Source organism: Zootoca vivipara, chromosome 7, assembly GCF_965207765.1.
Source record: "Zootoca vivipara chromosome 7, rZooViv2.hap1.1, whole genome shotgun sequence".
Lineage (NCBI taxonomy): Eukaryota > Metazoa > Chordata > Lepidosauria > Squamata > Lacertidae > Zootoca > Zootoca vivipara.
This window is the reverse complement of record NC_142590.1, coordinates 94,295,063-94,364,157: the sequence shown is the minus strand read 5'-3', so window position 1 is coordinate 94,364,157 and position 69,095 is coordinate 94,295,063. Positions and strand designations below refer to the sequence as shown.

Genomic DNA, 69,095 nt, shown 5'->3' with positions numbered 1-69,095 from the left:
CCCCCCTGGGTCTGCATGCCTGTGTGACCTACATACTTCAGGTTCTTTCCTGCTTGCACTCACAAGAGGGGGGAATTTGCTATGACTGCACAAGGAAGGGAAATATCAGATATGCTTGTCCAGGTCATCAGATCACTGCAAGCCCTGCTGGATCCCAAGGCCTTGTTTTTGGAGCAGATCCCAGCAGAAACCCCCTCCAAGGCTGCACTGGCATCTCTTTTTGCTTCCCACTGACTAGCTCCTGCTTTTCAAATCCTGAGCTGCTCTCTCTGCCCCATTCCCTTTGCCATCCATGCCCTGTGCATGTTCCTGCCCCACCCCTTTTGTGGAATCTGGACATATTATCCATAACTGTGGCTCATAGGAATAATAGAATTGAAATATACTCGGAGTCGAGAGTGAATTTCATGCTCCTTATTCAGCTTGTAGTAGCAATAGAGGAAGAAGAGAAGAACCGCTCTTTCCCCCAAAAACGTCTGCTTATATACATTATTTACATCGTGGGCCTTGCATGATTGGCTACTTCAGGGCTGCTCCTGCAAGCCAATCAGGGTGCGGATTGACTTCTGCCAGCAGCCTGATTGGCTGCTCCTCCAGGTCAATCAGGTTGCTGATTCACTTCCACCTGGAGCTGGATTGGGTGGCTCCTGCGGACCCAGGCACGGTGCTAGGGCTTTTGCGCCCTAGGCTAAATCACCTTCTGGTGCCTCCCCCCGGCACATGCGTCATGACGCCACTGCGTCCCCTCCATAGGCGGGAGGGTGCTGAGCTCTCATTTCGGCTCGTGCGCCTCCCGCCTATGGAGCCGGGGACGCTGTGAGCTCTTCAGTGGCTGCGACAGGGAGCGAGCGGCGGCATCGGCAGCAACAGCGCCCATAGCTGAAGGCTTCAGCTACGGGTGCTGCCACCGCCACTGCCACCGCTCCCTTGTTGCTCCCGGCGCTGGCAGTAGTGCGGGCGGCCGGCAGGCAAGCTCGACAGCGCCCCCTCCATTTCGGCACCCTAGGCCAAGGCCTAGCTTGCCTAAATGGAGGCGCCGGCCCTGTGCGGACCAATCAGACTGCTGCATTCTGGATCCTATTGTTCTAGGATTCAGCTCAGTACATAACAAGAATATTGAATCATAGAATTGTAGAGTTGGAAGAGACCCAGAGGATCATCTAGTCCAACCCCCTGCAATGTAGGAATCACAGCTCAAGCATCCCTGACAGATGGATTGGCCATCCAAGCTCTGCTTAAAAACCTCCAAGGAAGGAGAGGCCACCACCTCCCGAGGGAGACCGTTCCACGGTTGAACATCTCCTACTGCCAGAAAGTTCTTCCTGATGTTTAATCAGAATCTCCTTTCTTGTAACTTGAAGCCATGGGTTCAAGTCCTACTCTCCAGAGTAGGAAAAGGCCCTCCCTTTCACAGCACTGGGGAGAAAAGACTCTAGTTTCCTTCTCAATGGTGGTCGTTGGGGAGCCTGAAATGCCTCTGACTGGGGGAAATGCTGTCTCCACTTCTGGGCACTACAGGTGTTTTGTTTTGTTTTTATCCTTGAAAACCACCCGGAAGGGCAGCATGCAAATTTAATCAACAATAAAGAATCATAAAAAGAAGGATATGGGGAAGTTGGAAGGTGTGCAGAGGAGGGCGACCAAGAGGACCTTGAAACCGAGCCTTATGAGGAACAGTGGATGGAGTTGGTGTGTCTAGCCTGGAGAACAGGAGACCGAGAGGTGACATGATAGCCATCTTCAAATATCTGACGAAGCAAGCTTGTTTTCTGTGAGACAACAGAGGAGAGTCTGATTCTGAGGGTAAGAGCTGTACAGTGGTGGAATCCCTCGGAAGGCGCTGGACTCTCCTGCAGTGGAGGGTTTTCAACAGAGGTTCCAACACTCCCGGCTCCCCTTGCCTGACCACTGACCTGTGTGTCCAGGCATCCTAGCCTGGCTTACCGTAGAGGGGAAGGAAGCTGGCTTGCACTTTCTGCTCACAGCTCCTCCCTGGCTGGCACGGATGCCCTTGCGCAAGAGAAAGGGGCTGGCAGACGGTTAGACGGGGCGTCTTTTCCACCGCCCCTCCCCTGCTTGGGATGGAGACATATCCAGGATGACTTGACTCAGTTCTGGGCACTCTCACTTCACACCACGATGTTCTCAGGAGGTGGCCTCACCCTTCTTCTGGGGCTGCTGGTTCTCTCAGCTGACCTGCCACCTACCATCTCACAAGGTAAGTCCCGTGAGCTGCTGCCAGGTGGGCGGTTGGGAAGAGAGGTCCCTCTGGCCTCCCGGTCCAAGGCTGAAAGACTACCAAACCCAGCTCCCTCCCATCCCTGTTTGGCTTGCTGCCTGGCCATTCCTTGCCTTCCCAGTGGGGCATGAATTTGAAATGTTAGGCTTCTCCAGTCCCCTCCAACTAGAGCTTCACTGGCTGGTTTATTTGGCCTACCAGTTGGCTTTTTAAGTCAGACTCGCAACTCTTGCTTTCCCTCACACACACATGGAACTAATCTATCCATCCACCACTCAAAATACAGTCATTTCTTCTTTTTAATAATAATAATAATAATAATAAGGAAACATCTAACCTCTAGAAATCACTATATCATTTAAAGATTTGTCTGATTTTCAAAAAGAGAGGAAGATACATTTGAAGGCTAGTTCCTTTTCTCTCTTTTTAATTACAGGTAGGTAGCCGTGTTGGTCTGGGTCGAAGTAAAATAAAAAAATTCCTTCAGTAGCACCTTAAAGACCAACTAAGTTTTTATTTTGGTATAAGCTTTTGTGTGCATGCACACGAAAGCTTATACCAAAAAAAAACTTAGTTGGTCTTTAAGGTGCTACTGAAGGATTTTTTTTATTTCTCTTTTTAATGAAACGGTAATTTATTTGAACAGTTTGCAGAGAACACACATACATATATATCTCACACTGTCTCATCTAACTTTTTCTTGCATTGAACAAAGCAAAGCACTATGATTAAGAAAAAGCAAGTGGTTTGATTTTTTTAAAATTTAGGTCATATATGGTTTTAACAGAAATTATAATATCCGGTCAAAAACAATTCTGCTGCTATTTTATTTTATTTTTAAATGTATTTTTATTAAAGATTTCTTGGTTTACAAAAGTATGTGCAATGTCTTTTTGCAAGCGACATTTTCTACGGATCAGTTTCATTTGTTGAGACATTAGTGTTCCCTTCGGAAGGAAAGGGGGAAAGAGGTGGAGGGGGGAATGGTGGGCGGGGTGAGGTTGGGTGGCAATGTTTCTTTCACCTTTTGATGGCTAGTTTCTGTGGGGCAGGTGGCTGGCAGGGAGCATCTCCAGACTTCATGCCCTTCTTGGGAGCTTCCTGGCAGCCGATCGCCATTTGAAGCAGGAGGCTGGGCTAAGTGGACCCACCTGGATCTCATCCTGCAAGGCTGCTCTTGCCAGAACCTCTCCCATCCTTTCTTGCAGCTCCCAGCCAGACAGCCATGGATCATCAGGAAACCCCTGATGTTTTGCCAATCAAAGATAACTTATGAACCCCAGAGCAGCTGTGGCAGTGTCCCCCCCAATCCCCCAGGATCCTTTGCATCAAAGGTTCAGAGAAGGGCAACCAAAATGATGGAAGGGATGGAAGGATTCCCTTATGGGGAAAGGATCCAGCATTCAGGACTTACTAGTTTAGAGCAGGTATCCCCAAACTTTGGCCCTCCAGATGTTTTGGACTACAATTCCCATCATCCCTGACCACTGGTCCTGTTAGTTAGGGATCATGGGAGTTGTAGGCCAAAACATCTGGAGGGCTGCAGTTTGGGGGTGCCTGGTTTAGAGAAAAGGCAAAGAGGCAGCATGGTGGAAATTTACAAAATTATGCCCGGCATGGAGAATGAGGATAGAGAAAGGTTTTTCTCCCAAGAATCACAGAAGTGTAGAGTTGAAAGGGACTCCAGAAGTCATCGAGTTGAACCTCCTGCAATGCAGGAATCTCCACTAAAGCATCCGTGACAGACGGCCACCCAACCTCTGCTTAAAAACCCACGACTTGTGGACAGTTGGAAGATCCAGGACAGATAAAAGAAAGCCCTTCTTCACACAGTTAAACTATGGAACTCCCTCCCTCAGGAGGCAGGGATGGCCACTAACCGAGATGGGGCTGAGGGCTGTTTTGCTGGAACCCTGCTTGCGGGCTTCCCTTTGGGGCAGCTGGTTGGCTATGCCTTCCTTTCAATGTCTTGCTTCTCCCCCAGTGGCTCTCCTGGTCCCTACTGCACCCCACCTGTCTTTCTTTCCTTCCAGACCGACCTGGCTATTGCCAGCAACTCCCTGTTCCTGATACTGACCCCTCTGGTGGGGGTTCCTGCAAGGAGTGCAGTGCGGATGCCGGATGCCCAAAAGGCAAGAAGTGCTGTGGTTCGTCCTGCGGCAACACCTGCCAGACTCCTGAGATGAGTAAGAACGGCCTCACTTCCGGGTTCTGTGCTTCCTTCCTTTTGTGCCTGTTTCCTACGCACGTCTTTTTTCCCTTTCCCTTTTGGAAAAGCAGGGAGGGTCATTGCCATCTTGCGACCTGTCATTACGGTATCTCCTAGGAACGCTCATGTATACAGACTCCCTCCAGGCAAGACTATGGCCTGCAACTGGAAATGCCAGATTGTGTAAAGCCAAATGGTGAAAATGTCCCAGAAGACCTGCAAATGGAAGTCAAAATTGTCAGCATTTGATTAATTGCTCTTTGCAGCAGGGATGAGCTTGCATGTGTTGGTCTGCTTCGAAGCTTTGAAACACATTTTAACCTGTTTTAAATGTTCTGTTTTTAAATTGCTGTAAGCTACCTTGGGACGTGGGTGGCGCTGTGGGTTAAACCACTGAGCCTAGGGCTTGCTGATCAGAAGGTCGGCGGTTCGAATCCCCGCGACGGGGTGAGCTCCCGTTCCTCGGTCCCAGCTCCTGCCCACCTAGCAGTTCGAAAGCACGTCAAAGTGCAAGTAGATAAATAGGGACCGCTCTGGCGGGAAGGTAAACGGCGTTTCCGTGCTGCTCTGGTTCGCCATAAGCGGCTTTGTCATGCTGGCCACATGACCTGGAAGCTATACACCGGCTCCCTCGGCCAATAATGCGAGATGAGCGTGCAACCCCAGAGTCGGTCACGACTGGACCTAATGGTCAGGGGTCCCTTTACCTTTCCCTTACCCTGGGACCGTATGGGGAAGTGGCACCCCAGGCTTGTGCTGTGGGTGGGCAGCTGCCCAGAACGAAACTCTGCGGGGCAAGCGGTGTTGCTGTTTGTGTGCCACAAATATTCCCCTCCCCCAGCACTTCTCTGCCTCCTCTTCCTCTTCCTCCAGATCGCTGCAGACTTCCTCCTGTCACAGGTCCCTGCAAGGCTCTGTTTCGGAAATACTATTACAACTGGAGTAAGAAGAAGTGCGAGGAATTCATTTACGGGGGCTGCCATGGCAACCTGAACCGGTTCGACTCCCTGGAAATGTGTCTGAGGGTCTGTGGGGGTCAAGGTAAGCACGGCTCCAGTTCTGGGCTTTGCGGGGACCCTGGGGGAGAAAATCCCCTTGGGCGGGGGTTCAGTAAAGAGGCTCCGACTGGATTCCCAAGTATAAAATCCTAGAATAGTAGAGTGGGGAGGGACCCTTGAGAATCATCTGGTCCACCTGCAATGCAAGAATCACAACTGAAGCATCTTTGATAGATGGCCAACTGGGCATCCTGTTGCAGGGCAAATCAGCTGTCTCACTAGGGACTATTAACTACTCGTGAGTCGGGTTGAAGAAAGAGTCCAAAATGTATTTACTGCAGTAAATTGCTTCAGCGTGGTCACTTCCACAAAGGCTGAATGTGTGTGTGTTGCCCCCTGAACCGTTTATAGGGTTTACAGACAAAGAATTCATATAAAATCCAATCAGAGCGCTGCAGACATTTGCAGAGGGCAGCTGGCAGAACACTCACTGGATACAACTTTCTGGATGTCCAGCCTGCAACTTGACGTATGTCCAGCCCTTCTAGGGTCCCTCGTTTCTAAAGTTTTGAAGCCTACATGGATACTGGGACAAACCTACATACCAAAAAAAGGAGAATTGCAGTCTGAGATTTTGGTTCACCTAGATAGCAAGCCTACCTAAGGGGAGTTGCCCTTGGTAAGCTGGCATGGCCAAACTCCCATAATTTTACTCTTCAGAAGTCCACACCCCCAAAGCCTTACCTTTGGTATTTCCATCAACCAAGCAGAAACTGGGGTGTGTGTCTTTTATGAACAAAAGGAAACTATTATGAACCAAAGATTTCAACAGAACCCCAATATCTCATTCAGTTGGAGCTTTTTATAGGTTTCTCACTCAAAGCATGTTTGGGGGGCCCTTGCCCCCCTCCAACCTCTGCTTAAAAACTTCCAAGGGAGGAGAAGGGCGAGTCCCACCACCAAGGGGACACAGCACACATGCCCTCCGCCGTCCAGGGTTCGAACCCCCACGCAACCAGGAAGCTCCCTGGGTGGCCTGTGGGGCCAGTCACTACCTCTCAGCACAGCCTACCTTGCAAGGTTGTTGTGTGGATTAAATGAGGGGGAGAACCACATGGGCCACCTTGAGCTACTTCTAAGAAAATAATTCTGCATTGCAGGGGGGTTAGACTAGATGATCCTTGGGGTCCCTTCCAGCTCCATGATTCAATGTTTCTGTGAAATGTGATGACCAAATAACCCAACAACTAAACCTCCAGTGACCTGGAAACTGCAATTAATCCAGAATGCAGTAGCCAGACTGGTGACTGGGAGTGAAACACCAGTCCTGAAAGACCTGCATTGGCTCCCAGTACGTTTCCGAGCACAATTCAAAGTGTTGGTGCTGACCTTTGAAGCCCTAAACGGCCTTGGCCCAGTATTCCTGAAGGACCGTCTCCACCTCCATCATTCAGCCCAGACACTGAGGTCCAGCACCGAGGGCTTTCTGGCGGTTCCCTCCCTGCGAGAAGTGAGGTTACAGGGAACCAGGCAGAGGGCCTTCTCGGTGGTGGCTGCCATCAGATGTCAAGGAAATAAACAACTATCTGACTTTTAGAAGACACCTGAAGGCAGACCTGTTTGGGGAAGTTTTTATGTTTGATGTTTTATTGCTTTCTTCTTCTTCCTGCCCAGAGTGGCTTGGGAAACCCAGCCAGATGGGTGGGGCATAAATAAATTATTATTATTATTATTATTATTATTATTATTATTATTATTACCCCAAGGGATCTTGCTTCTCCATTAGTCTCCGCTTTTGATCCAGCCCAGAGCAAGCCTGTCTCTCTCCGCCTTCCTCTTCCAGCCTGCTCTTGGCTCCACTCACACACTTTACCAATCTCCTACCTACAATCCCACACCGCTAGGTGGCTTCCTACTGCAGGGAAGGTGGGCTCTGCCTAGGAGATGAAAAGAAAGATCCGTGGAAATCTCAAGGAGCTGCCTCTCCTGATCTGCTTGTCTTCCTGTTTCAGGTGCGCCCTAGAGCAATGGAGGGAGCAGGTGAGGGTCTGCCCTGTGGAGAAGAAGATGGAGCAGCACCCACAGAGCCCTCCTGCTGGGCTCCTTCCTCCCTCCTTCTTGACCCCCATTCTCCCACCCCTCTGTGGCCCCTGGGAGCCTGGGGGGGGGGCTGACAGGCTCCTGGAGCATGCTGGGTAATACAAAACAATAAATTTATTCAATTGACTGGCTGGCTCACTGTCTCCTGTGAGGGGCTCCCCCCCCATGCTATTCTGTTCTTCTCCCACACCCTGGACCCTTCTTGGCCATCAGCTGTGTGAAGAAAGGATGCGATCCCAAATACCTTTACTAGGGAGTGGCTCCCATTGTACCCAGTGGGGCTTACTTTGGAGTAAACATGCTCAGCCCTGCCTTCTTGCCTGCCTCCTATGCTGAGGGGTGTGAGCTGAGGGGCTGGTTTTGGTGCCCAGCCTGGGATAGAAAGATGGGAGGCACAGTTGGTTAGTCTGGGCGGGGGGGGGGGGGAGGAAATGCAACCCTCCCAACCTCCCCCAAATTTCTTATTATTCTGTAAAATGTATATACTGCTTGATTGTTAACAAACTTCAAAGCGGGTGTTTTTTTTGGGGGGGGGGAAGGTAACAAAAATGAGAATAAACTAAAATGAGATTAAAACTCACATTGTGTTTAAACTCACGTCAAGATTAAAACTCACATCTGGGTGGGCTGGTCTAAACAAAAATGCTTTTAGCAGGCGCTGAAAGGAAGACCTTGAATGCAGGTAGGCGCCGCCATGCTAAAAGGTATTATGTGGCAGGTGGAACTGTGCCGGTTCTGCAGATGGAAGCGATTGAGTGGGCACCTCTTGGGTACGGCAGCCTTGCAGATAAACTAGCCCCCCAGGTACCCGCTCCAGAGGCCACTCTCACTCTGCCATGGCTCCACTCCTTCCTCGAGGGCCTCCCCCTGGCTGGGGTTAGTCTGAGGATGCCCCTTGCTTGCCCAGATAGAGGCGGAGAGGGGGGGTGAACAGAGGAACCACTTTTGCGTGGCCGGAAAGCGACCCACGGTACAAAGGTGCAGTGGCTCTGCCCACCTTTGGCCACTGACCTCGCCTGGCAATGGCATGTGTCTCCAGGAATATTGCCCAAGATTGCATTGAGCGGAAATAAATTCCCTGCGGTGGGCCAAACCCAAACCCCGCAGAATCACTGTGAGCGCTCTGTGATCCCCCCAGATTCCCAGGCTGAATGGCTAAAGCACCTCCTTCCACACAGAGCCTCTTGGGAGCTGAGAGCAGCAGAGGAGGCCCTCTAGGTAGGTCCTCTGCCCTCAGAGGCTGAGGGTGGTGGCCACAGGAGAGAGGACCTTCTCAGTGGTGGCCCCTCCTTCCCCACAGAGGGGCACCTGCCTCTGCCCCTGAGGTCCCTGTCTTTGGCTGCACCGAGCCCAAAACTCACCCCTGCTAGGGTGCTCTGCCATGCACCCTGCAGCTTCTGGAAATTTCAGTGGTCATATTATCCTGCCTACACAAAGGGGGGGGGGGAGAAGCCTCTTTTGCATCAAGATGAGACGGGTAGGAGTCTGGCAGGACATTTTGCCTTCACTTCTCTCTCTCTCGACACATCCTGATCTTGTTTTGATCTTTGGATCAAAAATACATGCAGGTTTCCAGCTCTAGGCCACCCACAAGCCGAACTGCTCTTCTGAGAAAGGCTTTGACGCTGCAGGAGTTTAAGATTTCCAGCATGGCTGGGGAAAACCTCGATGTCAGCCAGGCAGCCCTTGCCTGGAGAGGAGAGCCCTGTTTCTCCAGAGCCACCTTCTGCCCTCCAGATGTGCTGGACTGCAGCTCATAAGAGGATAAGAAGAGGCTGCTGGATCAGGCCAACAGCCCGTCTAGCGCAGCATCCTGTTCTCTCGTAAAGCCCAAATTGTATCCCAGTATATACCATTTTTAACTTGGTTTCAAACTGATTAATATGAAGCCTTTTGCTTCATTTGTTTAGCCGGTTATGTTTCCTGTTAACAACACAATGAATAATCATTTCCCCATACCATTTCAAGATTTGAAAGATCATCAACGGAGGTGTAACACATACCAAATGTGGAGCATTTGAATTAAACAGATTTTATTCCCCCTGTATGCAAACTTCCCTCTGCAGGGAAGTTTGCTTGGAAGATACATTCCCTTGCACGTATGCTGATAAGAATACCATTTCACCCAGAATTCAGGACTCCTGCTAAGGAAAGTCAGGTTCCATTTATTTGGAGAGGAGACACACAAAGCGAATCCCCAGCAGGAGATGCTGCCTGGTGCAGAGTCTTGACCCTATTCTCAACTGTTTCTCAGCTGGCGCTCAGAGGAATCTTGTCTTTTCCAGCATCCTTGTTAGGCTGTGGGGAGGAGAGGAGGCAAGCGTCAGCCTCACGAGACTCATCCTGACTAAAGGCTTTACTTCTCTCAGTCAGAGTCAGGAGAGGATTGGGTGGAGGAGATCCTTGGCGATATATTTATTTATTAATTTAAATTTCATTTTTTTTAATAAAAAAAGACCCTTCAAAGCAGTTTAGGTTAGAAAGACAGGACTAAACCCTGCAGAAGTCCTGCTGGTTGGTCTTCAGCAAGACTGATAATTTTAGTCTTTACCCAGAATGGGCAACAAGCCCCACCCTCCGGCTCTCCTCCAGGAGCAGACTGCACATTCAGACCCTCCAAGTGTCCCTATTTTCCAGGGACAGTCCCAGATTTACAGAAGCCAGCCCAGTTTCTGATTTGATCCTGGAATGCCCCTCTTTTCCTTAAAGGTAAAGGGCAAAGGGACCCCTGACCATTTGGTCCAGTCGTGACCGACTCTGGGGTTGCGGCGCTCATCTCGCGTTATTGGCTGAGGGAGCCGGCGTACAGCTTCCAGGTCATGTGGCCGGCATGTGGTGAACCAGAGCAGCAAATGGAAATGTCCTTTACCTTCCCGCCAGAGTGGTACCTATTTATCTACTTGCACTTTGATGTGCTTTCGAACTGCTAGGTTGGCAGGAGCTCGGACCGAGCAATGGGAGCTCACCCCGTCACAGGGATTCGAACCGCCGACCTTCTGATCGGCAAGCCCTAGGCTCTGTGGTTTAACCCAGCGTCCTCTTTTCCTTAGGACATCCCTATTTTCTTCAGAGAAATGCTGGAGGGTAGGGAGTTATCCGACACCCCCCCCCCCAGCCAAGGAGATAAGTAACTATGCAACCTTTAGAAGACATTTGCTGGCAGCCCTGTATAGGGATTTTACATTTTTCATACCATATTGGCCTGAGTATAAGCCTCAGTGTTTCCCCCAAACTTTTCTGACCGTGAAAAGTTAAAGTGCGGCTTAAATTTGCTACCTTTCAAAAATAGGCTTTTAATATATTGCTGCTGAAACAGACCTACGGTAAAACAGAAGGGGTGTGAGTACCTGCGGAATTTTAAGGGAGCGGCTTACATTTGGGTATTCCGGTACAGCTTATATTTGGGCCAATACGGTATGTTGGAAGTGGCCCAGAGTGTCTGGGGCAACCCTGTCAGGTGGGCGGGGCCTTCTTCTGCTTTTTATGTTTGATGTTTTATTGCTTTCTTCTTCTTCTTCTTCTTCTTCTTCTTCTTCTTCTTCTTCTTCTTCTTCTTCTTCTTCTTCTTCTTCTTCTTCTTCTTCTTCAGAAAAGCCCTGGAGCATTCCCTCCAACGTCCCTCAGATGAAGACAGGGACATTTCCCACTCCCCCACCAACGGACGCTTCTCGCCCCCCCTTTTGTCCTCCCCCCCGCAGAGCATTTCCTATCAGAAGGGCGAGTCCCACCACCAAGGGGACACAGCACACATGCCCTCCGCCGTCCAGGGTTCGAACCCCCACGCAACCAGGAAGCTCCCTGGGTGGCCTGTGGGGCCAGTCGCTACCTCTCAGCATAACCTACCTTGCAGGGTTGTTGTGTGGAGAACCACATGGGCCACCTTGAGCTCCTTGGAAGAAAATAATTCTGTATTGCGGAGGGTTGGACTAGATGACCCTTGGGGGTCCCTTCCAGCTCTACGATTCTATGATTCTGTGGAATGTGATGACCAAATAACCCTCTCTGCGGGATGGGGGCTTCTCCGGGGGCTTACCATATTTGCTGCAGGCAGCTTCACATAATTTTCGACTCTCAAAGTTGTTCTCGTTCCCTTTGCATCCCCCCCAGTTGAAGGGCAGGCAATGCTTTTTTTCATAGTTGAAGTACCAGCGCTCTTGGAGGATAAAGCAGAGTCCTTCGTCCGGAGGTATGATGCAGATACCTGGTGGGGGCAGAGAGAAAACAGGAATGGGAGGGGAAGGCGGAGAAGCCTGGAAAGCCGAGAGTTCAAAGAGAGAGAGAGAGACCACCTAGGAGGTGATAAAGGCTCTGGAAAGGGCTCGATGAGTTGGATCTGCTTAGGAGACGAATCATAGAATCCTAGAGTTGGAAGAGACCACAAGGGCCATCCAGTCCAACCCCCTGCCAAGCAGGAAACACAATCAAAGCATTCTTGACATATGCCTGTCAAGCCTCTGCTTGAAGGACTCTCCCAGGAAAGATGGAGCAAGCTTGCTTTCTGCTGCTCCAGAGGAGAAGACCCAAACCACTGGGTTCAAATCCCAAGAAAAGAAATTCAGACTCAACCTTAGGAAGAACTTTCTGTTGCTGAGAACTGTTTAATAATAATAATAATAATAATAATAATAATAATAATAATAATAATAAATGGGGAGGCAGGGAATCAAAGAACAATCCCCACAGGACCCCACGCCCTGGACTCACCCAGGTCTGCAGACACCATAGGCAGCTTGACCCAGAGGGCAACGAATGTTGGAAGCAGGAAGAGGATGTCCTTGGACCTCATCATGATGCTTGGAGGAGGCTCTCAATCTCCAGGACTTCTGATCCAGACTGTGACCCGAGTTGCTTCGCAGTGGACCTTTCCCCCTTGCGTTCTGTTTGAGGGAAATCAAGCACCCACACAGCTGAAAGCATTACCTGCAAGCCACATTTTTCCCGCTGAAGATGACCCTTGGGGGTCCCTGCCAATGCCAGAAGTCTACAAGGCTTCTTCCACAACGATTCTTACCTGCAGAGACCAGGTTGGCCCAGAGAAGAATGAGGAGCTGCAGAAGGAGAAGAATGAGGAGCTCAAATCTCCTTGTGCTCTTTGGAGATAAGTTGGATGCTGCGAAGATGAGCTGGGCTGAAGTCAACCCTGTCCCCCTCTTCTCTTCCAGCTACAGCTGAAGATGCCGAGGCCAGGACTGAAGCTGGGAGGGAAGATTTGGGTGGGAGAAGAGTCATCTGATGATGAGCTTGGTTGTTTAAGGACATATAGCACCGAGGAAGCCTTCATTTGAGCTCCAGTGATCAAGGAGTCCCAGAGAGAACACCAAGTGTACCAGGACATCCCACCAAGGCAGCATTTTAATTGGAGGACAAACAGCTCCAGGGTTCGAAGCAGGTGGGAGATGAAAAGGTCCCACCTAAATAAGGAGCATGGTCCATTTATCACCAACCAACAGGTTACAAGTGTTCAACCTGACCTAAAACAAGCCTGGTGGGGTTCTTGTTATGAATTGGCTATAGAAACGGCCATCTAATAAGACGAAAGAGGACGGAAGGGGTCTAGCTAGCCATTAAAAATACAGAGGCATGAAAAGAATGAGGAAAAGAGGCTCAGGAAACAGGCAGTTAGAGGGTGGGCAGGAAACCCTTTCAAGAAATCACCAGTTAAGCAGCCTGTTCACCATGTTTGCCTGGGCTGTATGCATGCAGTAAGAAGCAAGGAAGATACAGAACTTTCATATACTGTATATAATCTGCATTTTCAAAAACAGGAACAGAGAGCTCTTCGTTTTGGAGAGAAGAGACTAGTGGGGTGCCACAGGGTTCTGTCTTGGGCCCAGTCTTATTCAACATCTTTATCAATGACTTGGATGATGGGCTTGAGGACATCCTGAGCAAGTTTGCAGACGACACCAAATTGGGAGGGGTGGCTAATACCCCAGAGGACAGGATCACACTTCAAAATGACCTTAACAGATTAGACAACTGGGCCAAAGCAAACAAGATGGATTTTAACAATGAGAAATGTAAAGTACTACACTTTGGCAAAAAAAAATATGAAAGGCACAAATACAGGATGGGAGACACCTGGCTTGAGAGCAGTACATGTGAAAAGGATCTAGGAGTCTTGCTGGACCACAAACTTGACATGAGTCAACAGTGTGATGCAGCAGCTAAAAAAGCCAGTGCAATTCTGGGCTGCATCAATAGGAGTATAGCATCTAGATCAAGGGAAGTAATAGTACCACTGTATTCTGCTCTGGCCCCTTCATGGATCAATGTCTTGTCGTGGCGAAGGGGCTTGAATAACTCAGAGAAGCTATGAGCTATGCCATGCAGGGCCACCCAAGATGGACAGGTCATAGTGGAGAGTTTTGACTAAACGTGATCCACCTGGAGAAGGAACTGGCAAGCCACTCCAGTATCCCTGCCAAGAAAACTCCATGGACAAAGACAACAGGCATATAAAAGTTATGACGCTGGAAGATGAGCCCCTCAGGTCGGAAGGCGTCCAACATGCTACTGAGGAAGAGCGGAGGACAAGTACAAGTAGATTCAGAGCTGATGAAGCGGCTGGGCCAAAGCCGAAAGGACGCTCAGTTGCGGATATGCCTGGAAGCGAAAGGAAAGTCCGATGCTGTAAAGAAAAATATTGCATAGGAACCTGGAATGTAAGAACCATGAGTGGAGGTAAGCCGGATGTGGTCAAAAATGAGATGACAAGAATAAATATCGACATCCTGTGCATCAGTGAACTAAAATGGAAGGGAATGGGCGAATTCAGTTCGGATGACTATCATATCTACTACTGTGGGCAAGAATCCTGTAGCAGAAATGGAGTGGCCCTCATAGTCAACAAAAGAGTGGCAAAAGCTGTAATGGGATGCAATCTCAAAAATGACAGAATGATCTCGATACGAATCCAAGGCAGACCTTTTAACATCACAGTAATCCAAGTTTATGCACCAACTACCGGTGCTGAAGAAAATGAAATTGACCAATTCTATGAAGACCTACAACACCTTCTAGAAATGACACCAAAGAAGGATGTTCTTCTCATTACAGGGGACTGGAATGCTAAAGTAGGGAATCAAGAGATAAAAGGAACAACTGGCAAGTTTGGCCTTGGAGTTCAAAATGAAGCAGGGCAAAGGCTAATAGAGTTCTGTCAAGAGAACAAGCTGGTCATCACAAACACTCTATTCCAACAACACAAGAGACGACTCTACACATGGATATCACCAAATGGACAGCATCGAAATCAGATTGATTATATTCTCTGCAGCCAAAGATGGAGAAGCTCTATACAGTCAGCAAAAACAAGACCTGGAGCTGACTGTAACTCAGATCATGAGCTTCTTATAGCAAAATTCCAGCTTAAACTGAAGAAAGTAGGAAAAACCACTGGGCCAGTAAGATACAATCTGAATCAAATCCCTTATGAATACACAGTGGAAGTGAGGAACAGGTTTAAGGATTTAGATTTGGTGGACAGAGTGCCTGAAGAACTATGGATGGAGGCTCGTAACATTATACAGGAGGCAGCAATGAAAACCATCCCAAGGAAAAGGAAATGCAAGAAAGCAAAATGGCTGTCCAACGAGGCCATACAAATAGCGGAGGAGAGGAGGCAAGCAAAATGCAAGGGAGATAGGGAAAGATACAGGAAACTGAATGCAGATTTCCAAAAAAACAGCAAGGAGAGACAAGAGGGTCTTCTTAAATGAGCAATGCAAAGAAATAGAGGAAAACAATAGAATGGGGAAAACCAGAGATCTGTTCAAGAAAATTGGAGATATGAAAGGAACATTTCGTACAAAGATTACCATAATCAAGGACAAAAGTGGTAAGGACCTAACAGAAGCAGAAGACATCAAGAAGAGGTGGCAAGAATACACAGAGGAATTATACCAGAAAGATATGGAGGTCTCGTACACCTCAGGTAGTGTGGTTGCTGGCCTTGAGCCAGACATCTTGGAGAGTGAAGTCAAATGGGCCTTAGAAAGCATTGCTAATAAGAAGGCCAGTGGAAGTGATGATATTCCAGCTGAACTGTTTAAAATTTTAAAAGATGATGCTGTTAAGGTGCTACACCCAATATGCCAGCAAGTTTGGAAAACTCAGCAATGGCCAGAGGATTGGAGAAGATCAGTCTACATCCCGATTCCAAAGAAGGGCAGTGCCAAAGAATGCTCCAACTACCGCACAATTGCGCTCATTTCACACGCTAGCAAGGTTATGCTTAAAATTCTACAAGGCAGGCTTAGGCAGTATGTGGACCGAGAACTCCCAGAAGTGCAAGCTGGATTTCGAAGGGGCAGAGGAACCAGAGACCAAATAGCAAACATGCGCTGGATTATGGAGAAAGCCAGAGAGTTCCAGAAAAACGTCTACTTCTGCTTCATTGACTATGCAAAAGCCTTTGACTGTGTCGACCACAGCAAACTATGGCAAGTTCTTAAAGAAATGGGAGTGCCTGATCACCTCATCTGTCTCCTGAGAAATCTCTATGTGGGACAAGAAGCTACAGTTAGAACTGGATATGGAACAACTGATTGGTTCAAAATTGGGAAAGGAGTACGACAAGGTTGTATATTGTCTCCCTGCTTATTTAACTTATATGCAGAATTCATCATGCGAAAGGCTGGACTAGATGAATCCCAAGCCGGAATTAAGATTGCTGGAAGAAATATCAACAACCTCAGATATGCAGATGACACAACCTTGATGGCAGAAAGCGAGGAGGAATTAAAGAACCTTTTAATGAGGGTGAAAGAGGAGAGCGCAAAATATGGTCTGAAGCTCAACATCAAAAAAACCAAGATCATGGCCACTGGTCCCATCACCTCCTGGCAAATAGAAGGGGAAGAAATGGAGGCAGTGAGAGATTTTACTTTCTTAGGCTCCTTGATCACTGCAGATGGTGACAGCAGTCACGAAATTAAAAGACGCCTGCTTCTTGGGAGAAAAGCAATGACAAACCTAGACAGCATCTTAAAAAGCAGAGACATCACCTTGCCGACAAAGGTCCGTATAGTTAAAGCTATGGTTTTCCCAGTAGTGATGTATGGAAGTGAGAGTTGGACCATAAAGAAGGCTGATCGCCGAAGAATTGATGCTTTTGAATTATGGTGCTGGAGGAGACTCTTGAGAGTCCCATGGACTGCAAGAAGATCAAACCTATCCATTCTTAAGGAAATCAGCCCTGAGTGCTCCCTGGAAGGACGGATCGTGAAGCTGAGGCTCCAATACTTTGGCCACCTCATGAGAAGAGAAGAATCCTTGGAAAAGACCCTGATGTTGGGAAAGATTGAGGGCACTAGGAGAAGGGGACGACAGAGGACAAGATGGTTGGACAGTGTTCTCGAAGCTACGAACATGAGTTTGACCAAACTGCGGGAGGCAGTGCGAGACAGGAGTGCCTGGCGTGCTATGGTCCATGGGGTCACGAAGAGTCGGACACGACTAAACGACTAAACAACAACATTCTGCTCTGGTCAGACCTCACCTGGAGTACTGTGTCCAGTTCTGGGCACCACAGTTCAAGAAGGATACTGACAAGCTGGAACGTGTCCAGAGGAGGGCAACCAAAATGGTCAAAGGCCTGGAAATGATGCCTTATGAGGAACGGCTTAGGGAGCTGGGTATGTTTAGCTTGGAGAAGAGAAGGTTAAGGGGTGATAAGATAGCCATGTTCAAATATATAAAAGGATGTCATATAGAGGAGGGAGAAAGGTTGTTTTCTGCTGCTCCAGAGAAGCGGACATGGAGCAATGGATTCAAACTACAAGAAAGAAGATTCCACCTAAACATTAGGAAGAACATCCTGACGGTAAGAGCTGTTCGGCAGTGGAATTTGCTACCAAGGAGTGTGAGTGTGGTGGAGTCTCCTTCTTTGGAGGTCTTTAAGCAGAGGCTTGACAGCCGTATGTCAAAAATGTTTTGATGGTGTTTCCTGCTTGGCAGGGGGTTTGACTGGATGGCCCTTGTGGCCTCTTCCAACTCTATGATTCTATGATTTAACCCCCTCCCCCCTTCCCCTACCCCACTTATAACTTCTTACCAAATACAGCAGGTTTTCATATACCACATGACTTCCCTTCCAGTCTTTTCCTGGTTCCTTTTGCTTTTCTACTACTCTGCGTAATCCACATCTTTAAAATCATCCTGTTTCTTATATCTTAAATATTCCATCTATTTCAACTCTGCTGGATTTACACAAGACCTGCTTAGCATGTATTTGTCCATACTGGTTCTTGAAATAGTCAATAAGCACTCTCCATTTCTCCTTATATGCCTTATCTTTGTTTTCTCCTCCCTGTTCCTCAGACCAGCCACTTCAGCATATCCGAACATTTTATACTGCCGCTCTTCCTGAGTGGGGACTAGACTTCTTCTCCACCTTTGTGCCAGTAAGGTTCTAATTGTGGTGCCGTGTAGTGATAAACTCTTTTGGGTTTTTTTGGGGGACCTCTGTTGTTACCATCCCCCAGAGGAAAATCTCAGGAGTTTTGGGGGAAGTTTTTTTAAAGTATCTTTTACCATTCATTCTATATAGTTTCCCAATATTCCTTAATTATTTTACAGGACCACCACATGTGGATAAAAGACCCCCCCCCCCAAATTTCATTACACTTCTAACATATACCTCTTTCTTTTTTAGACATTTTCACCAATCTGGTGGGTGTTAAATACCATCCGTGGGCCATTTCCATCGTATTTTCTTTTACTGCATAACATGCCGTAAAATTCAATCCAATATTCCATCAAGGAAATTAATCCATGACATTTCCAGATGGATTCTGATGCAAGAAGTAGAGTTTCTTTCTCCTTCATGGCAAAATATCTCAGGTCCAGGAGCCATTGCTGTTGGAGTGCTGTGAGGTGTCTAATGGCAGAAGTCTCGGGGGCCTTTCCAACCCAACAATCCTATTATTCTATGACTCGCAACCACAGAGTACCGGTATATAGATTTTGGCCATCCCTCCCATCTCCTTCCTCTTCCCACACAGCTCAACCCGAGTTTCATTGTTCAGTCCTGCCTGCAGTTTTGTCTCTGGGCAGCAGGGGGCAAGAGAAGACATAGAACCATAGAATGGTAGAGTTGGAAGGGATCCAGAGGGTCATCTAGTCCAACCCCCTGCAATGCAGGAATTTCATGTCTCCCTACAGGTGCCTTCAGTTCAATCCAGACGTCTCAGGAGGGGGGCTGTGCTGGCTCTTCTGAGTATATTTGCCTCCTCCCTTCGATTCTGTTGTTCTTGTTGTTGACATTTTCAAAGTTTAGTTTGGATAGGTATATAGCATGTGGAGCAATGACTAGTGAAACCGAGAAATAAAGCAGCACTAATTAGAAGTCCCATAACCCCTAGAGCACAGTAAAGAAAGATCACAAATGCCATGCACAAATGTCATGATTTCAGCAAGTCCCTCCAAGGGTCATAGAATAATTGTCAGAGAGGGCACGTTGCGGCTACTCTAGAGTAACGACTCTCCAAACCGTTGCCTTTTCATGCTTTTATTGTGTGCAAACTATTTACAGTGCTAGAGCTGTACAGGATGCATGTTCTCAGTCTGGGTCAGAACCCTGGAATGGGGATTCCCGCGTTTTCTTCCAACATCTGGGAATCCCAAATCTCCTCCCTCGTTTCTTTCTGCGCAATTCCGGAACCGGAGGGAAAGGTCTTCTTTCCGTGCTTTCCCTCCTCCCCTTTTCCCTCTCCCTTCCTTCCTCTCCCAAGCGGAGCAGGGGCTCTGCGACCCTGCTAGAGCCATGTCCTCTACTTCCTGCTTCCCCGCTGGACTCTTCTCCCTCTCCGCTGCAGCTGGTACTCGGGGAAGAACTGCTTCTCAGGATGGGTGGGGGCTGTCTGTAGTCCCTGTCCCTCACAATAATAGAATTGCAGAGTTGGAAGGGACCCCCAATCACAGCTGTGGTGTCCTCTCTGTGCCCGAGGGGGCTGTTTCAGCTGGACATTCCTCTTTAGATGCAGGAGGAGGGTTTGTCAGGTAACAGGTGACATATCTGCAACCTTGAGTCGCTTTTATCTGACGCTTTAGTCAGCTGTCCACACCTGACTATTTGATGGGTCAATTGACTATATTTCCATACAGAAAGTCCCAAGCTCAGAAACCTGGAGGGGTTGGGGGTTGGGGTCGCGGGTCATTTCTGCATATGTGATGGAGGAGCCCAGTTGCAGAATCAGCAGAAAGCCACAAATGGTCACAGCTTAGATTCTTTCTCAGTGAGGCTCTGATGGCAGGCTGTTCTGTAGCTCTGGGGAAACCACAGAAAACACATCTCTTCTGGTCTTTGGTGTTCCTGTTTGGGACAGTTGGAGGGCAGGCAAGAGACGTTCCTTCAGGCGTGCAAGAACCACCGTTTGTGGGCAAACCGACTGTTGAATTTTGCCCACAGGGAAGAAGCTGGAGTGCTGTTGCAATGCTGTCCTGTGACCCTGCAGGCAGAAGACCCAGGAGACATTCTGTGCTCTTAGCTGAAGCCTCCAAAGAAGTCCCAAGAGAGGAATGATAGTCCAGTTGAATAGTGGCTACCTTGGGAAGTCGCAGACTCTCCATCACTGGAGGTTTTTAAGCAGAGATTGGATGGCCATCTGTCGTGGATGTTTTAGCCGAGATTCCTGCATTGCATTCAATACTCTTCAATTCTATGATTCTATGGTAAAGGTAAAGGGGCCCCTGACCATCAGGTCCAGTCGTGTCCGACTCTGGGGTTGCGGTCCTCATCTCGCTCTATAGGCCAAGGGAGCCGGCATTTGCCCGCAGACAGCTTCCGGGTCATGTGGCCAGCATGACAAAGCTGCTTCTGGCGAACCAGAGCAGCGCACGGAAATGCCGTTTACCTTCCCGCTGGAGCAGTCCCTATTTATCTACTTGCATTTTGATGTGCTTTCGAACTGCTAGGTGGGCAGGAGCTGGGACCGAGCAATGGGAGCTCACCCCGTCGCAGGGATTCGAACCGCCGACCTTCTGATCAGCAAGCCCTAGGCTCTGTGGTTTAACCCACAGCGTGACAGTCTGTAGCACCCATTGACCTGACACACCTCCCTTGTTCCATGCCAGAGAGAGAGAGAGAGAGAGAGAGAGAGAGAGAGCACCCTTTTGGTCTGCTCCCTCCCACACTGAGCCAGAATCTACACCTGCACCTTGCAGCAATTAAGGAGACAACAATCCCATTGGAATGGGCGCCTCTCCCTCCTTGCCTACACCTCTGCTGATCCCTCTCCATCTCATTTGCCATTAAATTCCCTGCCACACCCAGCACCAGGGCAGGCATCCATGCAGCAAGAGAGGTCAGCTAGGGCACTGGGAAGAGAAACTTATCTGTGATTTCTGCATCGCAGGGGGTTGGACTAGATGATTCTATGGTTCTAACTCTGGTTCTAACCTTTTAATGAGGGTGAAAGAGGAGAGCGCAAAATATGGTCTGAAGCTCAACATCAAAAAAACCAAGATCATGGCCACTGGTCCCATCACCTCCTGGCAAATAGAAGGGGAAGAAATGGAGGCAGTGAGAGATTTCACCTTCTTGGGCTCCTTGATCACTGCAGATGGTGACAGCAGTCACAAAATTAAAAGACGCCTGCTTCTTGGGAGAAAAGCAATGACAAACCTAGACAGCATCTTAAAAAGCAGAGACATCACCTTGCCGACAAAGGTCCGTATAGTTAAAGCTATGGTTTTCCCAGTAGTGATGTATGGAAGTGAGAGCTGGACCATAAAGAAGGCTGATCGCCAAAGAATTGAGGCTTTTGAATTATGGTGCTGGAGGAGACTCTTGAGAGTCCCATGGACTGCAAGAAGATCAAACCTATCCATTCTGAAGGAAATCAGCCCTGAGTGCTCCCTGGAAGGGCAGATCCTGAAGCTGAGGCTCCAATACTTTGGCCACCTCATGAGAAGAGAAGACTCCCTGGAAAAGACCCTGATGTTGGGAAAGATGGAGGGCGCTAGGAGAAGGGGACGACAGAGGACGAGATGGTTGGACAGTGTTCTCGAAGCTACGAACATGAGTTTGACCAAGCTGCAGGAAGCAGTGGAAGACAGGAGTGCCTGGCGTGCTATGGTCCATGGCAGGGGTCAGCAAACTTTTTCAGCAGGGGGCCGTTCCACTGTCCCTCAGACCTTGTGGGGGGGCGGACTATATTTTTTTTTGGGGGGGGGAATTGAACAAATTCCTATGCCCCACAAATAACCCAGAGATGCATTTTAAATAAAAGGACACATTCTACTCATGTAAAAACATGCCGATTCCCGGACCGTCCGCGGGCCGGATTTAGAAGGTGATTGGGCCGCATCCGGCTCCTGGGCCTTAGTTTGGGAACCCCTGGTCCATGGGGTCATGAAGAGTCGGACACGACTAAACGACTAAACAACAACAACTCTGGTCACATAGAAGAACTGAAGCCCGCCCCTGAAATAAGCCAAGGAGCCAGGGAGGGAGGGTAGTTTCTCTAGCAGTGTTGGTGGGCCCAGGGGGCATGTGAGGGAGGTGAAGAAGCGCCCAGCAATCAAAGACAATGGGAGAGGTTTTACCCCAGCAATATATCTGTCAAAACTACATCTATCTATAGAAGGTTGTTCACCCTGGCTAGATTCAATGTGTTGCCATCTGCCTTATTGCAGGGCAGATATGTGGGCAAACCGCATGCGGAGCAAGTCTGCCCCTGTGGCCTGATAGAGGTGGAAACAGTCTCCCATCATGTCTTGCTTCGATGTCGTTTTTATGAGGATATTTGCTACGTCTTTATCACCCTGGGATACAGAAAATTCCATGTGGGTCTGAACCTCAATGCTTAAAATCCCTGTTAGAGGACAAGGATCCAGAGATCATGCGAAGGGTGGCCAAATTTTGCGCGGCTGCCATAAAACTCAGGGAACAAGCTGTGCAAATACAAAGACTAAGACCTCCGATGCAAACTCTAGATAATATTTTAGAGACTAAGACCTAAACCAGATTTCTATTTGCTGCTATATTCGTATTGTTTATTGTTATATTTGATTGTTAATCCAAACTTAATTGTATTGCGTTTCATGCTCGTTTAGTATGGAATGTAAAACTGGTCTGAGACCGTAATAAAATTTGTATATACTTCTCTAGCAATGAGGCACTTTGGGAACAGAGGTGGGGTGGTATCTCTCCCTTGCTCCCTCTCACAACTACAGGGTTCACTTCTCTGGCCTGGTGCAACTTTCCCCATTGCAGCATTTGGGACTCTTTAGTTTAAATAGAAAGGGAGTAAAGTTGATAGGGATGCGGGTGGCACTGTGGGTTAAAAGCACATCAAAGTGCAAGTAGATAAATAGGTACCACTCCGGCGGGAAGGTAAACGGCGTTTCCGTGCACTGCTCTGGTTCGCCAGAAGCGGCTTTGTCATGCTGGCCACATGACCTGGAAGCTGTACGCCGGCTCCCTTGGCCAATAATGTGAGATGAGTCCCTTTACCTTTACTGTACCTTAAAGTTGATAGGAGGTATGAATGGTGTTTTGTGAGCTCCCTCCCTCCCTCCCTCCCTCCCTCTCTCTCTCTCCACTAGAACACAAGAGCATCCCATGAAGCTGAGTGCTGGAAGAAAAGGAAGCCTTTCTTCACACAAGCATAAACTGTGGAACTCTCTCCCACCGGAGGCAGGTCATGGCGGCCAGCTTGGATGGCTTTAAAAGAGGATGAGACAAATGCATGGAGGACGAGTGGGCTATCGAGGGCTAAAAGTGATGATGGCTAGGCTCTGCTTCCACAGCTGGAAGCCAGATGGGTGGTGGTATAAGTAACAAAATTATTATTATTATATGCTTCTGAATTCCCGTTGCTGGAAACCACAGGAGGGGAGAGAGCTTCTGTGCTCAGATCCTGCTTGTGGGTTTTGCATTGAGGCAATGGGTTGGCCACTGTGAGAACAGGATGCTGGGTGAGATAGGCCATTGGCCTGATCCAGCAGGCTCATCTTATGCTCTTACGGTAATGCCAGTGTGACTGGCACTGATATGAATATTTAACACTTGCGTGTGGCAGGAACTGGAGCACCTCCTGGCCTCCATAAATGACTTGCTAACCCACTGATCCAGGCCAGGCCAACCTGCCTCGCTCCCAGCATCCCTGCAGGGAAGGGCGTGAAGAAAATCCCGTCTGGCGTGGGGCTCCTGCGCCTGCATGGCTGTGCACCTCCTGCCTGGCTCCAGCCTCCCACTCCAGGTGAGACATTCCTAAGTGCTCCTAAGTGGTGAGAAGATCCAGGGCTGGATTCCTTCTGGAGGAGAGGTCACTGGAGGTTGACTCATGGAATTTCCCTAATTAATATGTGATTGACGTCGGATGGACGGGTAGAATGTCAGGCAGGGGCCCAAAGAAGCACAGGAGTCAGGAAAGCTCAGAGCAGCCACCAGTGGAAAGGCCTGTCCAGGGCCCCGCTCTAGTGTTGGGCAAAATACGCACCAACCGAGTTGCAACAGCGGCAGGGTCGACGAAATAACAAAGTCGTCTTCATCATCTTTGCTTGCTTTTATTTACAATTATATACATCACACTCCTCTACTCCATTCCTCTCAATTCACAATCCATCACCACCACACCCATGAACCATTTGGGTAGCTTAAATGCAGAATTCAAAATAGCCAATGACCCAATCACATTACAGCAATCAAACTCTACCTTCAATTATTCAAATTAGCAAAAGCTCACAGGTGTGTTAACATTCAGAACAAGGTTACAAACACACATCTCTGTGTAGCACCATTGACCACATCAGTCTTAAAGGAAAAACCTAACATCTAGGGGTAGTCCGGGTGGCGCGGGGGCACCAGGGCGCTGGCCCGTTATGGGGGTGCCGCACGGCAGAGCCACGCGGAAACCATGCTACGCGCTGCGCCCGCCCACCAGCCGCGGCAAGAAACAGGGCGGGGGCGCCGGAGCGATCTCCGCCCCACGGCGCCAGGGCGCCTGACGTGCTTGAGACAGCCCTGGACCTGTCTCCTCTCCTTCTGACTTTCGTCCATGCAGAAGCTGACTGTGGGCCAGAGGGACCTTTGCTGAAGCTGCAGGGATAGTTAGGTCTCAGCTTCAGGACCAATAGGAAGATGAGAATGGATTTCCCCATAGAATCATAGAGTTGGAAGGGGTCCTGAGGGCCACCTTTTCCAGCCCCCTAAATGGAACCCCAGCCAGTAATCTGGATGCTGCATTTTGGGCCAACTTAACTTTCCGTGTCAACTTCAAGGGCTGCCCCATATACAGTGGTACCTCTACTTACGAATAACTCTACTTACGAATGTTTCTACTTACGAATGGAGCTCCGTCCGCCATCTTGGATGCGGTTTAGATTTTTTAGATAGGATTTTTTCTACTTAGGAATTTTTTCTCCCAATGCATTCCTATGGGATTCGACTTACAATTTTTTTCTACTTACAAATGTGCGTTTGGAACGCATTAAATTTGTAAGTAGAGGTACCACTGTACAGGGCGCTGCAGTAATCTAATCCGGAGCTCCAGCAAGTGCCAACCCTTCTTGATATTTCAGTGCATGCTTAAAACACACCTCTGCACTTGAGTCTTTTCTAGTGCTTAATATCAGAAATGAATTCACGGCGCCTTTGCACTGCCATCTAGATTTTGTTTACATTATTGCGATTTGACTGTTTGATGGCTTTTCCAGGAGACGGGTTGTTTGAGATGCTGTATCAACATTTTTATAAATAGAATGAATGAATGTCTGGCTGGAAAATTAGCAACATTGACTTTAACTACACACCCAGGTTGTGAACCTCACCCTTTGTGTGTACAGTATTGCATCTCTGTTCTGAACTGGCTGAGCTCTTCCTCCTTGCTTGCTTGCCAGGTGAATGACTTGCTCATCAACGCTCTGCCTTGCCAGGATCAAGCCTCTGAGTATCGGCCCCCAGGATCCGGCGCTTCCAAGCAGAGCCTGGGTGTCATCAGAGCAGAACATGAGAATGTCAGAGCAGTCAATGGCCCACCCAGTCCAGCTTCCTGTTCTCACGGTGGCCAAACTGGTGCCCATTATGGGAAACCCACAAGCAGGATCCCACCAACCTGGTTGGCTTTTAGAAAGGATTAGACAAATTCATGGAGGCAGCAATGCTTCTGAACCCCAGTTGCTGGAAACCACAGGAGGGAAGAGAACTCTTGTGCTTGGATCCTGCCTGCTGGTTTCCCATAAAAGGCAACTGTTCAGCCACTGTGAGAATAGGATGCTGGGCTAGATGGGCCATTGGCCTGATCCAGCAGGCTCCTCTTATGTGATCTGGGGGGGTCACATCAGTCCTCCTCCTGACCCAGCCATGCTCACCTGCCCTTCACCTGACATAATACAGGATGACACCACCCTCTTCAGTCGGCTGCCATAACATTGGCCTCCCGAATCCAGTCTGGTGTATTTGCTTTAGGCACAGGTTTGCCACGCCTGTCAAGCGTGTTGCTGGCTGGGGTGGCTGTTTCGCGGGCCAGACTGACAGATTTTCCACCGCTGGGGAGTCTTCAAGGAGCGAGAGATCAGCTGGCGATAACTCCTCTCCCTGCACCTTGGGTGGGGCTGTGTCTCGATCTCCTGTCTTGAGGCTCAGCTCCTGGGTGTGAGTGGGGCAGGTGACGTAGCAAGCGGCAGGAACAGGCCAAGGGAAGTCATATCTCCCCAACCTGGTCATTTCATTTTTAAAAAATTAACATTTAAATTTTTATCATGTTGACAACACATCAAATCATTGAAATAAAAATACAAAGAATACATTCCCCAAAATTCTCTCTCCCCCCCCCGACTTCCCTCAACTTCCTCTTCTGGTTTTTTACGTATTAACTTCCTCTGCTCGCTTTGTTATACTTTCATATAAGTTTCTTATATTAATTATTGTTTTCTCTTATCATTTTAACATCATCTTTATAGCTTCTGTATTTATTTTTGTTAATTGTAAGTGTTTATTTGTATATTTCTATGTACCACACATAAGAATGTTTTGCTATTAATTAAATTCAATAAAGCATTTTTTTAAAAAGTAAGTGTTTACTCAAACCCTGCTAGTGAGTCCATTTCTTTACATTGTTTCTGTAGATATAACACAAATGGTTCCCAGTCTTCTTTAAATTCTCTATTGTCTTTGTTTCTAAGTCTTTCTGTTAGCTTTGCCATTTCAGCATATTCCATCAGTTTTTGTAGCCCAACCTGGTTATTTCAGACCAGTCATTGGATACTTTGGGGTTCTTCCATCTTTTAAGAACCAACAGGTGCAGAATACAGTAAAAGCTAAAGTCAAGCTGGAACCTGGTTGGGCACTCACTGGGAGAACAATGCTGAACTAGATGGCTCCTAGCTTCATCCAACCACATGGGGCTTCTTACGTTCTACATAACGGGGTGCCCTGTCTTAGCCCGTTCAACTCGTCTGTTAGTATCTAGACCTGTGGCTCCCAAATTTGTTTGGGTCTCCTCTCCCCTGGTTCCATAAACCCAATCTTGGTGCCCCCCCTAACCTATGAAAAGCATTATTCAGAATACGTAGCAGTTTGCAAGCCCCACTGAGGAATAAAAAAAACATAAATTGCTGAGCTGGGAGGGACCTCAAGGATCGTCTCATCCAACCCCCCACAATGCAGGAATCAAATAGCACAAGTTGTCTGAATCAGATCCAGAACAGTAACAATTAACTGCACATTTATCCAAAATCCAATTAAAACAATTTAGGTTAATTAATGTGGCAAAATTGATTTACTTGATCTTGTGATGCCAGCTTTTCAAAATTTGCCACCTCCTAGTTTGTGCACTAGGCTTTTAAACGGTTTTTTTTTTTTAATGGCGGAGTGCAGTTAGAAATTCAAGTGGGTGAACAGAAGGGCTTTAAACATATCTATGGACAAAATTTAAATAGCAAACACTACCAGTGGAAATGCAAAGTACAAAGACTTCCACTAGTGTGGCAGGTCTTTCTTCCCTGCTTTGCCCCCAAAATTAACTCAGAGACTGAGAAGTGATAGGATAGGTATCTGAAGGGCTGTCCCCTGGAAGAGGGAGCCATCTTGGTTTCTGCTGCTCCCGAGGGGAAGACCTAATATAAAGGTAAAGGTAAAGGGACCCCTGACCATTAGGTCCAGTCGTGACCGACTCTGGGGTTGCGGCGCTCATCTCGCATTATTGGCCGAGGGAGCCGGCGTACAACTTCCAGGTCATGTGGCCAGCATGACAAAGCCGCTTCTGGCGAACCAGAGCAGTGCACAGAAATGCCGTTTACCTTCCTGCTGGAGCGGTCCCTATTTATCCACTTGCACTTTGACGTGCTTTCAAATTGCTAGGTTGCCAGGAGCAGGGATCGAACAACAGGAGCTCACCCCGTCACGGGGATTTGAACCGCTGACCTTCTGATCGGCAAGCCCTAGGCTCTGTGGAGATTCCTACTTAACACTAGGAAGAAAATTCTGGCAGTAGGAGCTGTTCAACAGTGGAATGGGTTGATTCCCCTCAGGAGGTTGTAGACTCTCCTTCCTTGGAGGTTTTCAAACAGAGGTTGGATGGCCACCGTCAGGGATTCTTCAGGTGTGATTCTTGTGTCACAGGGGGGTGGACTAGATGGCCCTTGGATGCTAGATAGTCCAACTCTACCATTCTAGGATTGTATCAGGCAAGGAGAAATGCTTGAGCTGGTGGGGAGATCTGTTTAGTGCTCCCCTGAATTCCTCTCCATGTATCTTCAATATGGAGATGAAAGTGCAGGCACAGGGAAATGAAAAGGAGGATTAGCAAAGAGACGGAGGAGGGATGGCCTGAGACACAAAAGCACTAAGTGGATGTTTGAGGTCAGTAGAGGTTTCACACCCCGAAATCCTAGGCAGAAGCAGCCTGCTAGGGAGCGAACATGGAGTCATGGATAGAGTCATGGCCTTGGTCTGTTTTTGAATCCCATCCTGGGCCAGTTTCTCTCTCAGTCTCACCTGCCTTGCAGGGCTGTTGTGAGGATGAAATTGAGGGACTGAACTGCCTGAATGTGGGGGGGGGGTTTGGTCGGTCCACGCAGCTTCCGAGGTGAGACAAACCTCTCCATGTGTCTTCCTGAAGTTGTGCAGCTCCGGGACGTCCATAAATCATCAGTCTTGGGACGCTCCAGGGACACATAGCAGATGCCTATGCAGTCAGAAGCGGTTAGCAGAAACAAAGTGGAGATTGGTGTGCTCATTCCAAGCTTTTATTAAGCAGTATCTCGTGTCCTCCCTAAGAGAGGGCACAGGTTGCGGTGAGACCAGGAGACTGATCTCCTGTGTTGTGGGTGGGTAAGATTGGTCAGCCACAACACCTGATTGGTAGGTCCCTCGATGTTGGGTTCAATCTGGCCAATGGGGCGCAGTCCAAACGGATCGAGGGACCTATATATACCCATGCATGTGACCCAGAGCTTCCTCTTTCGACACGTGCATTCAGAACAAGCTAACAGCATGTCCTCTGTGCAGCTGAGAAAGATCATCTTTGAAGGATCATCCTGGTGATTTCTTTCCATTATCCCTTCTTGTTCCTAAATTCCTTCCAATTGTTTTCTTCTCCCTCCTTCGTTAATTTTATTCCTTTCCCTTCCTTTCCTTTCCCTTCCCTTCCCCCTAGAGGGGCTTTCGCCCCCTGAGCGCTCCTGGTCTGCGGAGCCTGCCGCTGCCCGCTGAATTTTCCCTTTGGGCTCTCTATGCAGCGCCTTTTTTGTTCTCTGTTCCGGCTGCAGCTTCAGGGCTTTCAATTTATCGGGCGATTTGTGCGTTAAGTTGTCTGGGCTATGCTGTCCAGCCGATCGCTTTGGGCATCTTTGAGAGTTCTCTCTCTGAGCAATTAGCTAATTTTCCATTACCGTTCTGCTTGGGGGCTGGTGGGGAATTTCCTAGGGCCGGGAATACCCCCCCCCCCGTTAGCTTGATCGCCATTTTGTTCACCTTTCCGATTTGGAACCTTGGCAGCAGCTAATCCTTCAGGGAGTAGTAGCATCTGTTTCTCCTTCCACATTGAGATCTTATAAGAAGGCCTGGATGGACTTTCATAGAATCATAGAATCATAGAGTTGGAAGAGACCACAAGGGCCATCCAGTACAACCCCCTGCCAAGCAGGAAACACCATCAAAGCATTCCTGGCAGATGGCTGTCAAGCCTCTGCTTAAAGACCTCCAAAGAAGGAGACTCCACCACACTCCTTGGCAGCAAATTCCACTGTCGAACAGCTCTTACTGTCAGGAAGTTCTTCCTAATGTTTAGGTGGAATTTTCTTTCTTGTAGTTTGAATCCGTTGCTCCGTGTCCGCTTCTCTGGAGCAGCAGAAAACAACTTTTCTCCCTCCTCTATATGACATCCTTTTATATATTTGAACATGGTTATCATATCACCCCTTAACCTTCTCTTCTCCAGGCTAAACATACCCAGCTCCCTAAGCCGTTCCTCATAAGGCATCGTTTCCAGGCCTTTGACCATTTTGGTTGCCCTCTTCTGGACACGTTCCAGCTTATCGTATCCTTCTCGAACTGTGGTGCCCAGAACTGGACACAGTACTCCAGGTGACTTTTTAGTTTTCAGAGCACAGCTTTTGACTAGCGACAGTACAGAGTCTCCATCCACACATCAGGTGTTGCAGTATTTGGCTCACCTGCACTTTATGGGTGGTGCAGTGAAGTCCATACAAATTCAGTCTTCTGCCATTTCATTATTCTGTAAGTCCCTCTATTCTAGAGACCCTTGTGCAAAGTTTGTGGTGCACAAGGCTCTTGAGGGCTGGGCCAGGTTGCAGCCACCTAAGTCACCAGGTAGGAGACAGGTCACATTTGACATTTTATGCGCTGTGCGCGGCAAGCTGAGACTAGTTTGCTGGTCTATTTATGAGGCGAGACTCTTTTCGGCAGCCTTTTCAATTGCATTTTTGGGTGCACTGTGTGTGGGTGAAGTGGTGCTGGAGTCAGCAAAAGGAAGGGCCCCCAGGGGTTTGCTTTTGGAGAGCTGGTGCTCACTACAGTGGAACTTCGGTTTATGAACACCTCGGTTTATGAATTTTCGGTTTATGAACGCCGCGGACCCATCTGGAACGGATTAATTCACTTTCCATTACTTTTAATGGGAAAGTTCGCTTCAGTTTATGAACGCTTCAGTTTATGAACAGACTTCCGGAACCAATTACACCCATGTTTCAGTTTATGAACGCTTCAGTTTAAGTACTTCGCGCACCCGTCTGGAACGGATTAATCCACTTTCCATTACTTTCAATGGGAAAGTTCGCTTCAGTTTATGAACGCTTCAGTTTATGAACAGACTTCCGGAACCAATTGTGTTCATAAACCGAGGTACCACTGTATTTGAAATTCCTTAAACAGACCAGTTGGGCAGAGGTGCCTTGATGAGGCTGCCTGCCACTGGTCAGCCCGGCCCTTGTCCAGTGAAAGATGCCAAAAAATATTTCTCACTTTGCCCGCCTGGGGATGGCCCCTTCCCGGTCCACGTGGAGGCATCAGTTGCATAAGGCAACCACAGCATGTGGCCTGCTGGCCAGTGAGTTTGCACCTCATTCTTTCCGTATTGGGACAGCTACCACCGTTGCGCATTGGGGCCTGTCCATTGACAGGATTAAGGATCTGGCCCACTGGAAATATGAAGCATACAAGGGTTATGTTCGGATGTGGCGCTGAGGTGCAGTTGCTAATGTTGTTTTGTTCATTCCTAGGTCTGCCTACCCTGCACACCCGGATAGTCGGGCACAGCATTGTCCACTAGGCCAGCAGGAGGACGGCGGAGTCTGGATTCGGACGCAGGCTCGGACTCCTTGACCATGCTTACGTCTCCTGGATATCCAGATGAGGAATGCGTTGGGAGGAGCTTCTCCCGACGGTGCAGGCGAAGGTGTCTGAGGAAGGCACGCCTGCAGCGATTGTGGTGCAGCTGGGCGAGAACGATTTGCCGGAAGCTCCCGGCTTGAGCCTGTGGACCCGCATGCAGGAGGACTAGGAAGAGTTGAAGGCAGCTCTTCCTCGACTCAGAATTTTTTGGTCGCAGCTGTTGCAGCGACATGTGTGGCGTAGTAGCCGATGCCCAGCTGCCACCGAGAGGGGCAGGAGGCGCGTCCAGAGCGCAGTGGCCAAGAAGGTTCTGGCCTTGGGCGGGACAGTGATCCGTCACCCGGGCATTACCTTCTGTGGTGCATCCCTTTTACAGGCTTAATGAGGTTCACCTGCCTGTGATTGGGAATGATTTGTGGCTGAGTGATTTGTGGCTGACATGTCAACAGGGTTAAGGGATTGGTTACAGGTGTGAGTGGTTGGTGGCGAGCGCGGGTGCTCATAGAATCATAGAATTGTAGAGTTGGAAGAGACCACAAGGGCCATCCAGTCCAACCCCCTGCCAAGCAGGAAACACCATCAAAGCATTCTTGACATATGCCTGTCAAGCCTCTGCTTAAAGACCTCCAAAGAAGGAGACTCCACCACACTCCTTGGTAGCAAATTCCACTGCTGAACAGCTCTTACTGTCAGGAAGTTCTTCCTAATGTTTAGGTGGAATCTTTTTTCTTGCAGTTTGAATCCATTGCTCCGTGTCCACTTCTCTGGAGCAGCAGAAAACAACCTTTCTCCCTCCTCTATATGACATCCTTTTATATATTTGAACATGGCTATCATATCACCCTTTAACCTTCTCTTCTCCAGGCTAAACATACCCAGCTCCCTAAGCCGTTCCTCATAAGGCATCGTTTCCAGGCTTTTGACCATTTTGGTTGCTTGTGTGGCGGATCGGCACTGTTTCAGGTGATAGGGATGGGAGAACGCTCTCGCCATCCCTATGTGAAGGGTGTTCCGTTAAAGGAATCCAGGGACTCAAATGGTTTGGTCAACCCCTGTGAGGGGGTTGTGCCCGTGCCTGAGTCCAGGGGGACATCTGGGTGGCAGACAGCCTTTCGCCTATCCAGGTGTTCACCCTTGGCTGACCTATGCTGGTGCCCTGGGCCAGCGCTACCTGCAAGGGTGCAGGGAGCTAGTCGAACCAGAGCCTATGCAACCACTCACTTTCTGCAATCAATAAAGTTGTGGCCGAAACTCTGCCAAAAACCAAACTAAAATTTGAGTCAAGTGTGAATTTATTTCTGGGGGTGGGGGAGGTCTCTGGGTCTGAACATGCAAATATAGGACAAAGTGATCATGGCGTCCTCTCACTTCAGCTCCGAGAGAGAACAGAAAGTCAAAAACATAACAGAGCGGAAGAGATAAGGCTCGCTTCCGTTCTCAGGCTTCCCAAGCCTAGAAAGTAAACGCAGGCATGTGATATCACACATCAGCAATGGAGGAGTGAAATGCTACCATGAATGAGATAGAGCTATAGCCAATGTTGTCCTACTCAGAGTAGATCCATTTAAATTAATGGGTAGGGCTGGCAGGATCTGTCAACTTCAGTGCTTTTTATTTCATCAGCCCCCCCCCCCCAAAATGCATCAACATTTTTGTGTGGATTTCTCATAACAAACACATTTTTTTGTCTGGAGTTTTGACCGAAATATACACATTTTTGTAAAGCAATTTCCCTAATATAATGCATTTTTGTGAACACTGTTTGGCTGGAGCATAGCTGCCAAGTTATCCCTTATTTTAAGGGATTTTCCCTTATGCTGAATAGGCTTCCTCGCGAGAAAAGGGAAAACTTGGCAGCTATGGGCTGGAGAGCTGCATCAGGAAAACTGGATGATTTATTTTAATTATTTATTTTAATAAGATTGATGCACGTCAAGATTGTAAAGAAAACCCTCCGAGTGTAAAACGTCAAAATTATCAGTAGGAAAAAATAACAACAGTAATTTAAGAAATAAACCACAGGCTAAAAACAGATAAAAATTCCCATCAACTTTCTGAAGTAGGCTTGTTTTAGTGTGAATGATGAACGAAGGCTTCATGTTGGGTTGTCTATTGTTTTCAAAAGTGCAGATGCGATAAATTCAGCTTTAAATGTAAACAGGATTGAATTCCTTCTCCATCCCTAACTCGGAGCAGGACTTTCTCTCTGGGCAGAGAGAAAGTTTACCAAGGCAAGTGAGGAGTTTATACTGCCAGGACGTTGGCTATAATGTTCCTACAAAAATTACGCACCCAAGAAATCCCCGTCCAGCGTGGAGATTCCCGCTAACATTTCTGCTTCCCATTTCTGTGCCTCACCCTTGTCACCTCTGAATGGATTTGTGCAGGAATAGTAAAGGGTTTTTGCAACTGAAACAGAGAAGTGAGCAGTTACCGTAATTACGGGACTCCATTTCATATGGGGATGGTGCATGTAAACATTTCCTTTAGAGATGGCAAAGCCAGAAGCTTCAGGTACGAAGGAACTGGTAATTCCAGGATTGCTCTTCTGGAAGGATTTTGTCAAATGCAAATCAACCATGGGCGGCTTGAGGACTAGCAGCATGCAAAGTACCTGGCCCTTCCCTTCCGTTGATTCAAAACCACACTCCGGAAGCCTGTAAGATGCAACATTGGGCATTTGTGCCAGGAATTGCCTCCCTGTGTGAACACCTGTGTGAGTGACGCTACCTCTCTCACTTCCTCCAAGTGCCCACCTTTCCCATGATAGCCCACCCCTGCCTCTTCCTCCTTGCTGAAATGAGGCCCATCATGGCAATGTCACTCAGAGAAAGCAGGTCCCCCTCTGCCCTGTTCCTTGCCTGCCCAGGGTGCAGGTCTAACTTATCAGGAGGATGGAAGATTCCCTGCCTCCCCCTCCGTCTCTTATTTTCCCTTCTTCTCCTCTGTCGCCTCCTCCTCCTTAAGAACATCAGAACGTAAGGTGAGCCTGCTGGATCAGGAACAATAGACCATCTAGCCCAGCATCACAGTGGCCAAGCAGGTGCCTGTGGGAAACCAGGATGCAGGATCCAAGCACAAAGGCCCTCTCCCCTCCTGTGGTTTCCAGCAACTGGCATTTAAAAGCACTGCTGCTTCCAACTGTGTAGGCAGAGCAAAGCGATTGTGACTAGCATCCATCGAAAGCCCTCTCCTCTTCCAGGAATCTGTCCAATCCTCCTTTGGAGCCATCTAGGTTGGCGGCCCTCACTGCCCCCTGTGGGAGGGAGTTCCACAGTTTACCCTCCGCCTCTGGCAGAGCAGCAGGTGGCAAGAGGCACGAGAGGGAGTCGGAGGTGCCCAGTCGCTGTGCCTGGGGCTGCAGGTCTAGCTCAGGGCGTGGGTGGAGGCCTTGAACCTCGAGGTGCCTTGCCCCATTGGGTCAGGAGCCAGGAGGGTGTCTGGGGCCAGGGCTAGGTCACACGCAGGTGGTGGTGGGAGCCCAGGCCAGGTGCATTTGGGGCAGGAGGCTGGCATGATGGTGGGAGAAGTAAACAGGCAGTGCAGGTTGGAGGAGTTGGAGGAGGAGGAGGAGGAGGAGGAGGAAGCAAGCCACGGTTCATGCAGAATGCTGCAGCATGATTGCTAAGAGGAGCAAGGCCTTGTCGGCATATAACTCCCATGCCCAGAGATCTGCACTGGTTGCCTCTTTGCTGCCAGGCCAAGTTCAACAATTAGTATACAAAGCCCTTAACAACTTGGGCTCAGTTTACCTGCAAGATCACCTCACTCTAGAACTGGCCCTGTTACAGGTGCCATACAATGCCTTGTTTTTTGCATTTGCAAGAACTCAGTCTTTCTGTTGGAAGCTACCCAGAGTGGCTAGGGAAACCCAGCCAGATGGGTGGGGTATAAATAAATTATTATTATTAAATTATTATTATTATTATTATTATTATTATTATTATTATTATTATTTAGCGTGGCAGCACCTGCACTTTTGAGCCCTCTGCCTTTTGGCATCAGGCAAGAGCCATCACAATTGTATATTGTCTCCCTGCTTATTTAACTTACTGGTATATGCAGAATTCATCATGTGAAAGGCTGGGCTGGATGAATCCCAAGCCGGAATTAAGACTGCCGGAAGAAATATCAACAACCTCAGGTATGCAGATGACACAACCTTGATGGCAGAAAGTGAGGAGGAATTAAAGAACCTTTTAATGAAGGTGAAAGAGGAGAGCGCAAAATATGGTCTGAAGCTCAACATCAAAAAAACCAAGATCATGGCCACTGGTCCCATCACCTCCTGGCAAATAGAAGGAGAAGAAATGGAGGCAGTGAGAGATTTTACTTTCTTGGGCTCCTTGATCACTGCAGATGGTGACAGCAGTCACGAAATTAAAAGACGCCTGCTTCTTGGGAGAAAAGCAATGACAAACCTAGACAGCATCTTAAAAAGCAGAGACATCACCTTGCCTACAAAGGTCCGTATAGTTAAAGCTATGGTTTTCCCAGTAGTGATGTATGGAAGTGAGAGCTGGACCATAAAGAAGGCTGATCGCCGAAGAATTGATGCTTTTGAATTATGGTGCTGGAGGAGACTCTTGAGAGTCCCATGGACTGCAAGAAGATCAAACCTATCCATTCTGAAGGAAATCAGCCCTGAGTGCTCCCTGGAAGGACAGATCCTGAAGCTGAGGCTCCAATACTTTGGCCACCTCATGAGAAGAGAAGACTCCCTGGAAAAGACCCTGATGTTGGGAAAGATTCAGGGCACAAGGAGAAGGGGATGACAGAGGACGAGGTGGTTGGACAGTGTTTTCAAAGCTACGAACATGAGTTTGACCAAACTGCGGGAGGCAGTGCAAGACAGGAGTGCCTAGCGTGCTATGGTCCATGGGGTCACGAAAAGTTGGACACGAGTAAGCAACTAAACAACAAGAAGAGCCATCACTGGTGCTTCCTTTCGGTGCTTGCTAAAAACATTTCAGTTTATGCAAATCTACCCAGATGTTATTGCTATTTTAACTTTACCAAAGTCTTAAATGATTGTTGATTTTTCTCTTATCATTTTTGTAAATGGCTTTGAGGGTTGTTGTTCTTTGTTCCAGTTGCAACGCGTGCATTTCCCTTCCAATCCAGCCCTGCCTCCTGGTCTCCGCAGCTTCGATTGCCCTCTTTGGCGCAGCAATCCAGGTGTGTTCCGTTCTGCCAGTCAGGTGCCAGGGCGCTTAGCCTGGCTAATGATAAGCCATAGCTGAACAATGGCTGAGGGAGGGTGGGGTGAGGTGCACTTTCGGTGGCCACCAAAAGCTGCCCTGTCCTTCTGGCGAACTCTGCACAGTGTGGGTGGCATGAGGGGGCCAAGAGGACACGGATGAAGGTCACCCGGGTGCTACTTCTTGATTCTCCAGCCTAGCCAAACCGAAACAGAGCTCTCTGTTGAAATTCACATTTCTCTGAATTTTGCAATGCAATTCTCCACCCCCCCAAATAGGTACAAAATTGCATAGATGGTGTGTGTGTGTGTGTGTGTGTGCGCACACACACGCATGCATGCACGCACGCACGCACAGAGGTGCATGTCTCCATAAAAACTGCACATATAATGCATTATATTAATATAATGAAATGCTATTATTAGTATTAGAAATATTATTATTTAGAATTTCCTGCCCTCCACCCAAAGGTCCCAAGATGAGTCACAGCATCAAAACACAATTTTAAAACAATGATAGTTACATTGCCTTATGTCTATCATCTATCTATCTATATCTATCTATCTATCATCTATCTATCTATCTATCTATCTATCTATCTATCTATCTATCTATCTATCTATCTATCCTATCTCAAAATATGAAAGGAGTGAATACGACATCCAAAAATGCCTTTGTCAGGTGAAATTTATCCTAAAACACTAGTGAGTTTTTAGGAGGACTAAATACATATATATTGGAAACTGCTGCATGAATGTGGACAACTGAAATTAGGATTGGGGGGAAATGGGAACTCTGGAGAGTGGAGATTGACAACTCCCCGCTTCTCTCTCTCTCCCCCCCGCCCCCTCGGCCAGGCTCCAGTCTGACTGGTCTCCCTGCGGCTGGGTGTTGCAATGTGACACCTCCCCCGTGTTTTGGGAATACGCCGACCTGGGTAGGGCTGTTGCTCTGGGGCTGGATTAGAAGGGAATCCAGTGAGCCAGCTTGTGACAAGCCTTAGCCCGTCGCCCGTGAGCCGTCCCCGCCTGCCTGGCCCTTTAAAAGCCGCCGGGCTCAGCTGGCAGGGCTCAGACACGACTCTGGCAGCACCATGAAGGCAGGTGGCCTCCTCCTCCTCTTCCTCTCCGTGACCCTGCTGGCCCTGGGGGCCCATTGCATGCCCACTTTGGATGCCAAGGAAGAACAAGGTGAGTGCGCTCGGAGGGAGCCTGGGGCCTTTGAGGCTGGGCTGGGGCCACCTTGGGTGGTCACTGGAACACAGGATTGTAGAGATGGAAGGGACCCAAAGGTCCTCTAGTCCAACCCCCTGCAATGCAGGAATCGCAGCTCTAGAATCCCTGACATATGGCCACCCAACCTCCAGTGAAGGAGAGTTCGCCACCTTCCGAGGGAGACCATTCCACTGCCTAGTAGCTCTTACTGTTGGAAAGTTCTTCGCAAGGTTTGGTCGGAATCTCCTTTCTTGTAACTCGAAGCCGTTGGTTCAAGTCCTCCCTTCTGGATCAGCAGAAATCAAGCTTGCTCCATCTTCCAGGTGACAGCCCTCAGGTGGCTCTCAGGTCACCTCTCTCCACCTTCTCTTCTCCTGGCTGCTGCTGCTGCTGCTGTTCTGAAGATCCTTTTTCCGCCCCCACCCCCAAGATGCACACCTGAGTTTTTTGTGGTATGATGTCCCTTCTCTCTCCACCAGTGGTCTGGGGGTGCAGGCCAGGAAATGATGGGACTCTTCTGGCACAGTGTTTCTTTAAATGCCCCACAAGGTGGGTTGTCCAGACTGGGATGGGGCTGTTTGTTTTTAGGGGTGTGCATCAAGCAGCAGGCGATCTGAGCATTAGAATCATAGAGTTGGAAGAGACCACAAGGGCCATCCAGTCCAACCCCCTGCCAAGCAGGAAACACCATCAAAGCATTCTTGACATATGCCTGTCAAGCCTCTGCTTAAAGACCTCCAAAGAAGGAGACTCCACCACACTCCTTGGTAGCAAATTCCACTGCCGAACAGCTCTTACTGTCAGGAAGTTCTTCCTAATGTTTAGGTGGAATCTTCTTTCTTGAAGTTTTAATCCATTGCTCCGTGTCCGCTGCTCTGGAGCAGCAGAAAACAATCTTTCTCCCTCCTCCATATGACATCCTTTCATATATTTGAACATGGCTATCATATCACCCCTTAACCTTCTCTTCTCCAGGCTAAACATACCCAGCTCCCTAAGCCGTTCCTCATAAGGCATCGTTTCCAGGCCTTTGACCATTTTGGTTGCCCCTTTTCTGGACACGTTCCAGCTTATCAGTATCCTTCTTGAACTGTGGTGCCCAGAACTGGACACAGTACTCCAGGTGAGGTCTGACCAGAGCAGAATACAGTGGTACTATTACTTCCCTTGATCTAGATGCTATACTCCTATTGATGCAGCCCAGAATTGCATTGGCTTTTTGAGCTGCTGCATCACACTGCTGACTCATGTCAAGTTTGTGGTCTACCAAGACTCCTAGATCCTTTTCACCTGTACTGCTCTCAAGCCAGGTGTCTCCCATCCTGTATTTGTGCCTTTCATTTTTTTGCCCAAGTGTAGTACTTTACATTTCTCCTTGTTAAAATTCATTTTGTTTGCAAAGATGAATTTGTCTTATGTTGTTACCTCTTGCACTTCTTTGTGGGGGGTGGAGGGGTTAAGCTCTGGAGATGGGCCTATATAAGTGGCCCTTTGTGGGTCCCTTAAGAATACAAGGCCACCCTGTTGGATGAGACCAGTGACTCATCTAGCCCAGCATGCTGTTCTTACAGCGGCCAACCAGATGTCCATTATGGGAAACCCACAAACTGGATTAGAGCATGAGAGCTCCTCTCCTCCTCTCCTGAGGTTTCCAGCAAGTGGCTTTCAAGAAGCATTGAGCAGAGCCATCCTGGCTAGTGATGAATTTCATCTCTCTGAAATTCTCTAACCCTCTTTCTAAGCCTTCCAGCTTGGTGGCCCTCATTGCCTCCTGTGGCAGGGAGTTCCACAGTTTAAATCTGCACTGTGTGAAAAAGGATTTTCTTTTACCTGTCCTGAGTCTTCCAACATTCATCTTCATTGGATGCCCATGAGTTCTCATATTAGGAGAGAGGGGGGGGAGGGAGGGAGAGAGAGAGAGTGTGTGTGTGTCTTTTCTCTCTCCCCTTTCTCTGTGCCAGGCATTGTTTTGTAAACGTCTACATGTTGCCTCCCAGGTCTTATGCACACCTCTGTTTGCCCCACTGCTTTCCCCTGGGAAAATCCCATCTTTAGCGCTGAATTGGAACAAACAGCAATTGGGTTTTCCACGAACTGTCATTTGTGCTGATTAATCACTAAAGAGCAGGTTTTCCAGGGGAAAGCGGTGAGACAAAAGCAAAACTGTTTGGACCTGTGCTTTGTAGACACAGGACAAGCGGAAGCGTAGACAATCCCTTGGCCACCTTTAATCAAAGCCCAAAAGTCCCAAACGCTGCAACCTTTGCTCCACCCCCTTGATAGTTTCGGCTGCCCTTCCCTGTCCCTTTGGTGAGATTCACCTGTGGCTGTTGCCTTGCAGGCAAGTACGGCTACTGCTACAACATGCCACCCATGGCGAATATCTTCGAAGAGAGGAACTGTAGCGCCTGCCTCCAAAACAATTCCTGCTCCACCTGTGCCAATGACTCCCAGTGTCCGGGCACCCAGAAGTGCTGCCCAGGGGACTGTGGCTACGTCTGCCAGGAAGCCATCATTGGTGAGTGGGGTGCTGGGTGGGCCCCCTGCTTGTTTGCCTCTTGCCTGTCCCTGCGGCTTCCTTTCTGTGGGTTGGGGGGGGGTGTTCGTGGGAGGTGAGCAATCTAAAAAGTCCACCCCACCAAAATTATTGTGGCGAGGATGGGAGACCCTATTCCTCAATTCTTGCTTTCTTTCAAATTCGATAAATTTCTGCACCCCACCGCCAGACTCCTAAAGGATATTGTACATGATTGGTGCAGATTCCCCCCCCCCTTTTGCTATACTGAATCACGTTATTGGGTCCCTCCCCATACCGCTGTAATTGCATAGACAAATGTGATTTAAACATGGTATTCAAACTTTATTCAGAGCCTTACGTGAAAATGCTTTGGATTGGAACACTAAGACATCATACCTTATACGGCCCTTAAATTACTTAGATTTTTTTTTTTTTGAAAACCGCTGAAAACTGTTAGAATACTAAAATCCAAGGGTCACTAACATCCAGCCCATGCAAAAGTTGCAGGTTCAAGTCAGTTATGACAATATTTCATAGAATCATAGAGTTGGAAGAGACCACAAGGGCCATCCAGTCCAACCCCCTGCCAAGCAGGAAACACCATCAAAGCATTCTTGACATATGCCTGTCAAGCCTCTGCTTAAAGACCTCCAAAGAAGGAGACTCCACCACACTCCTTGGCATTAAATTCCACTGCCGAACAGCTCTTACTGTCAGGAAGTTCTTCCTAATGTTGAGGTGGAATCTTCTTTCTTGTAGTTTGAATCCATTGGGAATTGCAAGGAGCTGATGCCTGATGCGTCTCTGCCACTGAGTGCTGTTCCCCCACCCCTTTGTTTATTTATTTCATGAGATTTCTAAACTGCAAAGCACAGCCACTGTGGCTAACAGCCCTAGGTAGCCCCGCACCTCTCAGGGGGTGGTACTGCCCTCTTTGGGACCCACTGATCTAGTCAGCCGGGGGAACCTGCTTTCAGCCGCCCAAACACCCCGGCTCAGCGAGGGCTTGGCAAATGCAGGTTTCCAGTCCAGCTACACGGGCTGGCTTGTGTGTCTGGGGAGCTCAAAGCTGACCAGAGGGAGGAGGGAGGTTGCAGGGTTCCACAAAGTGCCCAGGCAGCATCCTCCACGTGGCATGAAAGCGATGGATGGGGGCAGGTGAGGAGGACAAGGCGGGAGGCCAGGAGCCTTGGCTGGTTGGAGCAAACCGTGGCTGCATCTGCTCATGTTTAAAGTGCAAAAGTTAATCTTGGGTGTGGGATTCTCAAGCAATAACTGGATAATTGCTGCCTTTAAAAAGTCATAGAATTGTAGAGTCCAGGGACTGACAAGCGTCATCCTGCAATGCAGGAATCACAGTTAAAGATTCCCAGCAGCCCGAGTCATCACAAGGTGTGCGTGCGTTTTAATTCCTAAAAGGGACCTTCAAAATGCAGTTTTGAAAATCAGTCTTCAGAACATCGCTCATTCTTTGGTGGCTCTGGAGATTCTGACTTTCAGGGAATGGAGAGACTGAAGTGTTGGGAGTGGGATATGGGAATTGTAGTTTTCCTGCTACAGGACACAGACGTATGGCAAGTGTAAACTGCTTGACGTTTGAGGGGTGCTTTCCCCATCTTCTTTGCTGCGCTCCCCTACAGGGCAGAATTTCCTTGCTCTTAACATTCCAAAACAGGTACAATTCCAACAGGTACAATTTCTCCAAGCACGGCGCTGTATCAGCTAAAGGAGCCGTGCCTGCAGAAATTCTCCACTCTCGGCAGCAGTGCCTGCAATGGAATCTGGAAACCAGCCAGGAGCTTCCTGTGCCAAATCCCTCCTCCCACCTGAGAGGTTCAGCTTGAAGGTGTGAGCACCTGTGTCTCGGGAAGGGAGGGAGGGAGGGAGGAAGGAAGGAAGAGGCCGACCTGTGTCCCCACACCCTTCAGTGTGGCTTGCCTCAAGTTTCTTTGTGGTTCTGTGTCTTGCGCTGGGTGGGAAGCACCTCTGCCTGCATCACAAGGAGGGCTGGGCCAGGCTGGCAAGATGACACACAAAAACATCTCAGAACCAGGATGATGCAAATGCCGTGAGGCTCTCCGTCCTCCTCGCCTTCCTCAGCGCCTGTTGCCAGCTGTTGCCAACGCACCTGTGGCTGTTTATGGGCAGGCAGACTCACCTGCGTAGGTGTGACTTGAAGCCCTTCCAACTCTCTCTGTGTGAGAGCAAGCTTGGTTTGAGCCTTCGCTTGTGTCCTCAAAGGTACAAAGTGAAAGGACCGTTTGCACATATTCAAAAGCAAATTTGGAGCAAAATTATGGTTTTGGTTTTTTTAAACTAAGCAAATAAGAACTTAAGAAGCGCTGATCTCATGGGTGTACCCAGCATGGGGCAGGGGGGCAGCTGCCCCCCCTAGAAGCAGGGCAGCTGGAGAGGACAGGCAGAGACGCTGCCTGCTATGCTCTGCCTCAGCCTGCTTGGCTGAAGCAAAACGGCAGCAACGGCAGTGAAACTGCCACCGTTGAAGGAAACCTGGACCTGGACCTGGGCCAACTTCAGCCCACACTCCTTCAAGTCACAGCGAGCACAGCACAGAAAGTGCTGCCCCACAATGCTCCGCAGCACCTCATTTGCATACATGCATACATGCAAATGAAGTGCCGTGGAGCATTGTGGGGCAGCACTTTCTGTGCTGTGCTCGCTGTGACTTGAAAGAGTGTGAGCTGAAGTTAGCCCAGGTCCAGGTCCAGGTTTCCTTCAATGGAGGCAGCTTCGCTGCTGCTACCTCGTTTTAGTCACCGCTTCCATTAAAGGAGGCAGGGCGAGGCAGGAGTGCAAGACCTCTGGGGGGCGTGGATGTTGACCATGCCTCCTGGGGGATCCTGGCCACGTCATTGCCAGCTAGCCAATCAGGTGGCTGGGGGCGTGGCTGGTGTGCCCCCCCCCAGCTTTCATCCTGGGTATGCCCATGGCTGATCTCCCCTCCTACCTTTTCCATATTCAGAAGCATTCTTGCCTCCAGCTGTGGATGCAGAGCTTAGACTCCATCATGGCCAGCAGACAGACTTATCTTCCATGAAACTGGCTAATCCTTTTTCATAGAATCACAGAATTGGAGAGTTGGAAGGGACAACAAGGGATCATCTAGTCCAGGGGTTGTCAACCTGGTCCCTACTGCCCACTAGTGGACGTTTCAGGATTCTAGGTGGGCAGGAGGGGGTTCCACGGCACAAGCTGAATCCTCCTTCCATCGAGAGCTGGTGGGCGGTAAGGAAATTTTACCATCAAGAAAGATGCATTAGTGGGCAGTAGGATAAAAAGGTTGACCAACCCTGGTCTAGTCCAACCTCCTGCAATGCAGGAATGTTTTGCCCAAAATGGGACTTGAACCCATGACCCTGAGATTAAGAGTCTCATGCTCTCTACTGTCTGAGCTACTAGTTGGTGGCTGCCGCCGCCTCCTGCAGGAGTGAGCTCCGTATTTTCCATCCCTTTGTTTGTACTCCTGTCAGGGCAGGATTTAGGTTTGATGAGGCCCTAAGCTCCTGAAGGTAATGGGGCCCTTTCTATGTCCAGCTGTCCTTTGTCAACAACAAATTTTCACTGTGTTTTGTGTTGAATAGATGCTATATGGTCATTTATGGACCTAATAGGTATCTAAAGCCATTTGCACATAACAAACAGAACACAAAACACTGTTGCTGTATGTAGGTTTCATTTTATTTGCTTTTTATCTTATATTTTGTAAATGTACATCCAGTTTTTTTTATCCTTTAAATTGTTTTGGGGGCCCCAAGAGAGGGGGGGGGCTAAGCTAGAGCTTGTTTAGCTTATGCGTGAATCCGGCACTGAATCCTGTGCTTTCCCACTTTTAAAATTGGTTTATGTGAGCCATATGACCACGGTGTTTAAGTACCACCTTGTCTCATTCGACAATTCTCTGGAAGTTTGCTCTTTCTAAAATCCTGAGGCACAATTTGGACCAGGAGAACTGAGAGGGAAGGCGAGGACAGCTGGCATTTTTGGGGCATGAGCTCAGCCATGGTTTTTCCACCCAAGGGTGACATTTGTCACCAACCAGCACATGCCCTGAGTGTAAACATCTGAAGCCTCCCTGAATTTGTCTGTGCACTTTCAGAGCCGGTCTGTCCGGTTATGCAAAGAATTCTCCTCCGTCCTTTCTTCTCCCCTGCATGCCAAGAAGATCGACCAATAGGGTAGAAAATCAAGCGCTGCCAACTAAGGTCGGGGCCTTCTGATGTTTTCTTCCTCCTAAGGCCAGCCTCACATTGCTTTGCACCCTTCCTTCTCTCCCTCTCTCTGCACCCCACAGACTTTTGCCGCCTGCCCTCGGTCTGCGGAAACTGCAAGGCGATGTTTGCCCGCTACTTCTACAACGCCTCCACCCAGAAATGTGAGCAGTTCGTCTACGGCGGCTGCGGTGGGAACAAGAACAATTTCGACACGGTAGATGACTGCATCCGGACCTGTGGGAAGTCCCGTGAGTACGCACTTTGAAGCTTAGCGTGAGCTGACAGTGTGATGCAGCAGCGAAAAAGGCAAAGGCTATTCCAGGTTGCATCAGCAGAGGTCTATCTAGTGCCCAGATCAAGGGGAGCCATAGGAGCAGCACTCTATTCTGCCTTGGCCAGATCCCACCTGGAGTCCTGTTTGGGGCACCATGACTTAAGGAGGATATGGACAAGCTGGAAGGTGTGCAGAAGAGGGTGACCAAGATGATCAAGGGCCTTGAAACCAAGCCTTATGAGGAACGGTTGAGGGAGCTGGGTGTGTTTAGCCTGGAGAAGAAACGACTGAGAGGTGATATGAGGAAGAGCAATATAGCTCAGTGGTAAGAGCATCTATCTTGCAAGCAGAAGGTCCCAGATTCAATGGCACCTCCAGGTGGAGTTTAGAGAGAGACTCCTGCCTGAAATCCTGCGGAGCTGTTGCTGCCAGTCGGTGTAGACCAGGCTCCCTCAACCTCGGCCCTCCAGATGTTTTTGGCCTACAACTCCCATGATCCCTAGCTAGCAGGACCCAGTGGTCAGGGATGGTGGGAATTGTGGTCTCAAAACATCTGGAGGGCCGACGTTGAGGGAGCCTGGTGTAGACAATACTGAGCAACATGGAACAATGGGTTGATTCAGTCTAGGGCAGTTTCCTAGATTCCTATATGATCGCCATCATCAAATCTCTGAAGGGGTGTAATATGGAGGATGGAGCAGCTGGAGTGTTTCTCCGGAGCTTCTTGGTGCAGGGGATCGATATGTGGACCCACCAAGCTCCAGAGGAGGACATGACTTGCCCTTTCTCTCAATTGTCCTCCTTTCTTTTCCAGGGACAGCCTAGTCTGAGAAAGCCATCGGGGCAGACCTGCCCCCTCTCTGCGAGATCTGACTCTGTCCTCCTCTCAGCAGGCAGCTGCTCCTTCTTTCCTGGCCTGGTGGAGAAGGGGCTCAGAGACCCCTGACATCTTTGACTCTGTCTCAGAAAATGGGGCGAGGGGAGCAAGCGATCCTGGGTGCGTGCTCTGCTCTGCCTGCCCTCCAGCCTGCCAGCTCCTTGACTGTGGTTTCCTGGGAATGCCTCACCCTCTGCAACGCGTCCGACATGTTTCTGCATGAAAGCAATATCTGTGTCGAAAGCCTGTGTCACAATCGATACTTAACCCCAGTCTGACACTTCCCTGCTGTTTCCTGTTTCCAGAGTGATGGTCCTGGCAAGGGAGACCAAGAACTTGGGCTTCGGGCCTCTTTGTCCACAAAGTCCCTTTCATTGATCCCGTGGAGAAGTTTAGGAGTCTCCTAGAATCATAGAATTGTGGAGTTGGAAGGGACTTCCAAGGGTCCTCTAGTCCAACCTCCTGCACTGCAGAATCCCTGACAGGTGGCCATCAAACCTCTGCTGATAAACCTCCAAGGAAGGAGAGTCCACCACCTTCTGAGGCGGATCATTTCACCCAAGGAGCGCTGCTGGGTGACATGCCGATGTGGCCGGCCCCTCTCACCGTTTCTGTTGCTCCCCCTCCCCCCTGCAGCTGTCTCTGACCTCTGCGACTACCTGAGTGGCGGGAGATGCACTGGTTTGCACCGGAAGGGGAGGAGGGCTTGGCTAGGAAATATGGCTGCACTCCCCACCCCACCCCAAGGAAACAAAAACTGCATTTGTCCAAACAAAGCTCATAGCAGGTCCTCCTCCCCATTTGGAAACTGAGCCATGCAAGACAGGTGCCCCCTGAGAAAAAGATGTCACCTTATGTCCAAGGTACAGAAAAAAGTAGATATCGGCGGCTGCCTCCTGAGTGTTAAGTTCCTAGAATCCAAGAACAGTAGAGTTGGAAGGGACCCCAAGGGTCATGGGCATAGCTAGGATCTTTGCTGGGGTGTGGGTGGGGCAGCAGAACCTCAGTTAGCTATGTATTTTTTAATTTTTTAATTGATTTAGGGGGGCAGCTGCCCTCCTGGCCACGCCCATGCCAAGGGTCATCTAGTCTCTCTGTTGATGAGTTGGTGCTTTATAAATACTCAAATAAAGAAATAAAGAAACGAATTTTGGCTGGTGCTCATGAATGAACGAACGAACGAACGAACGAATGAACGAACGAACGAATGAATGAATGAATGAATGGGTACCGACTGTCACCGTTGGTGGATCTACATTCCAGGCAGCACCTATCAAAGCCACAGATGCGTAGGCAGAGAGGGAGGGGGTGGGGTGGGGCGGGGGACTGAGAACCAGTCTTGTTTGCGATGCCCGCCCTTCTTAGGTACAGTACTCCTTAGCTGGGTCTAAAGAGACATGCCAAACTGGGCTGGGCTGGCCTAGCTTCATCAGATCTTTCTCTGGCGTCCTCAGCTTCAGCTCCTGGCTGGCAGAGAGACTAGAGTTGTGCCAGCTGCTTGTCTTATTTGAAGGCAGATGTTTCCAAGCTGTAGCACGGAGATCCGGACTGGATTTACATATAAGCTAAACGAGCTCTAGCTCAGGGCCCCACTCTCTTGGGGCCCCAAAAAATATTTAAAGGGGGGGGGAAACTGGATGTACATTTCCAAAATATAAGTTAAAAAACAAATAAAATGAAACCTACATACAGCAACAGTGTTTTGTGTTGTGTAGGCTCCTATGACGTTAAGTCATGGGCCCCGCCTGCTAGCCTGCTCCCTAAAATATCCCTGCTTTGCTCATTTCTATATATAGGGTGCCTACATTCTGCATGGACTGCTTGCATGGAAACATGTGCAAATGGCTCTTGATACCTACTAGGTCCATAAATGACCATAGAGCATATATTCAGCACAAAAAGAGCAACAATTTGTTGTTGACAAAGGACAACTGGACATATAAAGGGCCCCATTACCTTCAGGAAACACTGGGAAACACTGGCCTGTGTTGGAGAACAGCCTTTACCAAAGGTGTCATGGGCTTTGAAGACACTCGAACTCAGGACACAGGGGAGAAATGCGCTAAGAGGAAGGCGCGCTTGGCAAATCCACACCGTGATCAACTCCTGCCTGGAACTCAATGTGCCCAATGTGGATCCAGAATTGGCCTCCACAGTCACTTACGCACTCATTGTTAAAACCGTGTTTATGGAACACAATCTTACTCGGCTACGAGGGATCGCCAAAGGGAAGAAAGAGACCTTCAGGAGCCGAGGGCCTCATCAAACCTAAATCCGGCCCTGGACCCAGAGTTGGGTCCCCTGGCACCCTGAGGACCCCATGCCCCTCCTCCTGCCTCAGAAAGCCCCTTTAGAGCCCGTTTGCATCCTCTCAGGCTTCCCACAACAGCTGGGGCTGGAAACTCAAACCTTCAACAGGAATCCCCACCGCCCTGCAATTTCCCCGATCCTTTGATTCAGAAGAATTTGGGGTCTTGAAAATCCACACAAAGCTGCCCTCTGCATGGCACCAGCAGTCGGCAAAGCTGAGAGGAGGGTGGGCTGGCATTGGAGTCTGTGCTGAAGCTGCTCTTGTGGAAATGGGAGCATGATGAGTGATTCTACCATGAAAACCCAGGTCTGGCAGGCTCAGTGCAGTGGGGCAGTGTTGTGGTGCTGTGAGTTTGGGGGTCAGTCTGGATGGTGCCCCTTGCGGTTCTTGGGAGCCTACGAGGGTGAAATGGATGGAAGCCAGCTTGCCAACGAGTCTCTTTGTCCAGACAATGGCTTTGGCTAACTATTCATGCACCACCGTTAGCTGAACCAAAGTATCTTCTCTGTGCCATAGAACAAATGGGGTGGGGGGCTTTCTTCCACCCCCTTACCTAGCTGCTAGGTAGGAGTCAACTGAGATGGAAGAAGGTTGGAGACACTGAGACCTGCTTGCTCTGTGCTGGAGCCAAAGCTGCGATGAACAGAGAAGCAAGAGCTGTTTGGGTGTTGATGCTGTGAGCATCTCCCCCCCCCCCAATCCTGTTCTCTGGATGTAAAGGTAAAGGGACCCCTGACCATTAGGTCCAGTTGTGACCGACTCTGGGGTTGCGGCGCTCATCTCGCATTATTGGCCGAGGGAGCCGGCGTACAGCTTCCAGGTCATGTGGCCAGCATGACAAAGCCGCTTCTGGCGAACCAGAGCAGCACACGGAAACGCCGTTTACCTTCCCGCTGGAGCAGTACCTATTTATCTACTTGCACTTTGACATGCTTTCGAACTCTAGGTTGGCAGGAGCTGGGACCGAGCAACGGGAGCTCACCCCGTCGCATGGATTCAAACCGCCAACCTTCTGATCGGCAAGCTCTAGGCTCTGTGGTTTAACCCACAGCGCCACCTGCGTCCCTGGATGTACATGCATGTAAATAAAACTCTCTAGTCCAGGGGTCAGCAAACCTTTTCAGCAGGGGGCCAGTCCACTGTCCCTCAGACCTTGGGGGGGGGCAGACTATATTTTGGAAAAAAATATGAATGAATTCCTCCTATGCCCCACAAATAACCCAGAGATGCATTTTAAATAAAAGGACACATTCTAATCATGTAAAAACATGCTGATTCCCGGACCCTCTGCGGGCTTGATTTAGAAGGCAATTGGGCCTTAGTTTGGGGACCCTGCTCTAGTCTAAATAAACCACAGTCTCTGCTGACCTTTATTCCAAGGAAACTGTTCCTGCAACTCCAGGATCCCATCACTGTTTGGCGATTGGAGTGTCATGTAACAACACAATCACCAGGTTTTCCAGGCAGCAGATAAGGCAGTGATTTTATTACAGGGTGCACAAAGATCAGCTTAACCCTCCAAGCACACCGGCAGCTGGAGCAGCCTTATAGTGGTGAGGGTGGAAATAGCACCAGCAAGCATGGGCATAAGTGTGTGTGTGTGGGGGGGGAATAAATCCTCAAAAATGATTGAAAATCATTAAAAATACTAAATTCACTGTGGTTCTGCCACCCCCCGAAAGAAGTCTGCTCCCTAACAACTCCCCCCCCCACAACAAAAATCCTGGCTACGCCCATGCCAGCAAGGCATATGGTGAGTACCAGAAGCAGAGTCGGGTCCCTGCCCCAAAAAGCTTACAATCTGATGGGAGGCAGGGAGGGTAACAAAGGAAGAATGCAAAAACTTTGCAGAAAAGGAGTTTTGAAGAAGGAGAGAGATGGCTTCACGGGGCTATTCTCTGGAAGTGGGGAGGAGGACACAGCATCATGAAACTGTAGAGTCGGTAGGGACCCCAGGGGTCATCTAGTCCAACCCCTGCAATTCAAGCATCACCTGTGTTATGATCACATGACCTTTCTATCCCAGCTTATAGAGTCATAGAATAACAGAACTGCAGCGTTGCTTAAGCTGGGAGATGGTGACTTGTCCAGGGTCACCCGGTGGGCTTCATGGCAGAGTGGTCTAACCACTGCACCACACTGCCAGAAGGGGTAGCAAGGGAGAAGGAGTCCCTCTGAGGGATCAGGGACCCTTCCGAGGGCTGTGGCTGGAGAAGCAAAGATCGAGGTCTTCAGATATAAGTGTGGGCAAGCAAGGGGGAGAAAGAGAGGAGAAGGAAGGAGGAGTCCGCCTCAGGTGGGGTTTTTTCTTCACCCCCAGAGATCCAGGAGCAGCTTTGGAGGGTCCCAGGAGCTTTTCATCCTGCCTTGGAGAGGGGGCGGGGGTCATTGTCTACCTGGAAAAAGAAGAGAGGCACCCCCCATCAGTCTCAGAGGTCACAAGAAAGGCTGGAGATTTGGAACATGATAAACCCATCAGAAAAGCCTGCTGGGTCTGGCCAGGGACCCACCTAGTCCAGCATCCTGCGCACACAGTGGCCAAACAGATTCCTGTGGGAAATCGGCAAGCAGGATCTCTTGGGGTTTCCAGAAACTGACATTCAGAAGCATTGCTGCCTCTGCGGAGGCAGAGCAGAGCCATCCTGGGCAGTCGCCACCGACAGCCCTCTCCACTTCCATGAATTTGTACAACCCACTTTTAAAGCCATCCCCCTTGGCCTCCTGGGGCAGTGAGTTCCATAGTTTAATTATGTGCTGCATGAAAAAGGACTTTCTTTTAGCTTCAGGTAGGTAGACGTGTTGGTCTGATGCAGTCAATATTATTATTATTATTATTATTATTATTATTATTATTATTATTATTATTATTAATACTCCCCCCCCCCAGTAGCACCTTAGAGACCAACTAACTTTGTTCTAGGTATGAGCTTTCATGTGCATGCACACCTCTTCAGATCCAAACTTAGTTGGCCTCTAAGGTGCTACTAGACTATTTTTAAAATTTCATTTTTTAAAAAAAAAAATTAAACATTATTTCTTTTCTCTGTCCTGAATCTCTCAACATGCAGGGCGCTGCCTAGTCCAAGCCACCCACCCTGATCTCTCTAGCCCCCAATTTTCTGTTCTGAGTAGCCGCTGCACTACGCCAGGACTGTCTTGGTAAGGGGATCCCTCCTGGCCCTGCAGCTGCGGAACTAGGAACCGAAACTCGCTGGCACCTTCTGCATGCAAATCATAGAACTGCAGAGTTGGGAGGGACCCCCAGGGACATCTAGTCCAACCCCCGACAATGCAGGAATCTCAGCTGAAGGTATTCTTGGTGCAGGCCTGTCTTACCATGAGCTGCACAGAACTGGAGGCAGTCTGCTCTTGTCAAAAAGTTGTTTCCGTTGCCTCCATGCCCTCGATAGAGGAACCCCTCACAGGTCCTGGAGGTGGGGCTGTAGTAGAAGCGAGTGCGCAGAGCATCCCCATTTCCTTGATGCTGTGGGAGCTGGCAAACACCTGGAAGGAAAGAGCAGGAATTTGCCTCCCCAAAATCTTCCTCTGTGCAGGCAGAGGGCCTTCTCGGTGGTGGCGCCCTCCCTGCGGAACGCCCTCCCGTCAGGTGTCAAGGAAATAAGCAGCTACCTGACTTTTAGAAGACACCTGAAGGCAGCCCTGTTTAGGGAGGGTTCTAAAGGCTTGGTGTTTTTATTACGTTTTTATTTCATTTTTATTTTTTTAATTTTATGTCTTTTATTCTTTGGACTGTTTTTAGGAGACTGAACTTAATTGGACTTCACACAGAATATAAATTTTCCAACAAAGGGAAGAGCCATGTAGAATCAGATGCACAAGTAGCATAATTTTTTAATCAGAAATATATGAGAACTTTTAAAAAGCAGAATTTAATTTAATGGAAATGGGGGGGGGAGAAAAATGGGGGGGGATTTGAAATTTATTATGTTTTTAGTTATGCTGTAAGCTGCCCAAAGTGGCTGCGGGAACCCAGCTAATAATTTGTTGTTGTTGTTTAGTTATTTAGTCGTGTCCGACTCTTGGTGGGGTATATTATTAGCTCTTCCAGCTAACAACAACAACAACAACAACAACAATGTATTTAAGAGAATACTGTAAACAACTAAAACCTTTGGCAGGATGTGTGTAGTGCTTGTAATGTACGAAAAACTATGGTAAAAATGGATTAATTTCCTTTTAAAAAATAGAAAAAAATAAGGGAAGCAGTTGAAGAAAGATTGATAATGGTAACCATGGAAGGGCGGAGGGAAGTCGAAGGATTCAGAGAATCCTAAAGGGTAATGTTGATGTTTAATGTTTGAATTTAAATTTGTTAAGTAAAATTTAATAAAAATATGTTTAAATAACATCACCATCATTTTGTGGTGTAGTGCTTAGAATGTTAGACCAGGACCCAGGTGACCAGGGTTCAAATTCCCCCACTTGGCCACGAAGCTCCCTGGGGGGGGGGACCTTGGGCCAGTCAGTCACTCTCAGCGTAGCCTCCCTCACAGGGTTGTTGTGGGGATTAAAGGAGGAGGGGGAGACCCTTGGAGGAAAAGGTGGGGTATAAATGCAAATCAGCGAATCAGTCAATCAATCATTTTGATAGCAAATGTTCTCTGAAGGGTCTGCAACCCAAGATGTGGCGTCCCCTAGGCTGGACTGCTACAATCTGCTCTGCAGGGGATTGCCCTTGAAGTCTGTTCAGGAACTGCAGCTGGTTTAAAATGCAGCCGCTGAAAGTTTTCGCTGTCTCCCAGGCCACTGGGATGACCTTATAACTCTCGCAGTAAAAGGTTGATCTGGGCAGGCTGTCTATTTCCAGGCCCAACTCAGAGAAAGCGGAAGGCAATCTTTTGAGATAATTACGGAAAAGGACAATTGTGCAGCTTAAGACACATTAGCTGACAGAAACACGTGAAATGTCAAGCCATTAATCTTTCTCTAAAACATGTTCAATGTAAGACATACATATGTATAAACAAATCAGTAGCTGAATATAAATAGTGTCAGTAGCTGGAAATTAGTCACTTGCAGGGATGGGGGGGGAAGGCTTCAGAACCCCCTTTTTTGAATGGATTTATTGAAAAACTGGATAGGTTTCAGCCCAGAGTTCATGAGTTTGGCAGGGGTACAAATCAGAGTCCCTCTCCCAATTCTATAATTTTAAATCAGTGTGATTTTAAAATCAGTTTTGCAAATAAAAATGAAATATCACTAAAAAGAGAGAGAAAAGGATAGAGTGTCCCATCACTGATCTGCCGACTTCTGCCTCTGGCCCCAGCCACCACTGCCATGTGGCCCCTGAAAGGTTGTCCATGAGGGGAAATGGCCCTCAGGGGTAAAGGGCTCCTCAGCTTGGGTCTAGGGCCTTCTCAGTGGTGGCCCCACATCTGTGGAACTCCTTGCCCAAGGCAGTCTGTTTGGCCTGCTCCCTTCTGGCCTTTAGACAGCAGGTGGAAAACTTTGCATTTCAATGAGCTTTAGACTGAAGGAAACTTTAGGCTCTCATTCCTTGGCCCTTGTTTCATTTTGCATGCAGTATTTCACGGCATGCATAAAGCAAAGAGAGACACGGATGAATTAAGCCTCCCCCTCCCCAACCCACCGGACTGTCCCCCTGCCTTCTCACCAGGATCTGCACATGTCTGCAGGCAACTCAGCTGCGTCCCAAAGTTGTTCCTGTTGCCCCCGCAGCCTCGGTAGAGAAACCTAAGACACTGCCCAGTGTGGGAGCTGTGGTGGAATCGAAGGGTGGAGTTGTCACAATGGCCGGGGTCACTGGGGAGGTTGCAGAAATCTAGGCACAGAGGAGAGACCCGTTTTACAGACTGTGGCAAGGTCAGAGAATCATAGAATGGTAGACCTGGAAGGGACCCACCCCAAGGGTCATCTAGTCCAACCCCCAGCAGGAAGGAGTCTCAGCTCAAGCATCCATGACAGATGACCACCCAAGCTCTGCTTAAAAACCTCCAAGGAAGGAGAGCCCACTGTTGAACTGCTCTTAACTGTGAGGTTAAGGAACGGAGGCTTCTTCTAGAGTCAGATGGAAGGAAGGGGTGAAAAGGCCAGGAAAGGGGACACTGGACAAGAAGGGAAGCGGACACTGGGTGGGGATGGTGCTGTGGTCGCAATATGTATGGCGCTCAGGAATAAAATCCACAACAGCAATGAGATGACATTGGCGGAAATATAAAAAGATTTTAAAAATGGGAAATTATTTATAGTGAGCTAAAAAAGAAGAAGAAGTTTAAACTAACTTTCATCAAAAAAACGGAAGCCTTCCTTTTAGGCAGGCATCCCCAAACTCCGGCCCTCCAGATGTTTTGGCCTACAACTCCCATGATCCCTAGCTAACAGGACCAGTGGTTGGGGAAGATGGGAATTGTAGTCCAAAACATCTGGAGGGCCGGAGTTTGGGGGTGCCTGCTTTTAGGCATCATGGTGGCAGATATTCCGAAGGAAGTGAGGAAGGTATTCATGTATGCAACCACTGCCGCGAGGAGGCTGATAGCCAAATGGTGGAAGAGACACAAAATGCCAAGTAAAATGGAGTGGCGGGCGAAATTATTTGACTACAGTATGTAGAATTGGCAAAGATGACAGGAAAAATTAGGAAGCAGACAAACCAAAAGTTTAACAAAGAATGGGATACGTACAGATTATATTTAAAAGAACTTTGTTCCCATATGAAATCTTTGACATGCTTTGATTAACTTCTGCAATGTTATATGCTACAAAGATTATAGATAGTTTATGATAAGTTAAAGGTCATACAATATGCAGTCAACAAGGAAACGAAGAACCCACTCTGAGCAAGATGGAAGTCTCAACGTATGGAAGAACTTATTTTATATGTAACATTTTATTGGTATTTGATGTGTTTTGTTTTTTCCTTTGGTTCTTTTTGTGGTGAAAGGATTCAGTATTTAAAATCAATAAAGATCAACGAGAGAGAGAGAGAGAGAGAGAGAGAGAGAGAGAGAGAGAGGGGGGGGGGACATTGGAAGAGCCAAAGGAGCTCCGGAGAAATAAGCAGGGGAGGGGGAGTGTTGGTGGGTGGGAAACATTAAACGAAGAACATAAAAGCATCAGAAGAACCTGCTGGATCATGACAATGGCACATCTCATTCCGCATCCTGTGCTCACAGTGGCCAACCAGAGGCTTGCGGGGAAACACACAAGCAGGATCTGAGCACAAGGGCAACTCTGCCCTCCTGTGGTTTTCCAGCAACTGGCCTTGGGAACCATTCACTGCCTCTGACTTTAGAGGCAGAGTAGAGCCATTCTGGCCGGGAGACATCGATGTCCCTCTCTTCCTGCTTGAATCCACCCAATCCTCTTTTAAAGCCAGCCCAGCAGTTTTCAATCAGTGTGCCACGGCACCCTGGGGTCAGGGGTGCTGTGGGCAACACTGGCCTCCGTCCCTCTTTCCTTCCCTCCCTTCTCGGATGCCCTCTCGCTTGCACAGCTGTTTGTTGCACCAGCCCTGGCTACAAGATCCCCAGGCGAATGTTGCCTCTGGGGCTGGCCAGGGGGTGCTGGTTGCCAGGAACTGAGGTGTCCTCGGAGTAAGCAAGCAAGCAAGCAAGCAGGAGAGGAAGCCCAGCTAGCCAGCCAGCCAACCCACCAGCCCTTGTTACAGTACTGGGAATGGACAGACCAAGTCTCAGGCCCCTGTGGGGCAGTGTGAGGAGGCACCTCTCTATGGGGTTGGTGGGGGGCAGCTCAGAGGCAGGGGTGGCAGAAGCAGCTGCTGGAGGGATTCCCCAGGAGGCTGAGGGAACACTTCACAAGGGAGGGTCTTTGAAAAAGGTTGGGGGCTGCTGGCTTTGCAGTCAAGGGGTGACGTAACTGGGCTCCTGAGCCTCACAGGGGTGCCACAGAAAGAATGTAGTTGGTCAAGGGAGCTGTGGACTCACAAAGGTGAGTCCAAATGATTTGCAAATAACTTGAAGAGAGAGAGAGAGAGAGAGAGAGAGAGAGAGAGAGAGAGAGAGAGAGAGAGAGAGAGAGAGAGAGAGAATATGCTGAAAACACGCAGAGGAACATTTGCCATCCTAGAGGCATCACCAGCCCGTTGAGAAAACTTGGGAAGGTGCCTTCACATCCCAGACTTTACACTTACCAGGAACAGAATGGGATGCCAACTCCGTCAGAAGCCCCTCATGAGCTCCTAAAGGAAGAGATAATGGCAGGTGAAATTCAAGAGGCCAGCCTCAAGTTACATGTACGAGGGAAAGGGTAGAAATGAACCAGGTGGCGTCTGCTTCCGCGTGGCACCTGGCATTGCTCCTAACATCTTTCCCAGTGGGGCCCTGAGGGGACCTTTCCCTTCCATTGCATATGCCAGGTGTGGGGAACCTTTGCCCCCCCCCCCCGGGTGCTTGCTGAACTACAGCTCCCACCCTCACCCCTGGCCATTGGCCATGCTTGCCGAGGTGGAAGGGGGTTGTAGTTCAGCAGCAACATCTGCATAGGCCATGAATGCCTCGTTCCTATTGCAGCACAGACAGCTGCCGTCGTCCAAAACAGCTGCCAGGTCTCAGGCTAGAAAAGGCTTCGCTGCTAACACCTCCCCCCAGGACCCAGAGGGCAGAAAAAACACACAGCTGAACATTCAGGGCCACCCAAAGCAGGTTGGGCCCCCGGCGAAATTTTTTTTTGGGGGGGGGGGCACCTCTGCAAAGGCTAAAAATCTTTACATGGATATAAAATAACTGTGTGGTCTCATTTTTATGTTAATAATAAATATGATGGTCTCCATGCTTGTTGAGAATATCAAGATCCTAATGACTCATATCAATAATATAAGCACCCACACGATTGTTGCAGAACTAACCATGCACTTTAAATGTTAAGCCTGCGTGGGCAACCCAACCCAATGTGTATCACACAAGCGCTTTGTTGTATTTGCACAGGGTGCGCTTATGAAAACATAAAAGTACGACTGCGCATCATAAAATGAGGCTGTGCTGTCCCGCCATCAAAGCGCAGGAGCAAATGTTCATATAGATTTGGAAATGCTCAGAAACGCTCAGTTCACAGCACAAGTGCACAAGCCATTCCTCAGAACTGTGCCTGCATTGGACGTAAAATATGTATCTGGTTAAGAATTACATAAATCAAAAGAGTCGGACTGCCAGGCCCCAGGAATTTGTACTCTCTCTCCTGCTGCCTCATCTCAGCCCTGTGAACCTGCAAGCATGGAGGGCTAAATGCTTCTGGGCAGGATGACCTGGCACAGTTCTTGCCTGTTTGTCCTCATGAGTCCCCCCTGTCCTGGGCAAACAGAGACCACCCTCAGGTGGGGTGCATGGCCACCATGTCCCCCACTCACCCTTTGGCAGGTGACCCTGGCTCTCACCACCAGCAGCTGAAGAGTTGGCACAGCTGGAGAGGAGCCCCAGAAGCAGGAGGAGAAGGGCAAGGTGGAGCTGCATGGTGCTCTCTGGAAACAGAGTGGGGGCTCCCAGGGGGTGGGACCTTCTTATAAGGCAGCCGGGGGAGGTGAGCCAAGAGCAGTTTAACCACAGGCAGTAGGCGACTGTTGCGCATGACTGGCGCAACTTCCTTCTGGGCCAGAGAATGACACTGGGAAACCAAAGCCATAAGCCCCTGAGGCAGTGAGGAGCCCCAGAGCAGCTAGGGGTCTTAGCAGACTGCAAGCTGAACACGAGTCCACTGTGGGATGCAGCCGCAAGGGAGCTGCTCCTATTCTAAGCTGCATCAGCAGAGCTAGAGTGTCCAGTTCAAGAGAAATAATACGTAGTACCACTCTCTTCTGCATTACGGGGGGGGGGGGGTTGGACTAGAGGACCCTTGGGGTACCTTCTAACCTTACAACTCTATCATTCTACCGTATGTTCCCATGGACTCCCTTGCACAAATGTGCATGGATGTTCAGTCTGTGCTTGTGTAGGTGTATGCACAAAATATTTTGAAGGAGAGCTGCCTGTTTAACAACCACTTGGCTGTTGAATAATTTGCAACTGTCAGGCCATAGAATCATAGAACCATAGAGTTGGAAGAGACCCCAAGGGCCATCCAGTCCAACCCCCTGCCGAGCAGGAAACACCATCAAAGCATTCTTGACCACTCCAGATAGCATCGTCAAAGTGCAAGTAGATAAATAGGCACTGGGCCAGCGGGAAGGTAAACGGAATTTCCGTGCACTGCTCTGGTTCGCCAGAAGCGACTTAGTCATGCTGGCCACATGGCCTGGAAGCTGTACGCCGGCTCCCTTGGCCAATAAAGCGAGATGAGCGCCGCAACCCCAGAGTTGTCTGCGACTGGACCTAATGGTCAGGGGTCCCTTTACCTTTATTGCTGCTACCAGCTGGGTTTTCCTAGGTAGCACAGAGCCCAGGATAACTCCCCAAGGCTGAGTTTGAATGAGACTCATCTCACCTGCAGAACTCTTTTTATGTCAAACTGCCATTTCTTTTTCCCAGATTCGAATTGTGAGCTGAAAGTTTAGTAGGTGGCAGAGCCCATGATGCAGCCTTTATTCTTTTTTTAAAAAATTGCAGTCAATAAATATTAAAAAACAAGGCAGATGTTCCATACCTGCGTTGATTTCCCCACAGGACTTCTGACATTCCTCCATTGTCTTAAATTTGTTGCTGTTGCCCCCGCAGCCGCCATAAACAAATGGGAGGCACTTCCTCTTCACTGGGCAGTAGAAGTATAATAGATTGTAGCCTCTGCAAGATCCGGTCTCAGGGGGCAATAGGCATGGGTGGCTGGGAACTGTGGGAGGCAGAGGGGTGGAGGTCAAGGAGGGGATGTTCTTGGGCCCCAGAGCCCTGTGTGCCCTTTTTGCCCAGGTGTCGTGCTAGTACCTGGGTCCAGGCAGTCCCGGCCACAGCCGCTGAAGCAACATTTCTTGGTGATGTCACATTCTCTGTCGTCTCGGCACTTGTCCTCGCAGGGGGCAAAGCTATGCACCACTTTCTTTCTAGGACACATGCCAGGGTGCTCTGGAGGAAAAGAAAAAGAGTTGTGAAGGAGGAGAGGTTTCCATCTGTGTCCTGAACCACAAAAGCAGGAGCCCAGTTCTACCTTCTCCAGCCACACTCTTGTCTGAATGACACCGCGAGTCCCTTCCAGTTCTTGGGGTCTTGCGCCCAGGGAGGGTTAGAACAGGGCAGGGGAGGTTGCTGAGCACGTCAGGCAAGTCTCTCTGTGAGCCATTGGCCTTGGCTGGCCCCTGAAGTGTCCTCTTCAGTATCCCCAAAGGATGAGCCAGACTGCAAGAGCCACAACTAAGGGATGGTGCTCTCCAGGCTAATGGTGTGGGGGGAGCTTTCCTCAATCCCTCTCTCCCAAGTGCTACATACCATAGCAGGAGTTTCTGAGTGCGAGATGAGCTGGAAGCAGGCTGGAAACTGGAGACACAGAGACTGAATTGCTCTGTGCTAATGGAGAAGCAGGCTCTGTTGGGGTGTTAATGCCATGTGCCCAGGCTGGATATACGCGTGAATACAACCCCATATCCTAAAGACACCACAGTCTAACCTCCAAGGAAACTGGACCTGAGTAAGTGCCTTGAACGCCTGTTTGGGGAACTCCTGTTTAGGGAAGTTTTTAATGTTTCGGGTATTATTGTGCTTTGAATACACCGCAGAGTGGCTGGGGAAAACCAGCCAGATGGGTGGGGTACAAATAATAAATTTATTATTATTATTATTATTATTATTATTATTATTATTATTATTATTATTATGGTGGGGGAACCTCTCCCTTCTCCTGGCCAATGCTAATGGTCTCACTTGTTTTTCATAGCTGCATGTAATACGGTACCCTCTCTGGACATCTCTGAAAAGGGCATTATGGCAACAGAGTCCAGAGGCTCCGGATAATTTTCTGAATGCCAGAATGTGTGAGGAAGTGACAAAGTGACAAATGAGAGTGCCACTGAGCATATGCAGAGTGCATTGCTCTCTCCCACCGCCCAGGTCCCACAATGCTATCACAGGCGATCACAAAACAGCTGGGCATTAGGGAGTGGAGATTCTGGAAGTGGCCTCTACACCACCTCTTCTTGGGCAGGATCCAAGCTCTGGGTGCTACAAAGCACCATGAGCAGTGAGGCTGCTGAACATCTTTGCCAAGTCCTGCTGGCATCACACCCCCCTCCCCCCCCGCATTCTTAGAGAAGCAATACCTTTCTCAGCCTCCAGGCAAGTCTGCAGGTGCCCGTATCTGCAGCACTTCTTCCTTGGGGAGTCAGCGTCTGAACCACAACTTAAGTCAGAAGAACAATGGGCTACATTCTGGCTGGATTGGGGAGGCTCCCTGGGGCAGTATCCACTGGTTCCTGGGTAAAAAAAAGAAAGGGAGAAGATTGAACAGAAGGAAATTCTGGAAAGGCTGCAGGGAACCTTGAGGATGATCTGGCAAGCCAGGCTGGAGTGCATCCCCACTCTTTTCTTATATGGCCAGGGAGTTCCTTACCTCCGAAAGGGAGCAAGCACAGCCACCCACACATGGTGTGGCAGCAGAGCTGGTCCCCTGGGCAGCTGTCATCTGTGGAGCAGAACCGGAGGGGCAGCGTCTCATTGCTTTGAGCCAGAGCAGGGCAGATACCAGGCTTGACTGTAACAGAAAGAGAGAGAGAGGCTATTGAGCCCCTCCTTGGCACTGAGAGAGGATTTCAGCTCCTTTGCTTTTGCTTTTATTACGTATTTTGTTTTTTTATTTTGTATTTTCATGTTGTGAACTGCCCTGTGATCTTTGGATCATAGAATCATAGAATCCTAGAGTTGGAAGAGACCACAAGGGCCATCCAGTCCAACCCCCTGCCAAGCAGGAAACACAATCAAAGCATTCTTGACATATGGCTGTCAAGCCTCTGCTTAAAGACATTCAAAGAAGGAGACTCCACCACACTCCTTGGTAGCAAATTCCACTGCCGAACAGCTCTTACTGTCAGGAAGTTCTTCCTAATGTTTAGGTGGAATCTTCTTTCTTGTAGTTTGAATCCATTGCTCCGTGTCTGCTTCTCTGGAGCAGCAGAAAACAATCTTTCTCCCTCCTCCATATGACATCCTTTCATATATTTGAACATGGCTATCATATCACCCCTTAACCTTCTCTTCTCCAGGCTAAACATACCCAGCCCCCTAAGCCGTTCCTCATAAGGCATCGTTTCCAGGCCTTTGACCATTTTGGTTGCCCTCTTCTGGACACGTTCCAGCTTGTCAGTATCCTTCTTGAACTGTGGTGCCCAGAACTGGACACAGTACTCTAGGTGAGGTCTGACCAGAGCAGAAGGGTGTCAATTTCATTTTCTCTCAGTTTCTCCTTTTCCCCCAATCTTAAATTCAGTTATTCACATTTAGCACTTTAAAAAGAAATCACCAGAACCTCCTCCCTAGACGCTTTCTTTTTTTATTCAGTTTCCATTCTTTGCTTTCCTTGCCAAAGTTCTGTCCAATTCACCCAGGGGTAGAAGACCCACCGCCCCACAGCTACCCCACAGCTTGCTCAGATCCGGATCCAAAGCTGTGACACATGGAGAAGCGAGATCTGTTGGGGTGCTGACGCTGCGAGCGCCTCCTCCTTAGGCGAAGGTTGCATAGATGTGCAAATGAAGCTGCTCAGAGCGATGGCTTGGGCACCCGCCGACTTCTCTTACCTCCAGTGACGTCCATGCAAACGTGGCCACAGCCGTTGCTGCAGCACTTCTGCCCAAGCGGGCAAGAGGCATCATGGGAACAGAGTTCCGCGCACGTCCCGAATCCAGGGCGCACAGCAGGGCACTGTCCGGGGCGCACTGAAAGAGAGAAAGGGGACTCCCACACTGGGATGCTCTACAGAGGTGGGGTGCAACCAGGGACGTCGCAAGGGGGGGTGCAGTCCGCCCCAGGTGTCATGCCTAGGAGAGGTGACAAAATCCCCCCTGGGCGGATCGGCATGACGGTGCTTGGGTGGGTTTTCGCGATTGGCACCATCATCGTTGTGAAAATACACCCGCTGATCACACAAATATGCCCTGCGATCAGCCTGGTACCCCCCAGTGGGTGGCATTCTCACCCCCTGGTGGGTGATGCTCGCATCCCAGGCAGGCAGTTTTATGCTATCAGTGGTCAGATTTTCACAATGGACGGGCGGCGCTGGCACCCCCGGCGGGCAGTGCTTGCACTTCTGGCTGGCAGCGCTGGCACCCCCAGGGGCCGGTGCTTGTATCCCTGGCAACGTTCCCAAAAATTGTAATGTGGGAAGGTGACAAAAAAAATTTCCGCACCGGGTACCACCTGGCCTTGCTACGCCTCTGGGTGCAACCAGCATCTGCAGGAGCCGCTCACTGCTTGCCTTGGACCACTGAACAATGGGGGGGGGGGGCTTTTGCACTCCCTAAAGACAGTCATCGGCAGGAGGCTAAAATGAGAATCCTGCAAACATTCCCACTGCTGCTGCTGCTGCTGCTGCTTCTGGAGCCTCTAGACTCTGCCTAGGAAAGATCCTCCCTTGGCCCAGCAGCGGCGGCAACTTGCCAGAGAAATGTGCCAGAGAGAGATCAACAACAGACCCCCTCCCTCTGAGGCAGCTTACCTTCCCCCCTAGAGCATTGCGGGGGGATCCTTGGCTCCCTGCCAACTCTACAGTTCTCTGAGTCGGTGGTTCCACAACTCACCTTTCTCCTGCCCGCCATGCCCGCTGGGCTCAGCCTTCTCCCTCTCCCAGAGCTGCCTGTCGCGATGCCCACTTCCCTGATGGTGAATCTCAGGGTCGACACACTTTAAGCCGCAGTCTTTAAAGCAGCACTTCTGCCCATGGTTGCAACTTCGGTCGTCCTTGCACTCGCTGTCGCAAGGGTGGAACGTTGGCAAAAGGCCGTTCTTGGGGCAAAGGCCCCTTTTTTCTGGGGAGGAGGGGAAGAGGTAAGCAGGGGAAAGCCACCATGAGCTCACACAGAATGGAGAGTCTGTTGCCATAAGAACTTAAGGACATAAAACGAGCCGTAAGAAGAAGTTGCATTGGAGGAAATTACGATTCAAAATCATGGTCAATGATTCACGTATCTGGATTGACAAAGGAAGATTAAATCTACTTGATTAACGAGGGAAATAGTTAATGAAAAGTCTAAGCAGGAATTGAACATGAGCAGTCAATGGAAATAGAGAACAGATGGAAAAGTAATAGAAATTAGGAAGTATTTTATTCTGAGCAGCAAAGGAGGGAGGGGAAAAACATTTTGAAGGGGCGGTCAAAAGTCAACTTTAAAATTTGTGTTAAATTTGAATGAATTTGCTGTTAATCTGTTAAAAATTGGGAAGACCAATGAAAATGATTTGGCCCTAAGAGGAGCCTGCTGGATCAGGCCAGTGGCCCATTTAGCCCAGCCATCCTGGCTATGCCAAGTCATCTTCTGGAAGAGGAGGAGCAGGCCAAGCAAGGGATGCCAACGGGCTCTTGGCTTAAGCCACGTCCCTGATGCACAGCCTTCCCTGCTCTCAGCTCTGCTGATAAGGCAGGGTCAGCCTGACACACCCTTAGCACCTTGGGCACCACCAAACCTTCCACTGTGGCCACATCATGGCTGGCCAGCTGCCCAGTGGGCTCTCCCTTGCCAAGGACAGCAAAGGGTGGTGGCTTGGGACAGGTGGGCAGGACTGAGGCGCTCTTGGGTTCAGAGTCAGGGCTGGGAGCGGGTGCTGGAAGGAAGGAAGGATCATCTCTTCTGCCCTGGCCCTTCTGGAGGCCCCTGCAGGTGCCTGTCACGGTCGGTACCTGGCTGAGCCTTGGTGCATCTCTTGAGACCACCCCTCAGGCAACACTTCTCCTCGGAGGTGCACTGGGAATCTTCAGAACAGGGGCTGGAGGAGGAGGAGGCGGAGGCAGAAGCATGATCTTCCGAGGGGGGACAGTAGCCACGATGCACTGCAAGGGAAGAGGGCAGTAATAATAATAATAATAATAATAATAATAATAATAATAATAATAATAATAATAATTTATTTATACCCCGCCCATCTGGCCGGGTCTCCCCAGCCACTCTGGACGGCTTCCAACAGAAAAATAAAACACAATAATCTATTAAACATTAAAAGCCTCCCTGAACAGGGCTGCCTTCAGATGTCTTCTAAAAGTCTGGTAGTTGTTTTCCTCTTTGACATCTGTTGGGAGGGCGTTCCACAGGGCAGGCGCCACCACCGAGAAGGCCCTCTGCCTAGTTCCCTGCAACTTGGCTTCTCGCAACGAGGGAACCGCCAGAAGGCCCTCGGTGCTGGACCTCAGTGTCCGGGCAGAACGATGGGGGTGGAGACGCTCCTTCAGGTATACTGGACCGAGGCCATTTAGGGCTTTAAAGGTCAGCACCAACACTTTGAATTGTGCTCGGAAACGTACTGGGAGCCAATGTAGATCTTTCAAGACCGGTGTTATGTGGTCTCGGCGGCCGCTCCCAGTCACTAGTCTAGCTGCCGCATTCTGGATTAGTTGTAGTTTCTGGGTCACCTTCAAAGGTAGCCCCATGTAGAGCGCATTGCAGTAGTCCAAGCGAGAGATAACTAGAGCATGCACCACTCTGGCAAGACAATCTGCAGGCAGGTAGGGTCTCAGCCTGCGTATCAGATGGAGCTAATAGATAGCTGCCCTGGACACAGAATTGACCTGCACCTCCATGGACAGCTGTGAGTCCAGAATGACTCCCAGGCTGCGCACCTGGTCCTTCAGGGGCACAGTTACCCCATTCAGAATCAGGGAATCCTCCACACCTGCCCGCCTCCTGTCCCCCACAAACAGTACTTCTGTCTTGTCAGGATTCAACCTCAACCTGTTAGCCACCAATCAGTGGGTCTCTTCCGCCCCAGGTGAGCATTCTTCCGGGAGCTCCTGGGTTTGTTGCTGCTGGAGGTGTCCTAGTGGCAGGTGCCGTAAATGAAGGCTGGAGCATTGCAAGTTAGGTATTTATTTATTTCATAAAATGTAAGCGCCACCGAAAGAATAAAATAAAACACTGAGAAGAATCAGCAACAACCATGTAAGGCTTTGGAAAAGTTAAAATAGGGCTGCCATACAGCTGGGAACATCTGGGAATCGGGCTGCAAAACAGCGTCTGGGCAGATTTTCACTGAATCGGCAAAATTAAGATTAAGATTCCCATAGGTGCAGAATGGGAATTTTGTGGCACCTGCAGTAGTGCCCATTCCACTGATTGAAGCGGTTGAGTGGGAACATGTGAGGTAAGCTGATCTCATAGGAAAACTGGTCCCAAGTTGAGCGTTTTACTGTATATAGTTGGTCCAATTGCAGATGAGCAACCGGGGCAGATCTCTGAGCACAGAAGTTACACGCTGATAAGGTCTCACTCCTGTCAGTGCAAAGTGCTTTACCTCCTCATCCACTCAGGCCACTGGAAGAAGAAGAAGAGGAGGAGGAGGAGGAGGAGTTTGGAGTTGATATCCTGCTTTATCACTCCCCGAAGGAGTCTCAAAGTGGCCGATATTCTCCTTTCCCTTCCTCTCCCACAACAAACACTCTGTGAGGTGAGTGGGGCTGAGAGACTTCAGAGAAGTGTGACTAGCCCAAGGTCACCCAGCAGCTGCATGCGGAGGAGCAGAGACGCGAACCCGGTTCCCCAGATTACGAGTCTACCGCTCTTACCCACTACACCACACTGGTAAGGCCACTGACCAGTGGCAGAGGAGATCAGGAAGGGGTTTTTCTTAGGGTGAGGCTTGGCCATTGCACTCTGGGCATGCTGTACCCCTGTAACTCCCCCAGATGCAAGAAACTCAACTCTAGAATTCAGGGTTGTGTGCGGAGGGCCACGTAGGCAGAGTCCTTTCTCAAGGGCACTCTGGCAAACAGCAGGGAATTCCACAGGGCTCTGCCAGGATCTTGTGCATTGCTCCATCCCAGCCAGGGAAGTAGCTGCTGAGTTTTAGAAGAAATGTGTCGCTTTCCACCCTGCATGGCACTGGGATATGGACCGCATACATACCTCCTTCAGGAAGGACACACTTCAGAATATTCCCCACACGGCAGCACTTCTGGTCTCCTGGGCAGGGCCTCCCCTCGCTGCAGTAGGCAGCTCCCAGGCGGTGACGGGTGATAGTGGCAGGGCACTTGCCGGGCGCCGGGGACCCTGGGAAGGAAAGGAGATGAAAGAGCACCTTTCACCACTTGCCAAAGCACAAAGGCAACCTGTGGCCACCAACCTGGGTGGCTTTAAAAGAAGACAAGACTCTTCCACGGAGGAGAGGGCTACCAATGGCTACTAGACACGATGGCAATGATCTGCCTCCGCGGTTGAAGGCAGCGCTGCTTCTGAATACCAGCTGCTGGAAACTGCAGGAAGGGGAGAGTTCCTCTTATGCTCAGATTCTAATTATGGGCCTCCCATAATGGCACCTGGTTGGCCACCGTGAGAAAAGGATGCTGCACTGAGTTTCACCTGAACGTGGACTGATGCCCACCTGTGGGGTCTTTGGTCCACAGCTTGAGAAACGCTGGCGTCCCAAAAGCTGAACTTTGCAAATAGTTTCTCACCATTTGTTGAGAGCGCTGGAGTCTGGAAGGTCTCCTCATCCATGTGAATTTCTCCTGCCTGGTGATGATTCGCACCTAAGAAGGAGGAAATAAAAACAATTGATTAGGTGTTTAGCAGTGCCTGTGGGCTTTGCACCACCAGCAACTCAGCATGGAATTTACCCTCCTTACAACTGCCGTGCATAATAATAATAATAATAATAATAATAATAATAATAATAATAATATATTTATACCCCACCCATCTGGCTGGGTTTCCCCAGCCATTCTGGGCAGCTCCCAACAGAATATTAAAAACAAACAAACGACAGAACATCAAACATTAAAAATTTCCCTAAACACTGGGCTGAGACTGTCATTGAGCCACCCTCCACAACTCCAAAATCTCCTTCCTGGTCAGTCTACACCAGTTCTGACTCTGTGTTGAGTGTACATGTGGACCAGGCATCCCCAAACTGCGGCCCTCCAGATGTTTTGGCCCACAACTCCCATGATCCCTAGCTAACAGGACCAGTGGTCAGGGGTGATGGGAATTGTAGTCCAAAACATCTGGAGGGCCAAAGTCGTCGCTTCTTTGCCTCAATGCACATCCCTATACACTTGCTTAAACTCAACAGCATTTGTTGGAAGATTCAGGATGGATAAATCGAAATACTTCTCCAGGCAGAGCATAGTTGATCCCACAAGAGGATCAAATTGAGAAACAAAGGCACAGAACTTATAAATTTGTTGTTGTTTTTTTAAATCCCTGAACTCCTCTTCTCTCTTCCGTGCAGCTTTTGCTGTTCTCAGAGTCATGGTCTGGGAAAGACTCCTAGGGCTGATGCTGGGGCAAGGCAGCTGGAAAAAGCCATTGCCTTGTGAGCAAAAACAAAGATGATGGGCTAATGCTGCCAATTTCTTCAAAAGTCCAAAATAAAACAAGCAGCACGCAAAGGCACCAAATTCAATCCAGTTTCAATCAAGTATTATTAATCCAAAGAGAAAACAATAAGAGAACCATATACAAGTGCTGACACAAGAGCCAAAATCAAACGTTAAACAGATAGCATGTACAAATTAAAGGCAAACCAGTCTTTATAGTCTTTGAGGCTATCTAGTGGTCAGCAAGTGGCAGCAGGTCGAACGAGGTGTCAATGGTAGTAGACAGGCTGCCGGCGTTTTTTTGCCTGTTTCGCCCATATGACGGGCTTCTTCAGTAGTTCTCCTTGTACTTTTATGTTTAGTGCATTCACTGGTGGTATAAACCAGGTCTTATTAGTATTCGAATTAAGACACTAATATACATATAAACAGAACAAATATCAAAAACAGTACTTACAATTTGTATGAAACCACTTATCTTGGCTTAGGCCACAATGCTCAGGTGTTTTTTCAAAAGGTTCTCTCATTTACATATTCACTGGTAATACAAATCAAATTCTAATTATTGTTTGAAATAATACAGTAATACAATTTCTAAAATACATGTACACATAAAGAGATACTTACATTTCTTGTATTCAGAGTATTTTTGGTTTGAGCATGTATTGACTAAGCAAATATCCTGTGTTTGGAGCACACTTATATACAAAAAGTTGGTTCACAGGTGATAATAATTAAAGATGACAATTAGGAGGGGGCAGAAGAATGTGAGTACTGATAACACTTACAGTATCTCTATGATTACTGTATGTTATACTGCTAGTGTGTTCGTTTAAATGAATACAGAAAGGTCAAGATCTGAGTTTAAACCGTCCGGTTGTAATGTCTTAAACATAAAAATCAATTTAGTTTCTTGTTGTCTCAATATTTTTAGGATATCCTGCTTGTGGTATTTCTTGGGTGTGTACTGCCATAAGCCAAAAAACATTAAATCGGAGTCACTGTGTTTCATTTGTAAAAAATGAGGTGTAAGAGGGGCTTCCATCACTTTATTGCGGATGCGTGATCTGTGTTCTCCTATACGTACCTTTAGTGCCCGCGTGGTGCTGCCTATATACAGTTTGTTGCAAGGGCACCGTATGCAATAAACTACGTTCTTGGAGTTGCATGTGGTCATGGAGTTGATTTTAAAAGTGAACTGCATATGTTCACTTTTTATTTCTTTTACTTGTAAACTGTAGGGGCACATATTGCATGAGCCGCATCTATAGTGGCCTTTAGTGACAATGGATGGTGATTCCAAACAATCAGCTTTGACCAATTGATTGCGCAAAGTTCCTTTCTTCCTCAACCCTAAAAGGGGGGGATCTTTACAGCCAGGTATGTCTTCCACAATATGCCAATGTTTATATATAATGTTTCTAATGTGGCTGGCCAGGGGTGTGAAATCCATCCCCATGACCAGGCGGCTGGGTTTTCTGTTTTTAATGCTATCAGACCGTGTTTCAAGCAAATTTTTTCGATTGCGACCGTCTACACGTCTGTATGCGTCCTGTATGATACAATTAGGGTAGCCCCGGTTAACGAGAGCTTTTTCTAGCTGATGAGCCGCATTTCTATAGTCTCTCTTGTCTGTAGCATTCCTTTTCAGTCTGATTAACTGTCCGTATGGTAAATTTCTTTTTAAATGAGAAGGGTGACTTGAAGAGTAATGGAGTAGGGAGTAACAATCCGTTAATTTCTTATATGGTTTG

The 69,095-nt window shown here is 48.9% G+C and overlaps 4 protein-coding genes across 6 annotated transcripts; 2 read left to right on the top strand and 2 right to left on the bottom strand.

The window, feature by feature from the left end:
- The first annotated feature begins 2,018 nt into the window (after positions 1-2,018).
- Positions 2,019-7,672, top strand: LOC118078057 (kunitz-type serine protease inhibitor 28-like). Of its 2 annotated transcripts, none has more exons than XM_035101783.3 (4): positions 2,019-2,218; positions 4,273-4,425; positions 5,322-5,489; positions 7,459-7,672. In XM_035101783.3, exons 1-4 carry the CDS (start codon positions 2,140-2,142, stop codon positions 7,467-7,469), a joined length of 411 nt encoding a protein of 136 aa, XP_034957674.1. In that variant the 5' UTR covers positions 2,019-2,139; the 3' UTR covers positions 7,470-7,672. The 2 variants fall into 2 exon arrangements, with proteins under 2 accessions (XP_034957674.1, XP_088529666.1); XM_088673540.1 differs by lacking the exon at positions 7,459-7,672 and adding an exon at positions 5,858-5,994 and having other exon boundaries at positions 2,062-2,218.
- A 1,918-nt stretch (positions 7,673-9,590) lies between these two features.
- On the bottom strand, positions 9,591-12,562 carry LOC148685205 (kunitz-type serine protease inhibitor vestiginin-5-like). The gene is made up of 3 exons (XM_088673542.1): positions 12,251-12,562; positions 11,580-11,747; positions 9,591-9,844 (listed from the first exon to the last, which is right to left on the bottom strand). The coding sequence occupies exons 1-3, from the start codon at positions 12,333-12,335 to the stop codon at positions 9,840-9,842; spliced, it is 258 nt and encodes an 85-aa protein (XP_088529668.1). The 5' UTR covers positions 12,336-12,562; the 3' UTR covers positions 9,591-9,839.
- A 24,885-nt stretch (positions 12,563-37,447) lies between these two features.
- Positions 37,448-46,810, top strand: LOC118089465 (eppin). Of its 2 annotated transcripts, none has more exons than XM_035124177.3 (4): positions 37,448-37,737; positions 40,103-40,279; positions 44,592-44,759; positions 45,679-46,810. In XM_035124177.3, exons 1-4 carry the CDS (start codon positions 37,641-37,643, stop codon positions 45,729-45,731), a joined length of 495 nt encoding a protein of 164 aa, XP_034980068.1. In that variant the 5' UTR covers positions 37,448-37,640; the 3' UTR covers positions 45,732-46,810. The 2 variants fall into 2 exon arrangements, with proteins under 2 accessions (XP_034980068.1, XP_034980069.1); XM_035124178.3 differs by having other exon boundaries at positions 37,461-37,737; positions 45,600-46,810.
- Positions 46,811-49,428: 2,618 nt separating this feature from the next.
- Positions 49,429-66,601, bottom strand: LOC148685204 (uncharacterized). Its single transcript, XM_088673511.1, has 13 exons — positions 66,478-66,601; positions 65,930-66,073; positions 63,715-63,864; positions 62,618-62,845; positions 61,619-61,756; positions 60,436-60,576; positions 60,146-60,298; positions 58,821-58,958; positions 58,546-58,728; positions 56,105-56,152; positions 53,609-53,776; positions 51,310-51,477; positions 49,429-50,369 (listed from the first exon to the last, which is right to left on the bottom strand). The coding sequence occupies exons 1-13, from the start codon at positions 66,518-66,520 to the stop codon at positions 50,359-50,361; spliced, it is 1,713 nt and encodes a 570-aa protein (XP_088529637.1). The 5' UTR covers positions 66,521-66,601; the 3' UTR covers positions 49,429-50,358.
- Positions 66,602-69,095: the final 2,494 nt, after the last annotated feature.

Bases quoted from the DNA above. Each gene is read 5' to 3' on its own strand.
- LOC118078057 (XM_088673540.1), top strand. From the start codon at position 2,140: ATGTTCTCAGGAGGTGGCCTCACCCTTCTTCTGGGGCTGCTGGTTCTC. The intron at 4,426-5,321 runs GTAAGAACGGCC...CTCTTCCTCCAG, and splicing joins CTGCCAGACTCCTGAGATGA to ATCGCTGCAGACTTCCTCCT. The intron at 5,490-5,857 runs GTAAGCACGGCT...AACCGTTTATAG, and splicing joins GAGGGTCTGTGGGGGTCAAG to GGTTTACAGACAAAGAATTC.
- LOC148685205 (XM_088673542.1), bottom strand. From the start codon at position 12,335: ATGATGAGGTCCAAGGACATCCTCTTCCTGCTTCCAACATTCGTTGCC. The intron at 11,748-12,250 runs GTGAGTCCAGGG...TGCCCCCACCAG, and splicing joins TATGGTGTCTGCAGACCTGG to GTATCTGCATCATACCTCCG.
- LOC118089465 (XM_035124177.3), top strand. From the start codon at position 37,641: ATGAAGGCAGGTGGCCTCCTCCTCCTCTTCCTCTCCGTGACCCTGCTG. The intron at 40,280-44,591 runs GTGAGTGGGGTG...TGCACCCCACAG, and splicing joins CTGCCAGGAAGCCATCATTG to ACTTTTGCCGCCTGCCCTCG. The intron at 44,760-45,678 runs GTGAGTACGCAC...TCCTCTCAGCAG, and splicing joins CCGGACCTGTGGGAAGTCCC to GCAGCTGCTCCTTCTTTCCT.
- LOC148685204 (XM_088673511.1), bottom strand. From the start codon at position 66,520: ATGGATGAGGAGACCTTCCAGACTCCAGCGCTCTCAACAAATG. The intron at 62,846-63,714 runs GTACCGACCGTG...CCTCCTCCCCAG, and splicing joins ATGCACCAAGGCTCAGCCAG to AAAAAAGGGGCCTTTGCCCC. The intron at 60,577-61,618 runs GTAAGAGAAGTC...TTTCTGTTACAG, and splicing joins TTGCATGGACGTCACTGGAG to TCAAGCCTGGTATCTGCCCT.